Source organism: Durio zibethinus, chromosome 19 (genome assembly GCF_047325235.1).
Source record: "Durio zibethinus cultivar Kanyao isolate XHJ-2024 chromosome 19, ASM4732523v1, whole genome shotgun sequence".
In the NCBI taxonomy this organism is placed as follows: Eukaryota; Viridiplantae; Streptophyta; class Magnoliopsida; order Malvales; family Malvaceae; genus Durio; species Durio zibethinus.
The window spans coordinates 19,088,398-19,160,486 of record NC_143180.1 but is presented as its reverse complement, the minus strand read 5'-3'; the positions used below and the strand labels follow the sequence as shown (position 1 = coordinate 19,160,486).

Sequence of the window (72,089 nt, the reverse complement as noted above, 5' to 3'; positions counted from 1 at the left end):
ACATGGTAGGAGCTGTGCCCTCTACTTTACATCAAAAGATCAAGTTCAATGTAAAAGGTCAATTGGTAGTAGTAGTTGGAGAGGAAGACATGCTGGTGACTCAACCATTGAACACTTCATATGTAGAGGCTGCTGAAGAAGCATTGAAATGCTTCTATCGGTCTTTTGAATTGGTCAATACTGTAGGTGAAGGATTTCAAAGTCAGCCTTTTTCAAAGATAGTGGTGAGCCAAATCATCAACAAAGGCTGGTATCCAAGACTTGGGCTAGGCAAAAATTTACAAAAAATTAAAGAACCTCCAACAATAACGGACAATAACGACAGGGTGGGCCTAGGCTATGAGATGGCAGAGTGGGAAGTCAAAAGGAGGCCATCAAGAAAGACACCGAGACTGATGTTTATCCCACATTTATATGAAACCTTTAGACCTGGATGATTCATGAACCCAGATGCAAGGAAAAGTGTGGAAGACGATTTTGCCCAGTTAACCATTAATGCTGTTGAAGATGAAGTAAGGGTTAATCAAGAGGAGTGGGTTCACCTTTGTCCACCAGATTATGAGCTGAACAATTGAAGTGCCATCAAAATGCCTTTGACTTTTGGTTTTGACACAATGTAATTGTAACATCTCAATAGCTTTTGCCCAAGGCTATGGGGTGATCTTTTTTTGTTTGGGCCATTCATCATTTATTATTTTTGATAAAAAAATAAAAAGAATGCATTTTCATTCATTTCTTCTTATGCCTTCATTATTTCTATCTTTCCAAGCACATCTTGCCAATATATCCCATTTCATTCAATTTCAGGTCTTTAAATAAATATGAAGATAATCATGATAACAATCAAGAGGTTAGCTTTGAGAATTTGATTAATACTGATGAACTTGACAATGAAGAGAATTTTGAAGAATATGTTATGCCTCCGGACCTAATGAGAATGATTGAACAAGCCAATTGAGCCTCATCAGGAAGTAGTAAACTTAGTGAATCTGAGAGATGAAGAAAATAAGAAAGAGGTTAGAATGGGCACTTCACTTTCAGCTGGAGATAGGCAACGATTGGCAGACCTACTTCAAGAATTTGTAGATATATTTGCTTGGTCTTACCAGGATATGCCAGGGCTGAACACAGAAATAGTAGAGCACAGATTACCTCTAAAGCCAGAATGTAAGCCAGTTTAGCAAAAACTAAGGCGGATGAAGCCCGAAATGCTACTAAAGATTAAAGAAGAGGTGAAAAAATAATTTGATGCAGGTTTTCTACAAGTGGCTAAGTATCTAGAATGGGTAGCCAATATAGTCTTAGTTTCTAAAAAAGATGGAAAAGTACGAATGTGTGTGGACTATCGGGACTTGAATAAGGCTAGCCCAAAAGATAACTTTTCTTTGCCTCATATCGACACACTGGTAGATAACACAGCTAAGCATTCGATTTTCTCTTTTATGGATGGTTTCTCAGGATATAATCAGATAAAGATGACTGCAGATGATATGGAAAAGACTACTTTTGTGACCATGTAGGGAACCTTCTATTACAAAGTCATGCCTTTTGGGTTAAAAATGCTGGGGCAACATATCAAAGGGCCATGGTAACACTCTTTCATGATATGATGCACAAAGAGATTGAAGTGTATATAGATGATATGATTACAAAGTCTTATGGGGATGAAGATCATGTCACCAGCCTTAGAAAGTTATTTGAGAGGTTGAAAAAGTTTCAGCTCAAATTAAACCCAGCCAAGTGCACCTTTGGGGTAAAGTCAGGAAAGTTGCTAGGCTTCATAGTCAGTGAAAGAAGAATTGAAGTCGATCCCGATAAAATACGGGCCATTCAAAATTTGTCACCTCCTAGCACACCAAAAGAAGTTCGATATTTTTTGGGGAGATTGAACTACATTTCTCGGTTCATCTCTCAGCTTACCTACAAATGTGATCCCATCTTTAAGCTTCTCCGTAAAGATAATCCTGGAAAATGAAATGAAGAATGTCAAGAGGCGTTTGATAAAATTAAGCAATATTTATCAAACCCTCAAGTATTGGCGCCACCTGTTCCAGGGAAACCTTTAATCTTATACTTAACTGTATGTGAAAATTCAATGGGATGTGTGCTGGGGCAGCAAGATGAGGCTAGTCGAAAGGAGAGAGCTATTTACTATCTGAGTAAAAAGTTCACGAAATATGAATCAAAGTATTCTTCATTGGAGAAAATATGTTGTACATTAGCGTGGGCTGCCAAAAGACTCAGATAGTATATGCTCTATCACACTACGTGGCTTATAGCAAAACTGGATCCAATTAAGTATATCTTTGAGAAGCCTTCTTGTCTGGAAGAATCGCTAGATGGCAAGTAATGCTCTCGGAATATGATATTATATACGTGAGCCAAAAAGTAATAAAAGGGGACGCTATAGTAGAATTTCTTACAGACCGTGCTACTGAAAAGTATGAGCCGATGAAGCTAGAATTCTCTGATGAAGACCTAATGACTATTTCTCAACCGAAAGAAGGGGAGTATGTAGAAAAATGTTGGAGAATGTATTTTGATGGAGCTGCTAATGCCTTGGGGCATGGAATTGGGGTAATTTTGATCTCTCCAGAAGAACAGTACTACCCTATAACAGCGAGGTTAAATTTTAATTGCACAAATAACATCGTTGAGTATGAGGCATGTGTCATAGGCCTGCAAGCTGCTATAGATAGAGGAGTGAAAGTACTAAAAGTGTTTGGAGACTCAGCTCTAGTCATATATCAGTTGAAAAGAGAATGAGAGATGAGAGACTCAAAACTCATTCCATATCATAAGTATATTCTAGAGTTGACGAAACAATTTGAAGATGTCCAGTTTGACCACTTACCCCGGGAAGAGAATGTGATTGCTGATACATTGGCTACTCTGACTGCAATGATTTGAATTAATGATAATACTGACATTCAGCCTATCAAGTTAGATGTTAAGGATATACCAGCGTATTGTTCTAATGTAGAGGGAGAAGAAGATGGAAAACCATGGTATTATGACATCTTACAGTATGTCAAGAAGCAGCAGTATCCAGTTCATACAACAGAAAATGATAAAAAGGTCATCCGAAGATTGGCTACGAGCTTTTTCCTGGATGGGGATATCTTTTACAAAAGAAGCAAAGATCAAGTACTATTGAGGTGTGTAAATGAGACTGAAGCGAAAAAAATCATTGAAGAAGTGCATGATGGAATATGTGGGGCACATACTAGTGGACATATGATGGCAAGACAGATTATGAGAGCGAGATATTACTAGTTGACAATAGAGAATGATTGCATTGACTATGCTCGTAAATACCATAAATGCCAGATATATGCTGATAAGATTCATGCTTCGCCATCTGCTTTACATGTTATGATACCACCATGGTCATTTTTAATGTGGGGCATAGATGTCATTGGTCCAATCACCCCAAAGGCTTCTAACAGGCACAAATTTATTTTTGTGATGATAGATTACTTCACAAAATGGGTAGAAGCAGCTTCATATACAAATGTGACACACTCCGTGGTTTGCAAGTTCATAAAAAAGAAGATCATCTGTAGATATGGACTTTCAAAAAAAATCATTTCAGACAATGCCAAGAATTTAAATAGTAAGATGATGCAAGAAATATGTGCTCAATATAAGATCAAGCATCATAACTCGACACCATACCGTCCGAAAATGAATGGGGTAGTTAAGGCAGCCAATAAGAACATAAAGAGGATTTTGGAGAAAATGATCGAGACTTACAAAGATTGGCATGAGAAGTTGCCATTCGCATTGCATGCATATCGAACGTCAATTCGCACCTCTACTGGGGCAACCCCATTTTCTTTGATTTATGGGATGAAAGTTGTACTACCAGTAAAAGTAGAGATCCCCTCTTTGAGAGTCTTAAAAGAAGTCGAGTTGGAAGAAGTCGAATGGATTTGTGAACGTTATGAGCAGTTAAATTTCATAGAAGAAAAGAGATTGATTGCACTGTACCATGGTCAGCTATATCAAAGGAGAATGATGAGGGCTCATGATAAGAAGATTCGACCCCGTTGTTTTCGGGAAGGAGAGTTGATCTTGAAAAGAATTCTCCCAATCCAACACGATAGTAGAGGAAAATGGACTCCGAATTGGGAAGGGCCGTATACGATGAAACAGGCTTTTTCGGGTGAAGCACTGATACTAACTGAAATGGATGAAAATGATTTACCCCATCCTATAAATTCTGATGCTGTGAAGAAATACTATGCTTGAAAAAAAATAAAAAAAAGAAAAAAATAGAAAAAAATAGAAAAAAATAGAAAAAATGAAAAAAAAAAGTGAAAAAGGAAGACTCAAGGCGAAAAGCCCAAAAAGGGCGGTTTGAGTCATAGGGGGTTTGTCTAAGTTGAAAACCTAAAAAGGCGGCTTAGATAAGGAGAATACAGCATCGAATTTAAAAGTTCGATGATATGGAGGCTAGCAAATTCGAAAAAGTTCCAAGTTGTTAAATACATCAGAGGGTTAAGTTTTCAGAAAAAACTTTGAGAGGTGTTATCATGATTATCTAATTGATCATTTTGGGCTTTGTCCCCATACCTATCATTGTAGTTCTTTCTTGGCCAAAGTTTGCCAACATTTTGCTAATAAAGAAACATTTTATCTCATTCTTTGTGCCTTTTTTCGATGCTTGTTTCCCAACCATTTATATTCCTTTCTTCTTAGTAACCCACCATGAGAGAAATATGCAAATGCATTCTTACTTTTTGAGTTTGAAATAATGATTGATGAATGAATAACAACATAAAAAGATCTTTACATTACATTGAATAAGTCAAAAGTGAAAAAGGCATAATCGAGATGTTCAGCTCCTGATTAGGACATTGAATCTGGGAAGAGATTTTTAAGTGGAAGAGACAATTGAGAGCTACACTGGTTCAATCTTAGAAGAACAGTGTAATTAGATCTCTGAAGAATAGAAGAGCTTGATGCCTAAGAAAAGAGCTTAAGAAACTTGAGTACCATACATTGAACAGGAATTAATTGACCAACATTTGCATAGCATGCATTGAAATTCATATGCATTTGCATAGCATACACTACTTTCAAGAAAGTATAGTGTATAAATTCAAAAAGTAAGGGTGTTCCAACATCCCACATGGAGAAGACATATATGAAGATATTTTACAGAATTGAAAAAGAAAAAGCTTGTCAGATAAGTTCCTAATCCTTGAAATAGGATGTCTTTTGGTATCAGGGTTGATTTATAAGACCTTTGGGCATAATCTCCTGAAATTCCTTCAAACACAACTTTCAAACTCCTTTGGACATGATTGTCAATGAGCAATTTACTTTTCAAAGTCGTGGTGCCTCTGTTTAGAGGAGCAATTTACTTTTCAAAATCGTGGTACCTCTGTTTAGAGGAGCAATTTACCTTTCAAAGTCGTGGTGCCTCTGTTTAGATGAGCAATTTACTTTTCAAAGTCATGGTGCCTCTGTTTAGAGGAGCAATTTATGTTTCTCAAAGTCGTTGAGCCTCTGTTTAGAAGAGCTTTGGTAAAAAAAAAACAACAAAAAAAACAAAACAAAAAAAAATAAAAACAAAAAAACAAAAAATGACAATGTTGAGTTGAGTCTTAATTGGGTGTCTACGTCTTTGCATAATTTTTGTTTCACAGAAAATGTGCAAAGAGGGGCAGCTGTAGACACCCAATTAAGTCCAGGCCCAGATCAATTGGGCCTAGCCCAAATGGGTAAGGCCCAATCCAATTTTATCCTGTATTATTATTTTTTCTCTCTTTCTTTTGTATTTTATAGATTTTATTATTTACTATTATTATTATGTATTAATATATGTATATATTTATTTATTTATTTATTCATTAGATTAGATTTATATGTATTTTATTTATATAGTTATATATTTATTATTTTTTTTTGTTTTGTAATATATTTTTGGGTTTATCTTATTTTATTTGTTATTATTATTTTTTAAATTATCTGTCAATTTTATCTGATTTTTTTCCGATTATCAGATATTATTTTTTATTTTTTTTATATATAATATCTTTTGATTTATCTTTTCTAATTATCTAGTATTTTTTTTATTTTGATTTTATTTTGGAGGGCTAAGATTAAAAGTTGAAGAATCCCACTGTAGAGGGGAATTCAATTAGAAGAGTCCAATTGGATTCAAAGATTGAATCCCCGTCCAAGGAGGAATTGGGATTGATCAGGAACTCCTGATCAACCCCTATAAAAAGCACCTCATAGAATAGATGAAAAACAGAACAGTAAGCAAAACTACTGATTTGAGAGAAAAGGAGGCGTATAGGAAGCTAAGAAAAGTTTAGGAGTGTTCTGGGAGTGAGAAAAAATTTTTAGAAATTTTTGGCGAAAAAATTTTCTGAAAATTTCTGGGAAATTTTCAGATTCCGGTGACTTTTTCGGCGAGGGTTGAATTTTTCGATGAAAATTTCGATCAACCTTGAAGTTTCCGACGACCAACCCAGTTTCCAACGAAGAATCCCAGAAACCGGTGATATTCCGACCAAATTCCGATAAAATTTCCAGATTTCGATGACTTTTTCCAGAATTCGGCGAAAATTTCACCGGTGTTCTTCAGTTTTTAGAGAGAACGGAGAGGAAAAAGGAAGAAGAGAGAGAGAGAGAAGAAGGGTTCTGCCGAAAAACGAAGGGAACTGCCTTTTATACCCTCCCAAAATGACGTCGTTTTGGCTTTAAGTTAATCAGAGAATCCGCACGTTTTGTCGAAACCCGACCCGACCCGAGCGTCGACCTGCTTCCTGACCCGCGCGTGCCAGCCCTCCTCCGAGCCAAGCCACTCCCCCCGAACCGTTTCCCTTCCTTGACCCGAGTCGAGCCGAGCCGATAGCCGAGCCGCTTCAGGTTTTTTTTTTTTTTAAATTAATTAATTAATTTATTAGATTAGGTTTATTTAATATTCTTTTTATCTTTATTTTATTTTATTTTTTTACTTTTCTTTCTTTTTTTATTTTATTTTATTTTTATTTTTTTTTATTATTCTATTTTCTTTAAATAAAAATAAAAAATTCCAAAAAAAATATTTTTAGGGAAAAGTTGAAAGTATCAATTTTCCTTAAAAATAAATTTCAAAAAGGGTTTTTGAGGAAAAGTTGAAAGTATCAATTTTCCTTAGAAATAATTTTCCAATAAATATTTTTGCGGAAAAGTTGAAAGTATCAATTTTCCTTAAAAATAAATTTTCAAAAAAAAGATTTTTGAGGAAAAGTTGAAAGTATCAATTTTCCTTGGAAATCAAAGTTTCAAAAAAAATATCTTTGAGGAAAAGTTGAAAGTATCAATTTTCCTTAGAAATAAATTTCAAAAAAATATTTTTGGGGAAAAGTTGAAAGTATCAATTTTCCTTAAAAATAAATTTTCAAAAAAAAAGATTTTTGAGGAAAAGTTGAAAGTATCAATTTTCCTTAGAAATAAATTTCAAAAAAATATTTTTGGGGAAAAGTTGAAAGTATCAATTTTTCTTAAAAAATAAATTTCAAAAAAATAATTTTTGGGGAAAAGTTGAAAGTATCAATTTTCCCAACACAAGAACAATCATTCTTTCCTTCCTTTTTATCTTAATTTTGATTTTGTTTTTTTTCTTTAAATAATCCGACGACGGAGCCTCTGCAAGTGAAACAGTAGTTTTTCTTGCATACTCTTGAGGTAAGAGAATTTTCTCAATTTTCTGCTAAAAGTATTAGAGTCAATTGAGAAAATTTCCAATAATTAATTACTTGGTAAAATTTTAAGGCTTTTGGATAACACAAATTTAAGCTGGTACCATCTTTTGATGGGCGTTGTGAGGGTGCTATAACCTTCCTAACACGTAACCGAACTCCCGAACCCTGTTCTGGTTTGTAGACCTGAACCTATTCTTCTAAAGACCCTTAAACTTAGGTGTTCCCTAAAAGGACAGATTCCATAGGTGACCAATCGCACCTAAATAAAAAAGATTGGTGGCGACTCCCTAAAGCTAATGTCTAGCGATAGATCTTCGGATCTAGACGTTATGACAGCACTAAGGTAATGAAAAGAAATTTGGCTATCACATTAAGAATGAGATTGTCTTGTCGATTATAATGGTGATCATTAAGATAGGTAAAAGAAGAATAAGAACAAGTTCCATCAATGAATTCTAAGAGGTCAAAGCTAACTAAAAATATATGAAATTGAATTTTCAAGAAGTATGGTTGGTGGATTGTCTGAAAAGTAATGTTAATAAATATAATACAATAAGGATAATGAGATAAAGATTGTAGATGTGAAGGAGGACAAGTTTATTGGGCTTTTTGTTTGAAGATAAGTATTAACCATTAAAGAAAAAAAAAAAGAAACTACTAAAGAATAGGAAGTTGTTTTGTTCTTTAGAGCTTATAGCTCTAATACCATATAGATTTTAGAAAAAAAGAATTCTATGAATAGCTCAATAATTTTTATTGATAAGAGTAGAGTACTATTTATATATGTACAAGCTAGGTTAGGGATGGTAATACAAGCTAGGTTAGGGATAGTAGTAGGAATTTATTTGAATATTACAATATATACAATTAAATAATATCCCACCAAATCAAAGATTTGATTTGTTATAATTTTCCCTATTACCTAAATATTACGATATATATAATTAAATAACATCTCCTAAATCAAAGATTTGATTTGTTAAAATCTTTCCTATTATACCCAACCTTAAGGTAAAACCTCATAATAATGTTGCAACATGTTTTTATGAGGATGACTATGGACAAGTCCTTTTCTTAGGAATTCCACCAAAATCCCTTAATCCATTTTAATAATAACATTGTTAAAATCCGTAGATTTTTTCCAAAAGCATCACCAAATTTTAGTAAGTGCTAATATGCAAAATACCTTATGTATTATACATTTTCTATTAGTTTGGTACTAAAGAAATAAAATTCTTATTTTAGTACTGTAACTTTCATTTCATCAAGTACTTTGGTGCTTGTACTACTATTATACTTAGTTAAATGGCTAACATGGTATGGATACACAATAAAACCATACCATGTGTCATAAATGTTTAGCCATTATCACAATAGCAAAAAAATTGTTCTCTCTTTCCTTAATTCTTTGTCTTTATTTTTTAAAAAAATTTTGAATTAAAAAAATATTTTTACATTTTTTTATTTTTTATTTAAATGCTAACATAGAAATAGATGAAGTGGCGATGACTAAACATTTATGCCATTTGTCATAATATTATTAGGTATTAATGCCACAAAAGCAAGTTGAATAATAATATTAGATTGGAGTACCAAAATACTTGACAAAATAAAAATTTAAATAATAAAGTGAGAAATTTATTTTTTATACCAAATTAATAGAAAGTGTATAATATATAAACTTTTTTGTTTGTATTTAACCCTTTTAATAAACATATTATTTCTAATTCTCACACAGGTTGCAAAACCTTTCAACTACTTATCATTGTTACTTGGGGGAATGCTAATGGTAATCACCCCTAAAATTCACCCTTCAGCACTTGAGATATAAAATAACCACATCACCTAATTTTTTAAACCCAAAATCGACTACCTATTTAGGATGTTTTAAGTCCCAAATTATTTTTTTACACGGAAGTTAACTTTAAAGAATTATATGACTTCATCCAAAATTATTATACAAACTTAAAATATCTTATGCTATGTCGATTTTTCCAAAATATACTATCATCATTTTTCATTAATGTTTTTTAATCTAATTTTTTTCATAACCAAACTTATCTCAAATATTTTTAAAAATCTTAATAATTACATAAAAAATTGAATATGTTGCTTTTCAATTATTTTTAATTACTAAAAAAACTTTTTTTATTCAATATTTAATGTTAATCAATCACTAGGTAATTGAGCAAGAGCTATTCAAGTCCAAATTTGAAAAAAAAAAGAGAATATTGACTAAAATAAACTTCAAAAAAATAAATTGAATCAAATACGAAAAAGCAATCATGAAAATATATATAAAAATAAAAATTTCTTATGCCATAAGAAAATGAAAAAAATGCACTTATGTGATCACTTAAAATTTTCATGTCAGTAATAAATATCCAATAATACTAAAATTTTATTGAATTGTAGTGAAACAAATCATACAAAAATTCTTTCTACCAATTAGCAACAAAAAATGAAATAAAACAAAATTTCAATGAATACTCCAAATCTCGATTCTATTATATTATTACATTCAAAATACCTCCCAAATATGTGCTATTAAATTTGGAGAACTTATATATGGAGAAAAGGCTAAATTTTAAAAAAAAAAGAAAGAAAAAGATCTTCCTTAAAAGTGATTAGAAAAAAAAGCACACTTTGAAGTTTCCTTATAATTTAAGAAATTAATCTTATAAATAAGAACCATGTCATAAAATTATATATATACATATATATAAAGAAGAGAGAATCAGATTTAAATAAAAAATCATATAAATCATAATAAATATAAGTCAAAATTGAAGAAATGATATTTTTTTACCTTATGTCCAACTTAACAAGAAAAAATGAATCAAAAGAAAAAAAAAACTAGTGCTAATCTCAAATGAAAGGAGAAAAAATGAGACTTTTCAGTAGTGTTTGGTTTTAGAAAACAGAGCTATTTTCTTTTTAATTTTCTTGAAAATTAAAAGGTATGAGTTAAAATGTATTTGGTAATTGAAAATGAAAAAAAAAATTTAGAAAACAAAAATGAAAATTAATTGAAACATGAAAAAAAAAAGATATTTTCAATTGTGAAAACAAAAGATGTACATTACTTTTTTCCTTGTGTTTTGCAAGTTACCATATTTAAACACTTTTTAATATTATTAATTAATAAATATGTATTACATTTATAATTAAATGCCAGTAATATTAATATTATTGAATATTTTATCTATTTCCTTATTTTTGCATTTTTAGAAAATAATTTTTATTTTTGTTTATCAAATACATTTCTTGGAAAAAAAAGATAGAAAATAAAAATTATTTTCTAAAAAATGAAATAAAAAATAAAAAATATATTTTCTCAAACCAAACAAAAAAAAATATTTATTTTGTTTTCCACTACCAAGAGCTTTTTTTTTTTTTTTGGATATTTGATCTTGGAGTTTTATAAGCTTAAAGGTTAAAAGTTTTGTCTTTTATTTTCTAAAGGTCAAATCCTTTTTGAAAGGAAATATTTACACCATCATTTTCTCTCTTCACACCTTACTACTATTAACACTCCCCTTCTTCTTTTCACACTCCAAGCTAAAACACTAATTTTCTAAAAAATAAAACCTCACACACCTCATTTCTTTTTTTCATTGAAAGCCTAAACCTTTTAGGAGCCCTATATCAAGCCCTAATCTTGATTTTGATATTAGATAGCTTAGAATTATACATAAATCATTTTTTTTGTTTTTTTATTTGATTTTGTGTTTAGTTTCTAAAGATTTAGGATTTAAGTTTAGGGGTACGATTTAAGGCGGTGATTCAAGCCTTCTAGAAATGAATTTTAAAATGCGTTGAAGGTTTTTTGAAATGGATGTCCAAAAACTTCTTCAACAGGTTTGATATTTATTTCCAGAATCCCTTTCCAAAAATCCAATTCCAGAAACCTTTGAGAATTTTTGAAAGTGTATTTTCGAAATTTTTTAATGGTTTTTGGATATTTATTTTGGGAATCCTTAAAAAACTTTTGAAAATGAAATTTTGGGGCACAATAGCCTTTGGCCACGAATAAAGATCAAATAACTTTTCAGTACACAAAAATTGACCTTATTGTGGCATTAGTAGATTGATAAATTCTCCAACACGAATCTCTAATCTTTCAGCCACTAGGTGTAGACATCAAACTTTGTCTGGATCAATTTGAATTTGTTCAATTCTATACTTGATTCAAATATTTTGATTTGAGCTAGTTTAAGCATTTTAATCAAACTCTTTTTGATTTTGATTTGGATTACTCATTTTTAGATCATTTTTGTGTAGGCCAAGGTCTAATCTAATTTAGTTTGGGTCAATTTGAAATTAGATCATATGAGCTTAAAAGCCCAAATCTAATAGTGAAGGCCCAATTCAAGTCATTTGGGTTTGAAAGCCTAATGGAAGTCTAAAATTTGATATTTGATTTTAAGGCCCAAATTCTCATTGTTTTGAGGATTAATTTGATTTTAAGGTCTAATTTTGTTTTACTACTTTAAATAATTAAAGATTTTCAAAAAAATCAAATTAAAATGATAGGGTTGGCTAAACATCCTTTCCTTTTTCTTCTTTGCTTTTCCCAGCTTTCTGGCTTTCATTATCCTTTTGCCTATTGTATTCTTTGCTTGTCCCAACTTTTTGGTTTTCACCATCCTTTTACCTACTATCTACTAGCATGGATTAGTAAAAGATTTATTGTCCCAAAAATCAACAAGGACCACTACTATAAAAGCAGTAGCTTTCTACCCCAAGCCAACAACATATCAAAACACCTAATCATAGACAACATCCTAGAAAGGGGAACTCATGATTAAGGGGGAAACACCATAAAAAATTATAGAGGGTAGAGGAGACTTGGCAAAAAAAAAGAGAGATCTTGTTCCATTGCCAAACCCAAACAATTTTTTTCTTGACCTTTCCACAGCTTTTCTCAAACCATTGCAAAAATCCTATAATTAACACCATCTTAAAAAAAAAAAAAGGCTGTCATCTCCACTCACCCTAAATCATACCCAAAAAGCCCCAAACAATTTCATTTGAAAACCATTTATCAATAGTCAAATTATCCAAACAAAATTCCAACCAGCAATGCCACAATCAAGCTTTAACAAGCCTTTGCCGACCATACAACTGAACCTAAGCTATGCCTAAAACACACTCGCAATTGCACCAATCCAGTCCCTATATGTACCCAGCCCTTTGCTCTCGTTAACACCAACCTTTAAACCCAACTGAGACCATCCCTACCAAAATACAACCACTACCGATGGCCCTTATCAATTATAATTGAAACTTCCCACATAATAACCCATCGCTTGCTTCAAAAACCATCCCAATTAAAACCAAGAAATTCATAAAAAATACACACACATACATACATCTATTAGGCCTTCCCAAAAGCCACCATTGTTAATATAAAAAAAAAAATAAAAAAACCTACATCCCTTGGGATGAAGAGAAACAGTGCCATAATAAACATCATAAAAAAAAATCCAAACATAAAGAACAAAAAAAAAGTTTAGGTTTTAGTTGGCTTTTAAGAAATAAAGTGAAACTTTCTTTCACCTAGGTTTTGAGTTTGACAATATACATGGATATTTTAGAAGATCCGTATGGTGAAAAGGGAGACTAAAGAAGGGAAAAGAACATATCTCGATTTGGGCCAAATTGGACAACAGGATAGGACATTTGAAAACTTGAGGTTTCAAACTTGATGTTCAGATCTAGGAGGATTTAACAAGCTTTTGAGAAATCTAATTAGAGAACATGAAAAAAGGGGTAGAGAGTTTCATTTAGGTGAAATTTGAAACCAATCGACACTAACAAACGATGGCCGATAAAGGAAGAGTGATGGTAAAGCTATCGAAATCTAGGTTTGAATTTCTTTGAATGGGGCCGTTTGTGTTTTATTAAGGAAGAAGAAATATTTTTTTAAGAAAAAAGATGAAAATGGATTAAGAAAAAAAAATTTTATAGCCTGGAAAAAAAGTAGATCAAACTGACCTGTATCAATTCAAGACCAAGACCGGTCCGATTGAGCTGCTATTGGATTGAATAGACTACCATAAATTGCCCACGAATTGAATCAAATCATAGCTGAATTGGTTGATTTCATTCAGCATTTGAACAGGCCTGATAAACCAATCTTGAACTGGACCAAATCATTTCTAAATTGTTGACCAAACTTCAACTAATCTTTTTGGGTAATTTTCTTAATTTTTCTCATTTTTTAAAATTTAATTTATTTAAATTATTATTTAATGTATATTTATGTCCTAAATCCCTTGAATTAAATTTTTTAGAAATAGGAAAAATTGGTTTTGAAAAACATTAATAAATTTAAAAAATATAGGTAAAAATATAAAAATATAATAAGAATAAAAAACTAAACAATATGAAAATGAAAATAAAAATCTCCAAGGATGAAACATTAAGGAAGTCCGAGTAATGATTTTTCTAGATGAGGATATTTTTCTAAAATACTACTAAAGTGACGGAGTATTTGGAAAAATATTCAATACAAAAAATTTTCACAAAATAAAAATAAATAAATAAATGATAAAAGAAAAAATGTTTAGTAATAAAATTATCTACAATAATGCATGAATACCATTATTTGCAAAATTTGATTATTTAAAAAAAGAAAAAAAAGAAAAAAAAGAAGAAAAAACAAAAATTTTTGATGATGAGATATTAAAGAATTATGTGTAATAATTATTTAGAAATCTCTATGTGAGAATATTTTTCTAAAATGCTATCAAAGTACTAACATATTTAGAAACATATTCAAAATAAAAAGATTTTCATTTATTTATTTAAAACATAATAATAAAAAAATTTTAAAATAAATAAATAAAATAAAATAAAAATAACAAAAAATGAGGGAAAGAAAATTTTTATCCAATGATGAGATTTTAAAGTAATTTGAGTAATGATACCTAAAAAATCTTTAGATGAGAAGATTTTTTTTTAAAATACTACTAATGTATTTGAGTGTTTATAAAAAATCTTCAATACAATAATATTTTTTCTTTTCTTCTTCTTCTTCTAATAATAATAATAATAATAATAATAATGCAAATAAAACAGGGAAAAAATAAATTTTTCTAAAAAAATGAATAAATAAATATGTACACCAATATTTCACTATTTCAATTGCATGCTTGTCACTTAATTTTTTAAAAAATAAATACGAGCTTTTGAGGATAAAATTTTAAAGTAATCCGAATAGTGATGCTTAAAAAATCTCTAGGTGAAATTTTTTTTTTTCAATGTTACAAATGTATTGTGACATTTTAAGAGTTCTTTCAATAACAAGGTTCTAGCTTATTTTTATCAAATAAAATAAAATAATAAAAGAATTAAAATTATTACAAATAAATAAAGTTAATAAATTGTTTTTAAATACCAAATTCAAGATCATTTTCATCAAAATTAAAGAATAACACATAATTAATTAATATATTTTCTAACGGACATTGTAGGGATACTAATCATTTTCTGCATGTAACTGCATCATCGAACTCGAATTTAATTTTCGTAAACCAAAAAATTATATTTTTAATATATTTTAATTAATTTTGAAATTTTATTAAAAAATAAATTTTTTAGATGATCAATCATACTTAGTAAAAAAAAATATTAATGGCGATTTCATTTGTTTTTAAATTCATCTAATGGTCCTTTGTAAAACTGTTATGACACCAAGCATTGTACGTTCAATGACATTTGTAACATTTTACAATTTTGGTAGTCGTGCATATGAGAGGAATTGTTTAGTGTGAAGAGGCATTCACGTAAATTGGCACTGTACCATGTGTGATGAAACGTGACTGTCTCATTGCATATGATGTAGCAGCCACTTGTATATCACACTAAACGATTCCTTTCAAATGCACATTTGTTAAATTTGATAAATATTTTGAATGTTATTAACCGGACAATGTTTGGTTGAATGATCAGAGATTTTTACTTTTAAAATTAAATATTGCATACATTGGAGAAATCATTATAAATCCATTTAAAGATCACAATAAAAAACTAAAATAAAAAATTATTTCTGAAAATATATTTCTTGATAATTGTAATGCTTTTCGAAAATAAATTTTCGAATAATCACAATACTTTCCAGAAAATGAATTTTAAGTATAATTAAGAAATTTCTTGAAATGTGTTTTTGATATTTTAAAAGTTTTCAAAAATTTATTTTTGATAGTTTACAAAAATGGGTGTAAAGGACAAAAAATAATTAACTAATGAGTATTTAAGTAATTTTTTATTTGGTTAATTTTATGAGATGTATTGAGAGTTTTTGGGGTATAAGTAATTCTACCCATCTTTTTCTTTTTTTTTTTTCTACATGTGAAATCAAGACAATCTTTAATTTTTGGTAACTAGTTTTGAGCTTGAAAAATAAAATGACTTTAATTCATATCTTGATTCCCGACGACTGAAGGGTGAGTGTTGGGTTAATTGCCTTTCGCATAAAAATTTAGGTTTCCTTTGGTGTGGAATTGTATTTTGCTTTTTTTTTTTAATTTTCATTTTTAAAAATAATTTTTATTTTTTTATTTTAAAAAACATATTTAATAAATGAAAATGAACATATACTTTCAAAAATAAAAATAATGAAAACATATTTGGTATCTATATTTTTCAAAATAGAAGAAATAAAAATAGTTATTAAATGATTAAAGTAAAATATAATTTCTTGATAAAAAGTACAATGTTGCTAAAATAGTAAAAGTAAAATGTAATTAAAATAAAAATTAAAACAATAATTCATATTGTTAATAAAAAAATTAATCAAATGTACTTCATTAAGAACAAATAATATCACCTCTAAACTTTGTTTTTTTGTTTGGTCCCTTCAATCTTCTATTTCTTTGCTTCTTTTTTTTCAATTAAAATTTCACTCTCACTAAAATTTTACCCACGCTCAGACCCCAACTCGATTATTCCTTCCCAACATCAAAAGCCAAACAAAACCCACCAAAATAAAGTCTTACTCCTCGATCGTGGCTTGCGTTGTCTTCTCAAATCTAGTCATTCTCTTTGGGTACTATTTGAATAAACGATGAAATTGGTTGCGGTGATATTAAATATAATAATAATAATTATAATAATAATTATTAAAAAAATTATTATAATTATGATTAAAAAAATTTAATAAAATATTTATATTAAATTAATTTCATTGAAATTAACATTAAAATTTAATTAATAATATAGTAAATTTAATTACACCACACAAAAAATGTGATAAAATCCAAATGAGCACTTGGTCAACACCTTTCCGTTGCTTCTTTCGCCACTTCTTTTGGTTCTAGAGTATTCAAAGTGATCAAATAACAAATACCTTCTGGGCATGCCTAAAAAGAACCAAATCTATTATAAAAGAATAAGATTCATCACCGTTAAGATAAACAATTAAATCAACACAAATAAGTGTTTAAGAAAATAAAACAAGGGAAAACCCAATCTTTTCCCAATCGAACTCTATAAATCATAATGCTAAGCACCAAAACTGAATGTAAGTTTGAATCAAATTATACCTTTGATTTTTAGACTACTCATCTCTGATTGTCTGACTATAGTTTTGATGTTTTTATGAAGAAACGGAGTGAATGAAATTTAGATCTAGAAGGAAAAAAATGCTTTAAAATTGCTTCGGTTGATTATCCGAAAAATAAAAAATAAAATAAATTATTTTTGCAAGTTTGGTTATTCGAAATTGTTTTGATGATTTGTAACATAGATTAAAAAAATTTTAAAACTTTTTGTTTTTGTTTGTCTTGTTTTATTTTTTTTCATTTCTCCCCAACTCTTATCATTGACAACGATGAAAAATTTTTTAAAAAAATTTAGCTGATTTCAATTTAATTTTTTTAAAAATATTTTTAATATTTTCAACCAAACAAAAATTTTCATTCATTTTTTATTTTCTACAAAAATAAAAATAAAAATAACTTTATTTTCATAAATCAAACATACACTTAATATCTCTCAATCTAGATTTGATTTTTTTTTCTAAATTTTTAGTGAAAAAATCAATTTACGACTAATCAGTATAATTGAAATTGATTAAGTTTCAATTTGGATATCATCATACTTTTAGTGCAGTGTAATTAAATTTATCATATATTTAGCTGAATTCAATATAAATTTTCATTAAATTTTTTTAATTGTAATTACATTAATTTTTTTAATTATAATTACAATAATTTTTATTAATATTTTTAATTTTATTACCCATTCAAATGAACTTAACCAGGTAAAAAAAAATCTACACTAAATTGGGAAAGATTTTGGTCCCAAACAAAGTAGAAAGCCCAAGCAAACATGAAAAGACCAAAAATTGGAAGAACCATATAAGCCCAGTTCATGGCCCAGAAAAATTTGACGAAAACAAACGAGGACACTTTTGACTGGAATCACAACTCACAACCGTGGACTGAAACAAAGACTAAAATAGATCACTGAAAATCCCAGTGCTTATCCAGGGTTTTGAGTTCTCGATTCTCAACACTCCCTTCCTTTTCTCAAGCCTGACAATTTCACTCTCAATTTGCCTTAACATGATATTTTATTAAAAACCAAACCAAACCCCAAATCTGCAGCAACCCAACCATGTCGAGCACCCCAGCATCAGATCTACTGAAGTCCTTCAAACTCAAAACAAAGCAACAAGAACTCCTGATCCGTGTTTCAATTCTCTGTCTTGTCTATATCTTAGCCTTCGTTACGCGTCTCTTCTCCGTCCTCCGCTATGAATCCATGATCCATGAATTCGACCCTTACTTCAACTACCGTACCACTCTTTACCTTACCCAAAACGGCTTTTACGATTTCTGGAACTGGTTCGACTATGAAAGCTGGTACCCTTTGGGCCGAATCATCGGTGGAACCCTTTACCCTGGCCTTATGGTAACCGCCGTCCTCATTTATCGCCTGCTCCATTTCCTCCGTTTCGCCGTCCATATCCGTGAAGTCTGCGTTTTAACAGCTCCGTTTTTCGCTTCAAATACGACCCTTGTTGCTTATTTCTTCGGTAAAGAGATTTGGGATTCAGGGGCTGGCCTTGTTGCTGCAACTTTAATTGCCATTTGTCCTGGTTACATATCCAGGTCCGTGGCCGGTTCTTATGATAATGAAGGAGTTGCTATTTTCGCATTACTTTTCACGTTTTATTTATTTGTGAAAGCCGTTAATACGGGATCATTGGCTTGGGGTTTGGCTTCGGCGTTTGGTTATTTTTACATGGTTTCGGCTTGGGGAGGATATGTTTTTATTATTAACTTGATCCCACTTTATGTGCTGGTGCTTTTGATTACTGGGAGGTATTCAATGAGGTTGTATGTTGCCTATAATTGCATGTATATTTTGGGAATGTTGCTCGCAATGCAGATTCGGTTTGTTGGGTTTCAACATGTACAATCTGGTGAACATATGGCCGCCATGGGTGTCTTCTTCTTGATGCAGGTTTTGAACTTTCTTTCAAGCTGGTTTTTTTTTTTTTTTTTTAAGTCTAATGTAATGAACTTGTGGTAGTATTATAGTAGTCTAATCTATTGGTGCTTGAAATTTGGTGGGGTGGGGGGCATATTTGTGCTTGTTTATATAAGCAAAAGCATAAACTGAATAAACAGAATTTTTGCCATATATAGTTTGGTCTATTTTAGTCGGAATAGAACTTTTTTGTCTATGAAATATTTTCAGGTAACAGTAGAAGGTAACTTTGGTTTTTCATGTTATCTTGGAAATTGTATTTGATTGGGATATTTCGGCTTGGTATGTGTTCTGTGTATTTCTGCTTGTTGTTATACAAAAATCACTGCAAAGCAGAAAAAACTACTTTCGTTTGTATAATTATAAAATGAAATTGGCTTGTGGAAACTTGTTTTAGTGAATCTATTTGTTCCGGTACTGAGCTGGTAATAGAAAGTTGCATTAAGCATATTTGGGCTACTTGTGCAGGTTATCTACTTTTTAGATTGGGTGAAGCACATGCTTAGTGACACAAAATTGTTTCAAGCTTTTTTGAGGATCACTGTGACCTGTGCAGTTACTGTGGGAGCTATCGCTTTGGGAGTAGGCACATTATCTGGCTATATTTCACCTTGGACAGGAAGATTTTACTCTTTGCTGGATCCAACCTATGCCAAGGATCATATCCCCATTATTGCATCTGTCTCTGAGCATCAACCAACAGCTTGGTCATCTTTCATGTTTGATTTCCACATCCTACTTTTCCTTTTCCCAGCTGGTCTTTATTTCTGCTTCAAGCGGTTGTCAGATGCCACCATATTTATTGTCATGTATGGTCTCACAAGCATGTATTTTGCTGGTGTCATGGTTCGATTGATTCTTGTTGCTGCACCTGCAGTTTGCCTTATTAGTTCCATTGCTGTTTCTGCCACTGTGAAGAATTTGACTGTGCTAGTGAGGTCAAAGAACAAGGTTGTCCAGACTGGTTCCACTAAAGGAACTAGCAGTGCAAAGGCCTCTTCTAAGGTAACCCCTCCCTGCCATTTTCTCTCCTTTCTTTCCCTTTCGTCTGATATTTTGATTGTCTGACTCATGTTTTGCCCGCAGAATGAATATTGCTTTAGTTTTACTGTTGGTAAAAAATTTGTTTGATGTGAATGTACTTGCTGTTTCTTGAGAATTGAGCTGATGCAACTGAAATAACAATGCTTGTGGTCCTTTGCCAAAGAAAAAAAATCTGAACATTGAAACTTGTAGTAATAAGAATTTGTTTGGATGCACTTATTTTGCTAACTATTAAGGAGCTAAATCTTCCAGTTTTTGTTTGGTTCTATTGTTAATACTCCTTATCGCTAGATAGCATTGTAATGCATTGATGATAACAAATTATGATTCTAGAGATTATCGGTTGAATTATCTAGTTATTCTGTTTGGCTATGGCATATTCAGTACCATTATTTATATATCTTGGACATATAACGAGCTTTTCTTTGGGAGTTCTTTCATTCAAGTCAAGTGTGAAATGAAATAACTTGATGAAGAAGCTTCTAGGTAGTGATATAAGGCCTACTAATTCCATTAAGCTGTTTGTGGGATCTCTTTCCATCTATTACTGCAAACTGAACGAATTAGCAGTAATTGGAATTTGACCTTCTTGGTTTAAATTATAAACAGGGGTTAAGCTAAAATAAGATATGTTATAGAACTAGATAGTCCACCTGATTACGGATTTGAGTTGTAAATTTGAAGTTACAGTTAATCCAGCCAAAGTAGCACTTATTAGTTCTAAATCCTGAGTTTTGGGGGAAATATGTAGTTGCTCGAAATTCCTAAATACCTTCAAGAGGAAAATCCTGCCAGTAGTTTACCTACCCTTCTCTGGATCTTGCTGTATTATGGGGAAAGGAATATAAATTCTGACAAGCAAGTATTTCCTTCTGTTTTAGTTAACATACATTTTTTGGGGATTGAATGTGTCACTGTTAGTAATTAATTAAAAGGTTTTGTAGTTTTTGTGTATAATTATTTGGCAATGACTGAGCTCGCATCTGATGCATGCTTTAATGGTCTTTGTTTATATGGTTTCATGGATCAATGTGGTAGAGAACTCAAGCTTTTAATAAACCACATTTAAAATAATATTCTCTCTAATAAGTTTCTGAGTTAATTGAATTATTTAGATTCATTGTTTGATGATAATATGTTTTCTAGACATAGGTGTGTTTCTTTTCTTCCATCACAAGTTAGTTGTTCTGTTTATTATAATATTTTCTTTGTCCTTATGTATGTTTCCCTTCTAAGTTCGAAGCAAATTGAAAATTCAAGTGTCAACTCTGTTGATCTAAAGGTTTCATATAGGATAAAACTTATGTTGTTCTTATATTTCCTGTGACCACAGGATTTCGTGTTGTATACTTGTGTTTAATTTATTATCATGCTTAATTTCATCCATAACCTCCATAGATCCATTTTGATAGCATGGATTTGTTGGAAGAGAAAGCATGCTGATTTATAGATCCATTTTGATAGCATGGATTTGTTGGAAGAGAAAGCATGCTAAAATGTAAACATAGAAGTGTCGTGTGCCACGGGCCTTTATTATGTGTATAATGAAATTCTTAAATCAAATGATCTAGGAGTAGACATTGCGGGTATTTTAATAGTTTTTGTTTCTGGCCATAATGTTGGGTTTCTTTTTGGTTTGTTTGGGGTGTATATCCAAGAAATAACCTATCTTGTTTATTTTACAAATAGGCTTCACTTGATCAGTCCCAGCCTTTCCAGAAAAATGGTGCAGTGGCATTGCTCTTTGGTGCATTTTACTTGCTCAGTAAGTATGCCACCCACTGTACATGGGTTACTTCAGAGGCTTACTCATCTCCTTCAATTGTTCTGGCTGCAAGAGGTGCCCATGGAAATAGAGTTATCTTTGATGATTATCGTGAGGCATACTTCTGGCTTCGGCAAAATACTCCTCCAGATGCTAAGGTGATGTCTTGGTGGGACTATGGGTATCAAATCACTGCCATGGGAAACAGAACTGTTATTGTTGACAACAACACTTGGAATAATACGCATATTGCTACGGTTGGGCGTGCAATGTCATCTTATGAAGACGAGGCATATGAGATAATTAGATCACTTGATGTGGATTACGTATTAGTTGTCTTTGGAGGTGTTACTGGTTATTCTTCTGATGATATTAACAAGTAAGACTGGAAATCACTCTCCTATTTTATTAATTATTGTTGTGTGTCTCTATGCAACAAATCAGGCATTGTGTGAAAGATGCCCTGAATGTTTAATTGGTTTTGATTCTTTGCTTTAAATCATGAAACTCATGCTGTTCATACTTGGATAGTTGGATTGGTGGTGCAGTCTGATTGAGTGGTTAACACTGTTATGTACTTTAGAGTCTGAAAAGCAAGGTTGGATCTTTCTCACTCTCTCTGTCTCTCTGTCTCAGTCACCTTGTGTATGTATGTGGTGCAAAGCATGAGAGATTGTATGAAAATCTACCTCGAGTGGCTAAAATTATCAGTTCTTTACTTTAAATTATGAAAACTAATGCTTTTCTCCTTTGATTGGTGGATGTAATTAATCATTCTTGGCACTTCACTACTTTCCCTTCCTGACTTCTACATGTAATCCCCAGCCCCTCCTCCCCAACATGGGCAGAGAAAGAAGATGAAAAGGAATAAGAATCATATCTGCTTTGAGTGTATAGAAGTGGTTTCCTACCATTTAGCATTTTGAAATCTCTTTTCGATGGCCATTTGTCAAGACAATTTTACTGAGTGGTTTTCTGCCAATATTTGCACAATAGTCTATAGTCTATACCAACGGAACACAGTCAACATAATCTTTTGTTTTTGCTCTCCCACCTTCCCCTTTTCTTCTTTCCTGAATTTTTCAAGTGCCATTATTGTATTTTAATTACATTTTATTCTGAAATAGATTTTTGTGGATGGTGAGAATTGGAGGTGGAGTGTTCCCTGTAATCAAGGAACCTGATTACCTTGTTAATGGTGAATATCGAGTTGACAAAGGGGCAGCTCCTAAAATGTTGAATTGCCTCATGTAAGTTCGAAGTTACTCTCTCTCTCTCGTATTATATATATATATATATGTATTAATTCTTTGAGACTCCCTAGAGAGTTTTGGTGTTGGAAAAATCTTTGGTTAATATATATTTATATTTATGTGCTTAGGTACAAGCTATCTTACTATCGGTTTGGAGAGCTGATGACAGAATATGGCAAGCCACCCGGGTAAGTTGGCATTCTTGTCTTCTTTGTTCTTTCAAGATGTTGGTACAAAAATATGTGCTTAGCTACATATTCAGATGTGTGTGTACATCTATATATTTTCTATATGAAAAAGATAATTTATATCTATATTGCTAAATTTCTATAATTGCTTTCTGGTTTGGCAGTTATGATCGCGCGCGAGGTGTCGAAATTGGAAATAAAGACATTAAACTGGAGCACTTGGAAGAGGCATTCACAACATCTAACTGGATAGTTCGTATTTATAAAGTTAAACCACCAAATAATAGATGGTAAGAGCTTCTGCTTCCAACTCGTGGTGGATCTTGAATCGGACTCGGTAGTTGGAATTTTGCTTTGGGTCTTGGAATCATAGAGTTTAAGCTGTAACAACAAATCATATTTTCTCGAGACCGAGTTGGTGACAATGTTTAGGGCTATTAGGTTTTCCAGAACCTTTTTGTTTTGTTTTGTCAAATTTCAAATACCCATTTTTGCAGATTTCATAAATTCGTATCCCTTTTCACATTGAGTTATTAAGATTTTCTTATTTTATTAAATATCTCAATTAACATTTTGTTTAATGAATGGTTCATTGGAAAAAACTAAAAAAGCACATATAATACCATATATAAAAGCTCATACATGATATGTGTGCTGAAATCAATCCCCTCACGTTTTCATGGGGATAGTAGGTAACATACATAGGCATAAGCAAGTGGTGAGATAAATTGCACCGTTAATCATTAATCCTTTCATACTATTCCATCTCTATTCATGACTTCAAAAATCCATTTTTTTTCATATATAATCCTTTTAATTCATTTTAAATCCATCAATATGTTAGCATTGGAGGTTTCATGGTTCGATCCGAATCAAGATTAAATATGATATTAATATATGCTTGTCCAGATTTAGTTAATATGTTATTAGAATATGAATAAAATCTACATGTATGGCACATAAATTTCACGTGTAAAATTAATGGGTAAATTACATTATTAATTACTCAAACATGATTGTTTTTTTAAAATAATTATTAAATTATTAAAAATTTTCATTTAATCATTAAAATTTGATTAAAAATATTTTTATCATCTAATCTTTAGTCTTTACCAATAGTTATAAGATATCATGTGATATTGTCATGTCATTTTATTTTATAAAATAGATTACTCTTTATCATAACAAGTTTGTAAACCGAAATATAATAAAATTGGTGTGGTAAGCATTATTTGACATGGTAGATAAATTTTCCTAATGTTCTAGAATATATATGCTATATTTGTATGTTCATTAGATTTTTTGAAATTGTGAGTTCGAAAAATTCAGATGTATACTCTCTTTTTAATATGAATTAAACAAATAAAATTTGAGAGATTAAGAATAGGTTAAAGTTTAAAAAAAAATGGTTAGATTGCATATCTGCGGAGATGATACTCAATGTCTATAAGTTATAACAACGTTGTGCTCATGTTAATTAAATATTGGCTTTGGATATCAATTATCATCATAGACGTGGGAGATTCCATAATTGGCGACCAGACAATAATATTCCAGGATCCAAATTCTCCAATCAATGTGACCTAGTGGCTTTCATTTTCTAGTTTTAAAGCTCATCTCTCTTCTATAAATACCCTTCGCCCACTTCACCACCTTCATCATCAACATCAATAAGCAATTCTTAGCTTTCTCTGAACAAAAGAATACTCCAATTTCTCAATCATTTCAAATAATTTTTCTTCTGAGAAATGGCTTCCAACGTTAAGTCATCAACTGCTCTATTTCTCTCCTTCAACATTCTCCTCTTCGCTTTTGTAAGCTCTGATAATGTTGATTAACCATTAAAAAACTCGAAGGGTTCTTCTTCTACAAATTCCATGGACAGGAACCCTGTTGTTAACCTTCCTCCTGGTGCCTTGTTCCCAAATGGCAATGGCAATAACAATCAGGGCCAGTCCGGTAGTTGTAATCCCCTGAACCTTCGTGTGTGTGCTAATCTACTGGGTGCTTTGGAGAATCTTGACCTTGGTAACACACCAACCCAACCATGCTGCAGCCTGATCCAAGGGTTGGCAGATGTTGAAGCTGCTGTTTGCCTCTGCACTGCCATCAGAGCTAATGTCTTAGGCATTAACCTAAACCTTCCTATTTCATTGAGCCTTCTACTCAATAACTGTGGAAGGAGGCTCTCTTCTGAATACCTTTGCAGCCCATAAAATTCACATCTCTCTTCTATAAAACCCTTTGCTCACTTCATCACCTTCACCATCATGATCATATTATGCACTTTCTAGTTTTCTTAAGATTTTGGTTTGAGAAATGGCTTCAAAGATTAAACCATCAACTGCTTTATTTCTCTCCTTCAACCTTCTCTTCTTTGCAACAGTAAACTCTTCCGATGACCCCTACGATAATGATTCCTCAAATGGAGCCGGAGGAAACTCCAATAATGGAAATTCCCAGGGTTCTTATACAACAACAAATTCCAGGAACCCTGTTGTTATCCGTCCTGGAGACAGGTTTCCTCAGGGCCAATACGGTACCTGTAATCCCTTGAACCTTGGTGTGTGTCTTAATCTGCTGGGTTGTTTGGTGAATCTTGACCTTGGCAACGTACCAACCCAGCCATGCTGCACTCTGATCCACGGGTTGGCTGATGTTGAAGTTGCTCTTTGCCTTTGCACAGCCATCAGAGCTAATGTTTTAGGGATTAACCTCAACCTTCCTATTTCATAAGTCTCCTACTCAATAACTATGGAAGGGAGAACCCTAGTGAATACATTTGCAGCCCATGATTGTTCTACTTCTTCACACTGTTTGATTTCATTTCGTAATGAGTCTCTTGTAATGTGCTGGCTCGTTGAAGAAGGCTTTTCAACCTTTCCTACTTTCATTGCTTCTGTTATACATAAATAAAAATGTTTAATACAATAAATAAATTTATAGTTCTACTTTCCCAAATGGGATAGTTATATGATTAAGGAGAAATTTGTTATTATACTATGATCAATATTAAAATTTATGATTGTTTGCTTTTTAAACAAGATTCAAATATCTATTTTCCCAATTAAAAAATTGTCATTATATTTCAATTTTATTGAATTTTGCATTTTTAAATTTAATTTCTTTAATTTTTGAATAAAAATTAATAAAATTAAAATATTTCACAAAATATTTTTTAATAAAAATAACAAATATAAATGTTATTGTCAAGCATGCTGTAGCCATGCTAATGATTAATTAAGATCTTAAATCGACTCTTTCTCTACTTTTAATAAGTATGTTAATTTTAAATGCCACTTGTTGATACAATAGGAAAACAATATGAAGAAGATATAAAATTGATACAAATTAAAATTTTAACAAAAATTATATATATGAATTTGACAAAACTAAAATAGATATATGTTTTGTATTTGGTATGTCGATACAAATTATGATAAAATAATTTTCACATTTTACATGTGTTAAATATAAAATAAATAGACAAATGTAAAAGAATTGTTATATCTAACTTTTACACAAAAAAAATGAAAAATATAAATTTTGTTGATTTTAAAAAAAAATTATAAAATTGGAATATCTTATTAATACAAAATATTCATCAATTTTGTAATTTTATATCTAAAAATTAAAATTACAATGATACCAATGCAACTATATACTGCTACTTTTATGGTGATTACTAAAATTAGTCCCTGCTACATTGAATGGACTAATTATTTAATATAAAAATAATAAAAAATGGAACAAACAAAAATATTATAACAATATTAAAATTAAAAATCTATTAATATTTCATAGATTACTATTACATTTTTTTGTTATTTTTTTCATGTTATGTTATAAGTTTTATATTTTATATTAATTATTTGATCAAAAATTATGATTTTTTAATTTTTTGTAAATTAAATTTTTTTATAAAAATATTTAAAAAAAGAAGAAAGAAATAAGTAACTTAATTTTTATTTTTTTATATCTTTTTATATTTATATTTATCATTATTATTATCTTTTTATTATTCTATTCTATTATATATAATAAATGATAAAAACTCAAAATTTATAAAACACACATAATTAATTTTATGTTATTTTAAAAAGTTTTGATCTAAATGGTCTTTTCTTCTAATTAAATTTCATTATTTAAAAAATTTTGGAAGAATTCAGATAAAATTGTCTCATTTAATTGAAGAAAATTCAGAAACTCATTTATTTGCTCAAAGAGAATCTATCGTTTGATTAATTTAAAATTTTATTAAAAAAAGTTTATATTTATTTTTGTTTTTGATTTTACTAACCTTTATTTTTACTAAATATTTTATTAAAAATAAATAAAATATTTTTTATTAGAATACTTCAAAAATCTCTTCAACACTTTTGGGATAAGGAAATTCATCACTTAGAATTTTGAGCACCATTTACAATTTTCTTTTAATGTCATCATTGAAAAAAATTTCATTTATTTCCATGTTTTTTAAAATTTACTTGTTACTAATAAATAAATAAAATTATAAATTTAATTTTCTAACACATATTCTTAGTTTTTTATACTTTTAAATGATTAAAACATGTGCGTAATTTAAAATTTTAAATATGTATGTAAATAAAAAAAAATCAATAAGCAAATAAATAAATAAATAAATAAATAAAAGACAAAACAAAGTTAAAAAGAAAAAAAAAACAAAATTAAATAAAAAAATAAAAAATACCATAATAAAAAAACAAAAAACAAAGAAAAATACCTAAAAGTTCTTTGTGCAAAATCACTCCCAACCAATTTATTTCATAACTTAATTGGCCATGCAATCAACTTTTTGGAATAATTTTAATCATAGATATATAAACATTTGGTATTATTTTTTCTTTATGTTGGATTTTAGGTTTTATCACTTTTTTATATTTGAAAAGCTATTAATTAACACTTGTATGGACACATAGAATAACACATAAATAAATTTATATTTTAAATTTAAATAAAAAAAATCAAATGTTTAGATTTGAAAATTAAAAATGTGACATTTGTAATTTACAGTTTAAGAACAATGTGAGCCGGAAAGCAGAGGAAACAGCTGCCTTTTATTGCCAAATAGCTGGATGACAATAAAAGAGCAAGATGGAAAGCAGCAGATGAGGGTTTCGATCCACGAAAACCTATTTCACATTGAAATGAAATTAGAATACAACAATGACACAATTTACATATTCAGGGCAGAAGAAAAGGGGAATGGGGGAGAGTTATACTAGAAGATTATGGTGACTGCATGCATTGACTATTGTGCAAATATTGGGAGAAACCGGCTAAGGTTAAACAAAACAAATTTCAAAATGCTAGTGGGAGAAATCCACTCATATGCACTCAAAACAAATATGATTTCTTATTCCTTTTTCTGCTCATGTTGGGGAGAGAATGGCAGAGAGGGGTCACCTTAGAAGAGGCAGAGGCCTTTGCACTGCTAGTTCCTTTAGTGGATCCAGTCTGGACTTCTTTGTTCTTTAACCTCAACAGCACAGTCAAATTCTTCACAGTGGCAGAAACAGCAACAGCACTGGTAAGGCAAACTGCTGGTCTAGCAATAAGAATCAATTGACCCATGACACCAGTTAAATACGTGCTTTCGAGACCATATATCACGATAAATATAGTGGCATCTGATAACTTCTTGAAGCAGAAAAAAAGACCAGCTGGGAAAAGCGAAAGTGGGATGTGGAAATCAAACATGAAAGATGATCAGGCTCTTGGCTGATGCTCAGAGACAGATGCAATAATAGGGATGTGATCCTCGACATAGATTGGATCCAAACAAAGAGTAAAACCTTCCAGTCCAAGGTGAAATTCAGCCTGATACCGAGCCAACTCCCAACGTAATATCTCTCACAGAAACTGCATGGTTTACAGTGATCTCAAAAAAGCTTGATACTCTAAGCACGTGCTTCATCCAATCTGAAAGTAGAAAACCAGCGCAAGTAGCCCAAATATGCTTAATGCAACTTTCTGTTACCAGCACAAAGTCGTTTTAAGTATCGATATTTCAATTCTATAATATACTTTAGTTGGCAATTCTATACATTGCACAGGCACAAACCAAAATCTCCCACATCATAACATCCAATTAATGATGAATGGATGATTTTTATTTTATCAGAGGAGCAAGAAAACAACATGTGCACAACTTTATAATTGTAAGTATCTTAATCGAAGACTATTTGGGACCAACCCAAAGAGTTCTGTATATGTCCTTTTTTTTTTTTTTTATGCGCATAAGAATTTTGAAATGCATGTATGTAAGAGTTGAGAAGGGATCCACTTACACTAATGTAAGACTTGTAAGAGTTACACATATTTTTGACCCTTGGATCAAAATGATTAAGTGTAAGTGTTATCAATTTAATTTTGATCCGAAGGTAAAAAAAAATATATGTATGTATATATATATATATATATCTTTCTCCTTTCCCTTAACAGTTGATTCCCAAGACAAAGCCAAAATTTCTAAATATGCTGTTTATTAGCCTACGATGACATCAATTTGTATTGGTGTTTTCTTACCACTACTTATTTGGTCTTCAAATTTCAATTCCTTCACATGCTTATCATAATCAAGTAGGAAACTAAAAAGTGCAATACAGGGCATCCTACAGACAAATAGTTCTGCCTTTATGCCTTCCAAGTTGAAAGCACTATCATTAAGGCATCAGAAAACAAAATAAGGAAATATAGACTAGTAGAATTAGTACGTAATTTTCTCTTCTTTTTTGAATGATTATCTAATTCTTTTAACCAACCTAAAGATTATCCTTCTCATACAATAATAATTAATTTGAATCAAATTTATCACCAATTTTTTTGCAAACTTGTATGGCTGACTCCTGCAAGAAATAAATTGTGCACTTAATTTGGAAACGTTTCATAGCATTGCCTCACAAGCTTGAGCCAACACGATAAAATGAGCTTTTAAATATATATACATGAATACATGCATTTGCATACGAAAAAAGGGGAAAAAGAAAAGGTATGAGTGGGCTATGATCTTACTATGCTATTGACTCCATGTTCGTAGAATCAACGTCTATAATTAAGCATGACCATACTGCTTTAACTTGAAGTCAAAAAGAGCAAATATAAAACTATCAAAAGCATAAAAAGATGAAGTTATCTTTCTTTCAGGTGCCTGGACTGCTTTCAAGGCAGTATGATTATAAAGAGGAATGAAGGAGCATCTGCAATTATTCTGGAAAGAAGAATGTCATACCTACATAAGGTTATTAAAGCTAGAATGAAGGGAAAACCATTTAACACAGCTCAACCCTGGTTAAAAAAAAAAAAAGAAATAGTACCTACTGGCTGCAAAAGGCCAGACCAGCCTTCTTCCTCAATTAAATAGAGTACCAGCAGGCAGCATAAAGCCTAATGAAGGAGTAAAATAATGTCTTTTTCCTTGAGGTAATAGGATGGAATTAGGGACTAAATAGAATATTTACTAGCAGGTACACATTATAAATCATGTCTAGATTTACTGCAGCAATGTTAATTGAGAAGAGTCATTCCATATTAACACTTTGATAGCCTTCACAATTTCCGAACTAGGGCACAAAAAGATTCACCAGTTGAATCACTAGACGATAGACCCACTATCATGGCTGCTGTGGATACATTTGCAGAAAATCCTTTCTTAATCATTTCATGAAGAATTTGTGTTGCCCTCGATATGTTGTTGTTGTGAAGACATCCTTGGATCATGGTATTGTAAGAGCAACTATTTCCCATGCAACCATCCACTTCCATTTTCCTAAACAATTCATATGTTTCATTCAGCAGCCCTTCTTTACAAAGTCCTTTGATCATTGTGCTATATGTGTAAATATTAGGGTGTTTGATCATTGTGCTATATGTGTAAATATTAGGGTGTACCCCTTTGACTGTGAGTGCATAAAATAATTTCCTAGCAACTTTAAGTTGCCCAACTAGACACAAGCCATCTTAGGATATTATAGTGGACAATATCAGGTTCTAACCCACAGCTCTGCATTGCATGAAAAAATCCCAACGCCTCATGAATATGTCCATGCTTACATAAGCCATCCAACAAAGAAGAGTAAGTTATCGCGTTTGGTACTAGGCCATAAGCACACATTTCTTCAAAAATTTCTTGTGCAACTATAAGTCTCCCAATATGTGACATGCCACCTATAAGAGTGCCACAAGTAACAACATCAGGGATTAATCCATTTCGAGTCATTTCATGAAAGAGCTCCAGTGCCTCATCTATCCTTTTAGCCTTACAATATCCATTAATAATGATACTGTAACTAACTACACTAGGTTTGCAACCTTGTAAGTTATTGAATTGAATACTTTTCTAGCCTCATCCATTTCACCTCGTAAACAATATCCATCCATCAATGAATTATACCTAACTATATCAGGCTCAATACCTTGTTGAATCATTCTCTCAAGCATATCTTTTGCCTCTAAAACTCTACCCTCTTTACAAAGTGAATCAACCACAATACCATATGTGATCACACGGGTTTGCAATTGCTAGCCACCATTTCTTTGAATAATGCTGTAGCTTCCTTCCACTGACATGAATTACACATGGCATGACTTAAAGAATTATAAGTGACAACATCAGGTGGAGTTCCTTTACCTCTCATTTCAGAGAAAAGCCTCAAAGCCTCAGTTACATTCTTGTCCTTACAAAGGCTTTTGATTAAGGTGGTGTATGTTATAGTGTCTGGTGCGCAATCTCTTTATCCCATAGTCCTTAGCAATCTAATAGCACGAGTAGTTTCTCCTATTTTACAAAGGCCGTTCACTATCATATTATAAGTAATTAAATAAGGCTGATACCCTTCCCGAACGACAACATCATCAAACAACCTCACAACTTGAGCTACTTTACCTCCAACGCAGAGGCCATTGATCAAAGTAGAAAATGTTAAACCATTAGGTTCAATGCCCAGCTTCAACATTTTCCCCAAAACAGAGAACCCAAAATCCATACGATGCAAGCGGCAAAAACAATTAACCAAGATGCTGAGAGTATATACATTGTAATGAATTCCTAGTAATTCCATTGGTCTCAACAGAGAAATAGCAATTTCATAATGCTTCATTCTAACAATGGCTGATAATAATTTACTAAATTCAACAATACAAAGGATAGGATGGGCATGAAGCATGTGATCGAACAAAGCCAAGGCATCATCAATTTTATCAAACACATACTTGGATTTCCTGCAGGGGGTGGTAAAGAAGTAAGATTTTTGAGAATAGAAGAGAGGGCTTTCCTTATTTAAAGCAGAAAAACAATTCAACAAAGAGAAGGGAAGAGAATTGACAGATTTGGGGTTACTCAATTCCAAACGTTGAAGAAGATCAATGGCAGAAGAAGACGGAAGAGAAGCGATTCTCTAAAAACTCATCATCATCATATTCACCAAATCAATGCAAAGCTCCGATTCTCCTTCAACACTCCAATTACTTGCCGGATGATACACTAAGATACACACAGACTTCAAACTTATATTTCGGTCCATTTAAACCATTTGCAATTGCTTGGGAAAAATATTTTATTTAAGTGATTTTTTTATTTTTAATGTATATACGTAGAATCGTGAGAAAGAATTTACTTACTCTAATAATATAATTTTTACGTTTTTTCAAATTTTTACATCAAAATTAAATCTATGATTTATTTGAAATTAAATTTATGAATCAAAATAATATTTTTAAATTTAGCAATTTTGATCAAATGATTTGAAAAATTGTAAAAAAAAAATTAGTATAAGTGAATTTATATATATATATATATTTTACATTAGTATAAGTGAATTTAATATTTTTTTTACATTAGTATAAATGAATTTATTTTTTTTAAAAGCCTGAATTTTAATTCTGAAATTTATTTTATTATTTTTATCAATTTCTCACTTTTATTTAATTATTGCCTAAAAATAAATATTAATTATCATTATTAAAGCTTTATATAAAATTTTTAATCATTTGGGTCAAATTTTAAAAAACTTTTCATATAAAAATTTCTTAAAAAACCAATTATTTGTAATTTTTATGGATTTCATCTTTGAAATAATTTTTATTTATTTTCAAAATTTTATCATCTTTGAAAATTTTTTATTTTTTTCAAAATTTTAATACATTTTATTTTTGGCTTAATAATTAATATCAATTATCATTATTGAATTTTTTTTCTAAAATTTTCTTTCGTTTGGGTAAAATTTAAAAAATATCTTATATAAAATTTTCTTAAAAAATCAACCATTCTGATTATTAAAATTTCATCATTTGAATATTTTTATTTATTTTCAAAATTTTATTATATTTTTTAAATTTAAAGAATTATTATTTTTTAACTAATCAAAATCTATCCTAATTTAAAATTTAAATAAGTAACAAATTAAAATAAATTTAAAAGTACAAAAATAATTAAATAAAAACAAAATAAAATAAAACATACAAATAAAGTAAAATAATTAAAAACAAAAACAATGAATAAGGTTACAATGATAATTTAACAACATTGGATAAGTGTCACACGAAGAATCCTTAGGGGGCTCTTTTAATCTAGTGTAGTATAGATATATTAAATAAATATAAATGATTAATTGTGAAAAAATGTAAGTTAGAATGTACTTCTTTTAATTTTAATCTACTATTAATCCTAAACTCTATCTATTTAATGCATCTAATAAGTACATTACGCATCTAAATCTTCTAAAACTTAAAACTTTTAAAGTTTCACCAACATATATGCCATATGAGCTGCTATTTTATTGGTAGTTAGAATGTATACTATATAATTAAATTAATATATGTTAAAGAATGTAAGTTAATATTAATATGTAAGAAACAAATACTTTTTAGTACGGTTTCAAATCATTTCATACTAAAGTGAATTTAGATATAATTTATATTATTTTAGATTTTACATAATATTTTTAAATTTGTTTATGACCAGTGTGATGCATTGGTTAGTTTTATTTATTTAATTTTATGATTGCATAGATAATATATTATATAAATATTTATAAAAATTAAAAAAATAAAATTATAAATACATCAAAAAATATTTTAATTTTGAGTTTGAGAGTTTAAAGCATGATTTATGTGTTGCTTAATGAGAAAAATTATTTTATGTATTAATTGAGCAATATTAATGAACATTTATCTTGAAATAACTGAATATATTAAAAAATTGGTTATTCAAATAGGTAATAAAATAATTTTTTAAAATATTTTAATTGATTATTATTTTATTATAAAAATTAAGAAGTAATTTATTAATTATTACATAAATTATAGAATGTTGATTAGAAAAAGATTTTTTTTTTTTTGTTAAAAAGACATATATTTTTACATAACCATTGAAGAAGATAGGAGATGTGAGCTAAAAGTAAAACAAATTAAAAAAATCAAAAAATAAAATGATATGTACATTTGAAAGAAGAGTTATAAATTAAAAATAAAAAAACAAAAAGTACACAGCACATATCATTTATAAGTTTAAATATATGTATATGAGGAGGAAGTACTTACATATTTTTATACATTTTATTCATGCAAAATTATATGTGTCGAATTATATTTATCGAAAAAAATTATGTTTTTATATAGCCATTAAAAATGGTTAAAAGATGTGAACATTGTGCCTAAAGTAAAAATTAATTAAAAAATATATAAAATTAAGAAATATATATCTTTGAAAAAAGTTCTAAAATAAAAAAAAAATGTAACAAAAATCATTTGTAGGCTTAAAATCATAGGAAATTGTTAGATGACAAATATGTGTGTTTGTGTATGTATATATATGTAAGGGGAAATCTCTACTTATATTGATGAAAAAATACTTTAATTGTATACCTTTCATAATTTTTTATACACATTATATTTACTTAATTTAATTGTTTTATTTCATACTTTATTTATATAAATAAATGTACGTCAAATTTTGAGTCAATATAAATATTTAATTATTTATCTGAAATAAAACTTTTAGTCGTTAAATATATATTTAAAAAAAAAATTCTCAAATCGATATGATATGATAAAACTATCAAATTGATTTCAAACTATAGATATATGATGGATACTATTTTTTTGTTAAATTAATCAGTTGATACATAATTACACTAAATTTTTAATAATTTATCATTTTTTTAAGACATTTTATGATGAGTATTTGATTGTTCATTAATAAATTTGACAAAATTACTTTTAATTGCATAAATATTCAATATAATGGTAAAAATATGAGAAAAGATAAAAATGAGAGCTTTTGAACTCATTTTGGATGTATTTTTATGCAAAATATGAGAAAAGATAAAATAAGTGCTGAATCTTTATACAAGCTATTGTTTCGATATTATTTGAGCTGTCCAGTTTTGGTTTCTTAGTTTAGATTTAATTCAAAGTATGTTAGATTCAATTCAAAGCAATTTATTCTGTAACAATATATATTTATAAAAAATTATTTCATTCGTGGGGTATTTATTTATTTATTTATTTTAATTTAGGATATGAGTATTTGCTACATCTCTTTTCTACTTTTTTTTTTTGGTTAATCCAATGGTTGTTAAGTAAAAAAATTGTAGTCCATTCCTTTCCTTTATACTTTTTAGTATTCTCCATTTATAAATTCACACAGCTTAACTTTTTAATTTTTTTAATTTTATTATAAATAATAATAAAAGGTTTTACTCAAGAGTGTTAAAATAATTTTTAAGATTAATTAAATTATTATTTATAGTAATATTTTAATATTAAATATAGTAAAGGAATTTACACGAGACACTTGTTGAAAAAACCAAACTCATTGATTTTCCTAACTCATCTTTTTCTTAGGCACAAATCCATCATTCACATGAAAAAGCATCTGGATTGCTTGGAGTATCATTGAATTGGATATATTCTGCTGTTACAACTGCAATGGAACAGCAAGATGGACAAGCAGACCACAAGTTTTGACACAAGCTATGGAGAGTGGATGTTCCAAACGAAATTAAAGTGTTTGGTTGGAGATTAAACAATGGAATTCTACCTGTTTTTAGCAACCTCAGGAAATCGAAAATTGAAGCTCAAATGATGTATCCGACATGTAGTCAACAAGAAGAAACAGTGACGCATGCCTCAGGCTGTAATCCAGCAAGGGAAGTATGGGGATAGTGTCAATGTGGATGATGCCTGGAAATGTGCGAACATGAAGCTCGAAAGGGATGGCTGTCCAATGTATCAGGTTGGATTGGTAGCTTGCTTGGCGATTTGGCCTAGCAGGAATCTAGCAGTCAAGAGCAACATGAGGAGGAAAGCAGAGGAAACAGCTGCCTTTATTGCCAAATATCTGGAAGACTATAAAAGAGCCCAGATAAGCACTACAATTAACTCTATGGGATACGTAGCTAGATGGACAGCACCAGAGCAAGGCTTATGCGGAATTGGTGTGGTGATCAGGGGTGAAACTGGATTCGTCTTAGGAACATGCTCAACTACCTAAAAACGAGTCAGAGATCTATAACTGCAGAGCTTTAGCGGCAATTAAGGCCATTGTAGTCACAAAAGGATATGGGATTCAAGTCTGTAATTATTGAGGGAGATGCACTCAGCATTATTAATCAGCTAAACTCAGAAGCTCAAAACTTTTCTCTGATAAACGATGCCAAGCTACTCAGTTATGAATTCCACCAGTTCAAAGCTGTTTACACGAGCAGCACACAGACTTGCAAAATATGCACTTTCTTTGAGGAGTCTTATGTGATGTTATTGGGTAGAGGAATGCCTCCCATCATTTGTGATCTAATGAAAATTACATTTAAAAAAAAAAAAGAACTTACAGGAGGCAATTCAACATTTTAGGAGATGCACCTTTGTCAACACAAAATTCACCATTAACAAGGTAATACAGGGAATTCTCCACCTCCAATTCTCACCATCCATAAAACTCTATTTCAAAACGAAATGTAATTACAACAATAACAATTTACTAATTCAGGACAGAACAAAAGGTGCATCAATAAATATCATTTGTTGCTACAGCTTAAAATCTATGATTCCAAGACTCAACCACAATTACAACTACCATACCCATTTCAAGATCTGCCAACAGTAGGAAGAAGAAACTCTCCCCACCATTATTTGGTGGTTTAACTTTATGAATCCGAACCATCCAGTTTGGGACTGCTTAGCATATTTACTAGCACGTACACATTATAAATCATGTCTAGATTTACTGCAGCAATGTCGATTGAGAGGAGATTATTCCATATTAACACTTCGATAGCATTCACAATTTCTGAACTAGTGAATGAAAACATTCACCTGGTGAATCACTACACAATAGATCCACTACCATGGCTGCTGTGGATGCATCTGTAGAAAATCCTTTCTGAACCATTTCATGAAGAATTTGTATTGCCTGTGATCTGTCATTGTTGTGAAGACATCCTTGGATCATGGTATTATAAGAGCAACTATCTCGAATGCAACCATCCACTTCCATTTTCCTAAACAATTCATATGCTTCATTCAGCAGCCCTTCTTTACAAAGTCCTTTGATCATTGTACTATATGTGTAAACACTAGGGTGTACCCCTTTGACTGTGAGTGCATAAAATAATTTCCTAGCATCTTTAAGTTGCGCAACTAGACACAAGCCATCAATTAAGATATTAGAGTGGACAATATCAGGTTCTAACCCACTGCTCTGCATTGCACAAAAAAATCCCAATGCCTCGTTAATCTGAGCATGCCTGCATAAGCCATACAACAAGGAAGAGTAAGCGATCGTGTCTGGTGCTAGACCATAAGCATACATTTCTTCGAAAATTTCTTGTGCAACAGCAAGTCTCCCAGTTTGTGACATGCCATTAATAAGAGTGCTGAAAGTAACAACATTAGGGATTAATCCATTTCGAGTCATTTCATGAAAAAGTTTCACTGCCTCCTCTATCCTTTTAGCCTTACAATATCCATTAATAATGATATTGTAACTAACTACATCAGGTGTGCAACCCTTATTGGTTATTGAATTGAATACTTTTCTAGCCTCGTCCATTTCACCTCGTAAACAATATCCATCCATCAATGAACTATAGTAACTATATTAGGCTCAATACCTTGTTGAATCATTCTCTCAAGAATATCTTGAGCCTCTAAAGTCCTACCCTCTTTACAAAGTGCATCAACCGCAATATTATATGTGATTACATTGGGTCTGCAATTGGTAGCCACCATTTCATTGAAAAATGCTGTAGCTTCCTTCCACTGACATGAATTACACATGGCATGAATTAAAGAAGTATAAGTGGCAACATCAGGTGGAATTCCTTTACCTCTCATTTCAGAGAAAAGCTTCAAAGCCCCAGTTACATTCTTGTCCTTACAAAGGCTTTTCATTAAGATGATGTATGTTATAGTGTCCGGTGTTCAACCTCTTTCTCCCATAGTCCTTAGCAATCTAATAGCATGAGTAGTTTCTCCTATTTTACAAAGACAGTTCACTATTGTATTATAAGTAATTAAATTAGGATGATACCCTTCTCGAACAAAAACGTCATCAAACAACCTTACAGCTTGAGCTACTTTACCTCCAATGCGGAGGCCATTGATCAAAGTGGAGAATGCTATAACATTAGGTTGAATGCCCAGCTTCAACATTTTCCCCAAAACAGAGAACCCAAAATCCATACGATGCAATGCAAGCGGCAAAAACAATTAACCAAGATGCTGAGAGTATAAAAATTGGATGAATTCCTAGTAATTCCATTTGTCTCAACAGAGAAATACCAATTTCATAATGCTTCAAACAATGGCTGATAATAATTTACTAAATTCAACAATACAAGGGCGGGGATGGGTAAGAAGCATGTGATCGAACAAAGCCAAGGCATCATCAATTTTATCAAACACATACTTGGATTTCTTGCAGGGGGTGGTAGAGAAGTAAGATTTTTTAGAATAGAAGAGAGGGCTTTCCTTATTTAAAGCAGAAAAACAATTCAACAAAGAGAAGGGAATAGAATTGTCAGATTTGGGGTTACTCAATGGCAGAAGAAGAAGGAAGAGAAGCGATTTTCCAACACCTCATCATCATCATATTCACCAAACAAATTCAAAACTCCGATTCTCCTTCAACACTCCAATTACTTGTCCAATGATACGCTCAGGTACACACAGGCTTCAAACTTATGTTTGGGTCCATTTAAACCATTTGCAATTGCTTGGGAAAAAATATTTTATTTAAGTGATTTTTTTATTTATAATATATATCCAAGAGAAGGAATTCACTTACATTAGTATAATTTTTATATATTTTTTAAAATTTTATATCAAATTTAAATTTATAATTCATTTGAAATTAAATTTATGAATCAAAATAATTTTTTAAATTTAATAATTTTGATCCAATGATTCAAAAAAAAATTTTGTACTAATATAAGTGAATATATATATATATATTTATATTTGATTTTGAATAGATTCCAATTGATAAGGCTTTGGAGTGAATTAGACTTGTTTAAGGTTAATCACCTGAAATTGAACTCAAAACTTTAAAAAATTATAATATAAATATCAAGTCTATATGGGTTGAACACAAATAAAATATATTTTTTAAAATAAATCTAGATTGAAGACTTATGTATAGCCCAATAGTTATATTTTTAAATGATTCTAAATTGAAGACTCATAACTCGATAGTTATTTATATAATTTTATATTTATACCTCATTACGTGATGGTTAACTAAATTATTTTATCATTTTATTTAATGAAAATTTTTACCATATGAATCACATTTAGAAATATTTTCTACCTTAAAAACTTAAAAAATTACTATTCATAATTTTAAAGAATTTCATTATTGAATTTATTATTTTTTTAAAAAGTCTAAATTTTTAGTTCTAGAATTTATTTTATTGTTTTTTATAAATTTTTCACTTTTATTTTATTATTACCTAAAATAAATGTCAATTATCATATTAAAACTTTATCTAAAATTTTTCATAATTTGGGTCAAATTTTAAAAATCTTTGCATATAAAATTTTCTTAGAAAATTAATTATTCGTGATTTTTATGAATTTTATCTTTGAAATTATTTTTATTTAATTTCAAAATTTTATCATCTTTGAAATAATTTTTATTTTTTTGAAAATTTTAATACATTTTATTTTTGACTCAAAAATTAATAACAATTATCATTATTGATTTTTTAAAAAAAATTTTCCTTAATTTGGGTAAAATTTAAAAAATAACTTATATAGAATTTTCCTAGAAAGTCAACCATTTTGATTATTAAAATTTCATCATTGGAATATTTTTCTTTATTTTCAAAATTTTATTATATTTTTTAAATTTAAAGAATTATTATTTTTCACTAATCAAAATCTATCCTAATTTAAAATTTAAATAAGTAACAAATTAAAATAAATTTAAAAGTACATAAATAATTAAATAAAAAATAAAATAAAACGTACAAATAAAGTAAAATAATTAATAACAAAAACGATGAATAAGATTACAATGATAATTTAACAATATTGGATAAGAGTCACATGAAGAATCCTCAGGGAACTCTTTTAATCTAGTGTAGTATAAATATATTAAATAAATACAAGTGATTAATTGTGAAAAAACAAAGCTAGAATATATTTCTTTTGATTTTTGATCTGCTATTAATCCCAAACTCTATCTGTTTAATTCATCTTACACGTCTAAATCTTTTAAAACTTAAAACTTTCAAAATTTCACTAGCATATATGCCATATGAGCTACTACTTTATTGGTAGTTAGAATGTATATTATATAATTATATTAATATATATTAAAGAATGTGAGTTAATATTAATCTATAATAAACAAATACTTTTTAGCATGGTTTCAAATGATTTCGTACAAAAGTGAATTTGGATATATTTTATATTATTTTAGATTTTACATAATATTTTTAAATTTATTTTGTGAGTAGTGCGATGCATTGGTTAGTTTTATTCATTTAATTATATGATACATTGCATAGATAATATATTATATAAATATTTATAGAAATTTAAAAAAATAAAATTATAAATTCATTAAAAATATTTTAATTTTGAGTTTGAGAGTTTAAAGCATGATTTATGTATTGCTTAATGAGAAAAATTATTTTATGTAATAATTGAGTAATATTAATGAACATTTATCATGGAATAATTGAATATATTAAAAAGTTGGTTATTCAAATAGGTAATAAAATAATTGTTAAAATATTTTAATTGATTATTATTTTATTATAAAAATAAAGAAGTAATTTATTAATTATTACATAAATTATAGCATGTTGATTAGAAAAAGATTTTTTTGTTAAAGAGATAAATATATTTTTACATAACCATTAAAAAAGATAAAAATGTGAGCTAAAAGCAAAACGAATTAAAAAATCATAAAATTAATAATAAGTACATTCGAAAGAAAAGTTACAAGTTAAAAAAAAAAGTACATGGCAAATATCATTTATAGATTTAAATATTTTTATATGCATACAATGGGGAAGCACTTACATATTTTTATACGATTTATATTTTTAAATTTGACAATTGTATTTCATATTTTATTCATACTAATTATACATGTCAAATTATGTTTTTACATAGCCATTAAAAATGATTAAAAGATGTGAGCATTGTGCCCAAAGTAAAAATTAATTGAAAAATTTTATAAAATTAAGTAATATATACCTTTGAAAAAAGTTATAAAATAAAAAAATGTAACAAAAATTAATTATAGGCTTAAAATCATAGGGTAATTGTTAGATGACAAATATGTGTGTTTGTGTGTGTATATATATGCAAGGGGAAATATCCACTTCTATCGATGAAAAAATACTTTAATTGTATACCTTTCATAATTTTTTATGCACTCTATATTTACTTAATATGATTGTTTTATTTCATACTTTATTCATGTAAATAAATTCATGTCAAATTTTGAGTCAACATAAAATGTTTAACTATTTATCTGGTATAAAAATTTCAGTCGTTAAATATATTTTTAGAAAAAAAATTCTCAAATTCATATGATATGATAAAAATATTAAATTGATTATAAACTTTAGGTGTATGACGAATACTATTTTTTTTTGTTAAATTAGCCAATTGATACATGATTATACTAAAATTTTAGTGATTTATCATATCTTTTTAGGGAATTTTATGATGAACATTTGCTTGTTCATTAAGAAATTTGACAAAAATACTCCTAATTGCATAAATCTTCAATGTGTAGGTAAAAAAATGAGAAAAGATAAAAATGAGAGCTTTTGGACTCATTTTGGATGCATTTTTATGCAAAAAGCTTCATTAGGCCTAAACTAATGTGCATTTGCTCAAATGCCTTACATGGGAGATTTTTTTACCTATTCTTTCTTTACTTCCTTCACTTAATGAAACTTTAATTCAAGTTTTAATTATAGACACTTAATTTTATTCAGATAAATTCTAACCAATTGTTTAGCCTTTAAAGTCTGGCTTAGTTCGAATCCAACATTGATAAATTTTTGAAATTAAATTCAAGATCAATTTGACTTAACTGCCTTGTGGTCCAACTTAGTTAAATAAAATCAAAACTGGTTAAAATCAATCAAATTTGGTCGAACTTGGGTTAACCCTTGAAATTTACAACCTAAGGGATTATCAAGGCTTAGAATTAATATTCTTATGATTTTGATGCATTAAAAACTTGACTGTAACTTGGAAATGGTAAAATTACCAAAATACCTTTTAGAAATATTTTTATAATTTTGACTTTCTCGATGTTGGATTTTTGTGAAAGACTCCAAATAATATTTTTATATTATTTCATGATTTTTTATGCTTTAAAAACCTTGATCGCACATTGGAAAATGTAAAATTAAAAAAATACCATTTAGGGATATTTTTATAATTTAATCTTTTCAAGATCGAATTTTTGTGAAAAATTCTAGATCATATTTTCATATTTTTATGATTTATAGACATTAAAAACCTTGATTACACATTGAAAAACATAAAATTACCAAAATACCCTTTAAAGATATTTTCATAATTTAACATTCTTGATGTCGATTTTTCAAGAAAACTTTTAGATCATGTTTTTATATTATTTCATGATTTTTGGGGCATTGAAAATAGTGATCGCACCTTGAAAGGTGTCAAATTACTAAAATGCCCTTTTAAATGTATTTTTATAATTTGACATTCCTAAGGTTAGTTTTTCATGAAAACTTTTAGATCATATTTTCATATTATTTTATGATTTTTAGTGTATTAAAATCATGAAAACAATGATGGGATCATAATTTCCAAGAAAATTATGCAAAATGCCTAAAAATACTATTAAGGACAAAATTATCATTTCACATGCAATAAAGGGATTGCTACACATACTGCTAAATGAATATGTTGTGAATAATAAGGACTAGTAGATTTTAAAGGATACTAATCTAGTGGCCCACATTGTGAGCTTACCTACTAAGTTTAACAAAAAAAGACAAATGACTTTGTGCCATTTAATGGGATTTGATTCAAGGGCCATTAAGGAGTTTTTTTTTTTTTTTAGGTTTTAAGCAGCAAAAAGCAATTATGTTGGGTGGAAGAGAGAAAAAAAAGGAGAAAGGAAAGGCAAAAAAAAAAAGGAATAAAAGGGGAGAAAAAAAGGTGGAAAGATAGGAGTTGGGAAAAATTAAGGTAGCTTTTGTTTATCTTTATTTCTTTTGATTGTCTTTATACATGGAACTTCAAGAAACATGGATTTCCTTCTTTTCTTTACTTGGATTTGTGTCAAAAATGGGGTGCTTGGTTTTAAAATGTAAACATTTTCCATGAATGAAAAGGAAGGGTTCTAAAGTTTAAAAGATTTGTTTCCTGGTGGCTATCCATGGGAGCTTTGTATTGAATTTTTTTTTTCATTAATTTTGTTTTAAAACCAACTTCATGAATGATTTAGTTTCGGTCAAGAAGCTTCATTTTTGTTCTGTTTTCCTTGCTCAAAATTGGTTTTTATGATTTTTTTTTGGTTTTATCCATAATGGTTGTTTTGAAAGCTTAAAGCTTAGACCTTTTAGTGCTTAAAAAATGGTTTTTTAGTTCTGTCTTCTTGTTAGCTATCTAAAGATGTTTTGGCTCAAGTTTTAAGCTCTTAAGTTTAGTTTTTATGGTAAAGTGTAGGAGCTGTTCAAATCATGACAAATAAAGTTTTTTATGGCTTTTTTATGGGAGTTTCAATTCTACCATTGGGGGGGTTGTTTCTTTGAAATTCAAGGCTGTTTTCTTTGCCTTTAATTGGTGTTTGATGAAGAAAAGAGGGGCCTTTCATTATAAAATTCAAAAGGCATTAAGAATAGAAAGATATGAGTGTTTAAAAACAACAAAGTGTTGAAAACCATAAAATGGGATTTTCAGTTGTCGTGAAATAAATAGAACCCTACCCTTTGACTTTTTGTTCATCACTGTAGACACCCAATTTGGTTCAGGCCCGGATCAATTGGGCCTAGTCCAAATAGGTAAGTCTATGTTCTTTTTTTCTTCATTTTATTTTTTATTTTTATTTGTATTTTACATTTGTATTTTATTTGTATTTTATTTTTATTTTTATTATTATTATTGTTTTTTATATATATATTTTTTATTTTTTTATCTTAGGTATTTATGTATTTATTAATATGTATATATCTTTATTATTATTTTTTTTCTTTTTTTTTTCTGTTAATATTTATGTATATTAGATTATGTATTATGTATTATTTAATTTTAATTTATCTGTTAATTTTCCTGATTTATCTGATTTATTTTCATTTGATTTTTTTATTTGATTTTTTTGATTTATCTGGTTGGAAATTGGATTGGGATTCAATCAGAAGAGTCCATGTTGGATTCAATGATTGAATCCCGATCCAAAGAGGAATTGGGATTGATTAGAAACTCTTCTGATCAATCCCTATAAAAGGGATCCTCAGGAACAGAACAGAAGACAGAAAAACAGTGAAAAAAAAGCTACTGATTGAGAGAAAAGGGCGTATAGAAGATTTTTGAAGGCTAAGAAAAGGTTTAGAAGTGTTAAAACAGCTGTAGGAATCGAAAAAATTTTTTGAAGATTTTTGGCGAAATTTTTTCTAGAAATTTTTGAAAAATTTCCAGATTCCGGTGATTTTTTCGACGAAAGTTGAATTTTTCGACGACAATTTTGGTCAACTTTGAAGTTTTCGGCCAGCTGTCCAGTTTTCGGAGAAGATTCCCAGAAATCGACCAACTTTTCGATGAACTTCTGGTGAAAAACCCAGATTTCGACGAAAAATTCTAGAATCCGGTGAATATTCAACCGGAGGTCTTCGATCGTTTTAGAGAGAAGAGAGAGAAAAGAAAGGAAGAGAGAGAGAGGGGAAAAGGTTTCTGTCGAAAAAACAAAGGAAATAGCCTTATATACCCTCCCAAAACGACGTCATTTTTGAGTTAAATAACCCAGAGGATCCGCGCGTTTTGCCAAGATCTGACCCGATTCAAGCGTCGACCCACTTTTTGACCCGCGCGTGTTCTGCCTTCCCGAGCTATTAGCCGAGCCGAGCCGACTTCTCGAGCACCTTTTCCGAGCCGTTTCTCTTCCTTGAGCCGAGCCGTACTCCGAGCCGTTCCAGGTTTTTTTTTTCTTTTTATATTTATTTATTTGTTTTTTTATTTATTAAATTAGGATTATTTAATGTTCTTTTATCTTTATTTTATTTTTATTTTTGTTTTACTCTTTTTTTATTTTCACTTTTATTTTCTTTAAATAAAACCTAAAAAAAAATATTTTTGGAGAAAAGTTGAAAGTATCAATTTTTCTTAAAAATAAATTTTCAAAAAAAAGTTTTTTGAGGAAAAGTTGAAAGTATCAATTTTCCTCAAAAATCAAAGTTTCTAAAAAATATTTTTGGAAAAAAGTTGAAAGTATCAATTTTCCTTAAAAAATAAATTTTTCCAAAAAAATATTTTTGGGGAAAAGTTAAAAGTATCAATTTTTCTTAAAAATAAATTTTCAAAAAAATTTTTTTGAGGAAAAGTTGAAAGTATCAATTTTTCTCGAAAATCAAAATTTCCAAAAAATATTTTTGGGAAAAAGTTGAAAGTATCAATTTTCCTTAAAAAATAAATTTTTTCAAAAAAATATTTTTGGGGAAAAGTTGAAAGTATCAATTTTTCTTAAAAATAAATTTTCAAAAAATCAATTTTTGAGGAAAAGTTGAAAGTATCATTCAATTTTCCTCGAAATTAAAGTTTCAAAAGAATATTTTTAGGGAAAAGTTGAAAGTATCAATTTTTCCTACACAAGAACAATCATTCTTTTCTTCCTTTTTATTCTTATTTTTTTATTTTTTCTTTAAATAATCCGACGATGGAGCCTCTGCAAGTGAAACAGTAGTTTTTCTTGCATACTCTTGAGGTGAGGGAATTTTCTCAATTTTCTGCTAAAAGTATTAGAGTCAATTGAGAATAATTTTTAATAATTAATTACTTGGTAAAATTTTAAGGCTCATTGGATAACATAAATTTCAGCTGGTACCATCTTTTGATGGGCGTTGTGAGGGTGATATAACCTTCCTCACACGTAACCGAACTCTCGAACCCTGTTCTGGTTAGTAGACCTGAACTTATTCTTTTAGGGACCCTTAAACTTAGGTGTTCCCTGAAAGGACAGATTCCATAGGTGGCCAATCGTACCTAGGTAAAAAAGATTGGTGGCGACTCCCTAAAAGTCGATGTCTAGCGATAGATCCCCGAATCTAAACGTTATGACAGCTTGGCGACTCCACTAGGGACTTTGAGAGTCAGGCCAGCAAATAATTTGTGTTATCCAAAAGCCTAATAAAATTGAACCTTTTTGTATATATGTGTTATTATTCATTCATGTTTATTTACTTTGTTAATTATGTCATTCATGTGCATGTGCATAACATAAGCTCTACACCCGAGCTCCGTCCCTCTAGGAGGGAGTAAAGTACCTATTGCTTTCGTGAGGTCTAATGCCTCCACAGTGGCTAGCGAAATACTCCCACTTAAATTGAACCTTTTTCGTTTGTAGCCTATAATGGGTGTGGATTAGGGTGCCTTACTAGTCTGTGATGGACAAGGATGTAAGGAGCAATTTGAGGACCTTTAGACTTTGACCTTAAAACCGCATATAGTGAACCTTAAGAGTGCCTAAACCTAGGATAGAGCCCTTTCTAATAGATATACCCTGAAATTAAGACACAAAAAGGGTATTTATCTAATCATTTTGATTGTTTAACTTTGTGCATCATTTTCATTATCATATGTAATATTATGCATCAGCATCACTTTCATTTCATCCATGAAATTAACTATGTTGTTTGTTTAATTTTATGCATCTGCATTACTTTCATGATTATGTTTTAACACAATCATTTGCATCCATTTCATATTAGATTTCATTCAAGAAAATATACATTTCATTCATGCATCAAAGCATTATACATAAAGCATAGTATAATATTGCTAATTCTAAGATATGGTACTTAAGGTTCAAGGATAGCTCCATCTAGCAAAAACTCTGCCCATCGATACAACATAAGATCCAAAGTAAGGTAAATGGAGCAAGAAAGTTCTCATAGATTTGAAAAGATAGAACAGGCACAAGAGAAGATTGAAAGTGAGTTGAGCAAGATTCTGGATGCTCTTAATAGCATGAATAAAGGAAAAAAAGTTGAAGAAAACGCAAGCCAACAAGTTCCCCCATTGCAAGAAGTGGCTGACCCTTTATATCCTTCAGGTTTTGGCCCACCTCAAGCCCAGTCTGCTCAAAAGGTTCCACCACAACACTTCACATATCCAACATATCCTGAAATACCGTCAGCTTCCAACCCAGGGCATTTTAATAGCTATGTAAACCCTGTCTTTACTAAAAAAGTAGCAAAACCAATTCCTGATCTAGATGATTTAAAAGAGAAGGAGAAAGAAAAGATAAGAGTGAAAATTCAGGAAAGCTCCAAGATTAGTATGCTAGAGCAAAGGCTACGGGCTGTGGAAGGATTTAGTTTTTATGGGTCAGTTGATGCTACTGGGCTCTGCCTAGTCCTTGATGTGGTCATTTCTCATAAGTTTAAAGTACCAAAATTTGAAAAATATGATGGTACAAAGTGCCCCAAAACTCACATCATAATGTATTGTCAAAAAATGGTAGCTCATGCTCATGATGAAAAACTATTAATGCATGTCTTTCAGGATAGTCTTACTGACTCTGCGGCCAGATGGTATGTTCAGCTAGACAAAACTCGCATTCGCTCTTGGAGCGATATGGCACATGACTTCATCGGTCAATATCGACATATTATCGATTTGGCCCATGATCGCTTGTTTTTACAGAATCTGGAGAAAAAGGTAAACGAGTCTTTTAAAGAGTATGCCCAGAGATGGAGGGATGTTGCTTCTCAGGTACAACCTCTTTTGATCAAAAAAAAGATTACAGTACTATTTGTTAGCACTTTAAAACCTCTCTATTATGAAAAGATGATAGGGAATACAACGAAAAACTTTACTGATATGGTAATTTTGAGAGAAATTATTGAGAGTGCCATCAAGAATGGTAAGCTAGAAGGAAATGAAGCATCTAGCAAGAGAGTCCCGAAGAAGAAAGAAACTGAAGCTCAGGCTGTGAGTTTTGATAGACAGTAATTTGGAGGCTATCAACCCTACTTACCACCAGAATATCTGCCATATTACTTTACTGTAAATAACACTTCCCTTCACCCATACCAACCATTTGTACAATCACCATACCCCTAAACATATCAAACCCTTCATAGGCCTCAAAATACCATGTACAGTCCTAACAATCAACCTACCCCAAGACCCCAAAATCGCCCAACTAACCCCATTGGTAGTTCATGGGAGCAACGAACTACTTGTGAGAAACCTGTTTTTGACCCAATTCTAATGACTTATACGAAATTATATAAAGAGCTTTACAACAGTCATTTGATTGCTCCAAGTAAATTGGAACCCCTCAAGCCACCTTACCCCAAGTGGTACGATCCCACAGCCCACTGTGACTACCATTATGGGATTGTCGGTCATTCCACCGAAAATTACACCACCCTGAAACACAAAGTGCAATGGTTGATCAAGGATGAAATGATTTGCTTTGATACGGGAGGGGTGACTGCACCGAATGTTAGTGGCAATCTTTTGTTGAATCATAATGTGAATGCTATAAGTGAAGATGAAATGGGGCTTAATCAAGAGGAGTGGGTTCGCCTTTGTCCACCAGATTATGAGGTGAATAATTGGAGTGCCATCAAGATGCTTATGACTTTTGATTCTAATACAATGTAATTGTAACATCCCAGTAGCTATTGCCCAAGGCATTGGGGTGATATTTTCTTGTTTGGGCCATTCATCTTTTATTATTTTTAATAAAAAATAGGAAGGATGCATTTTCATTCATTTCTTCTTGTGTCTTCATTATTTCCATCTTTTCAAGCACATCTTGCCAACATATCCCATTTCATTCAATTTCAGGTCTTTAAATGAACATGAAGATAATCATGATAACAATCAAGAGGTTAGCTTTGAGAATTCAATTAACACTGATGAACTTGACAATGAAAAGAATTCTGAAGAATATGTTATGCCTCCAGACCTAATGAGATTGATTGAACAAGAAAATAAGCCAATTAAGCCTCATCAAGAGGTAGTGGACTTAGTGAATCTGAGAGATGAAGAGAATAAGAAAGAGGTCAGAATGGGCACTTCACTTTCATCTAGAAATAGACAACGATTGGCAGACCTACTTCAAAAATTTGTAGATATATTTGTTTGGTCTTACCAAGATATGCCAGGGCTGAGCACAAAGATAGTGGAGCACAGATTGCCCTTAAAGCCAGAATGTAAGCCAGTTCAACAGAAACTGAGACGGATGAAGCCCGAAATGCTACTAAAGATTAAAGAAGAGGTGAAGAAACAATTTATGTAGGTTTTCTACAAATGGCTAAGTATCCAGAATGGGTAGCCAATATAGTCTCAGTTTCTAAGAAAGATGAAAAAGTATGAATGTGTGTAGACTATCAGGATTTGAATAAGGCTAGCCCAAAGGATAACTTTCCTTTGCCTCATATCGATACACTGGTAGATAACACGGCTAAGCATTCGATTTTTTTCTTTATGGATGGTTTCTCAGGGTATAATCAGATAAAGATGGCTACAGATGATATGGAAAAGACTATTTTTGTGACTATGTGGGGAATTTTTTGCTACAAAGTCATGCCTTTTGGGTTAAAAAATGCTGGGGCAATATATCAAAAGGCTATGGTAACACTCTTCCATGACATGATGCACAAAGAGATCGAGGTGTATGTAGACGATATGATTGCAAAGTCTTGTGAAGATGAAGATCATGTCACTAGCCTCAGAAAGTTATTTGAGAGGTTAAGAAAATTTCATCTCAAATTAAACCCAGCCAAGTGCACCTTTGGGGTAAAGTCAGGGAAGTTGCTAGGCTTTGTGGTTAGTGAAAGAGGAATTGAAGTTGATCCAGATAAGATACGGGTCATTCAAAATTTGTCATCTCCTAGCACACCAAAAGAAGTTCGAAGTTTTCTGGGGAGATTGAACTACATTTCTCAATTTATCTCTCAACTTACTTATAAATGTGATCCCATATTTAAGCTTCTCCATAAAAATAATCCTGAAAAATGGAATGAAGAATGTCAAGAGGTGTTTGATAAAATTAAGCAATACTTATCGAACCCTCCAGTATTGGTGCCACCTGTTCCAGGGAAACCTTTAATCTTATACTTAACTGTATGTGAAAATTCAATAGGATGTGTGCTGGGGCAGCAAGACGAGGCTAGCCGAAAGGAGAAAGCTATTTACTATCTGAGTAAAAAATTCATAGAATATGAATCCAAGTATTTTTCATTGGAGAAAATGTGTTGTGCATTAGCGTGGACTGCCAAAAGACTCAGACAGTATATGCTCTATCATACTACGTGGCTCATAGCAAAACTGGATCCCATTAAGTATATCTTCGAGAAGCCTTCTTTGTCTGAGAGAATCGCTAGATGGCAAGTAATGCTTTCGAAATATGATATTATATACATGAGCCAAAAAGTAATAAAATAGGGCATTATAGCAGAATTTCTTACAGATCGTGCTACTGAAGAGTATAAGCCAATAAAGTTAGAATTCCCTGATGAAGACCTAATGACTATTTCCTAACTGGAGGAAGGGGAGCATGGAGAAAAATGTTGGAGAATGTACTTTGATGGAGCTACTAATGCCTTGAGGCATAGAATTGGGGTAATTTTGATTTCTCCAGAAGAACAATACTACCCTGTAACAGAAAGGTTAAATTTTAATTGCACAAATAACATCGCTGAATATGAGACATGCGTCATGGGCTTACAAGCTGCTATAGATAGAAGAGTGAAAGTACTGAAAGTGTTTGGAGACTCAGCTCTAGTTATATATCAGTTGAAAGGAAAATAGGAGACGAAAGATTCAAAACTCGTTTCATATCATAAGTATATTCTAGAGTTGACAAAACAATTTGAAGATATCCAGTTTGACCACTTATCCCGAGAAGAGAATTTGATTGCTGATGCATTGGCTACTTTAGCTGTAATGATTTGAATTAATGACAATATTGACATTCAGCCCATCAAGCTAGATGTTAAGGATATACCAGCTTATTGCTCTAATGTAGAAGAAGAAGATGATGGAAAGCCCTGGTATTATGACATCTTACAGTATATTAAGGATCAGCAGTACCCAGTTCAAGTAACAAAAAATGATAAAAGGGTCATCCAAAGATTGGCTATGAGCTTTTTCCTGGATGAGGATGTCCTGTACAAAAGAAGCAGGGATCAAGTATTATTGAGGTGCGTAAATAAGACTGAAGTGAGAAAAATCATTGAAGAGGTGCATGATGAAATATGTGGGGCACATACCAGTGGATATATGATGGCGAGACAGATCATGAGAGCAGGATATTACTGGTTGATGATGGAGAATGATTGCATTGACTATACTCGTAAATGCCATAAATGTCAGATATATGGTGATAAGATCCATGCTCCGTCATCTGCCTTACATGTTATGGCACCACCATGGCCATTCTCAATGTGGGGCATGGATGTCATCGATCCAATCACCCCAAAAGCTTCTAACAAGCATAGATTCATTTTTGTGATGATAGATTACTTCACAAAATAGGTAGAGGTAGCATCATACGTAAATGTGACACGCTTTGTGGTTTGTAAGTTCATAAAGAAAGAGATTATCTGTAGATATGGGCTTCCGGAGAGGATTATTTCAGACAATGCCAAGAATCTAAATAGAAGATGATACAAGAAATATGTGCTCAATCCAAGATCAAGCATCATAACTTGGCACCATACCGTCCGAAAATGAATGGTGCAGTTGAAGCAGCTAATAAGAACATAAAGAGGATTTTAGAGAAGATGACCGAGACTTACAAAGATTGGCATGAGAAGTTATCATTTGTATTACATGCATATCGAACGTCAGTTCGTACCTTTACTGAGGCAACCCTATTTTCTTTAGTTTATGGGATAGAAGCTGTACTACCAGTAGAAGTAGAGATCTCTTCCTTAAAAGTTCTAAAAGAAGTTGAGTTGAAAGAAGCTGAATGAATTCAAGAACGCTATGAGCAGTTAAATTTCATAAAAAAAAAGAGATTGACTGCACTGTGCCATAGTCAGCTATATCAAAGAAGAATGATGAGGGCTCATGATAAGAAGATTCGGCCCCGTTACTTTTGAGAAGGAGAGTTGGTCTTGAAAAAAATTCTTCCAATCCAGCACGATAGTAGAGGAAAATGGACTCCGAATTGGGAAGGGTCGTATGTGGTGAAACGAGCTTTTTCGGATGGAGCGTTAATACTAACTGAGATGGATGAAAATGATTTACCCCATCTTATAAATTCTGATGCTGTGAAGAAATACTATGCTTGAAAAAAAAATGAAAAAATGAAAAAATGAAAAAAAAAAGTGAACGAAAAAGGAGGGCTCAAGGCGAAAACCCTAAAAGGGTGGTTTGAGTCATAGGAGATTTGTCTAAGTTGAAAACCTGAAAAGGCAGCTTAGATAAGGAAATTACAGCATCGAATTTAAAAGTTCACTGACATGGAGGCTAGCAAATTCAGAAGAGTTCCAAGTTGTCAAATACATCAGAGGGTTGAGTTTTCAGAAAAAACTTTGAGATGTGTTGTCATGATTATCCGATTGTTCATTTTGGGCTTTATCTCCATACTCATCCTTGTAATTCTCCCTTGGCCAAAATTAGCTAACATTTTGCTAATAAAAGACATTCTATTTCATTCTTTGTGTCTTTTTTTTATGACTGTTTCTCAACCATTCATATTCCTTTCTTCCTAATACCCCACCATAGAAGAAATGTGCAAATGCATTCTTACTTTTTGAGTTTGAAATAATGATTGATGAATGAATAACAACATGAAAGATTTTTTTTACATTACATTGAATAAGTCAAGAGTGATAAAGGCAGAATCGAGATGTTCAGTTCCTGATTAGGACATTGAATCTAGGAAGAGATTTCTTACAGGAAGAATATGAGTGGAAGAGACAATTAAGAGCTACACTGGCTTGATTTTAGAAGAGCAGTGTGATTGGATCTTTGAAGAATCAAAAAGCTTGATGCCTAAGAAAAGAGCTTGAGAAACTTGAGTACCATACATTGAATAGGAATTAATTGGCCAACATTTGTATAGCATGCATTGAAATTCATATGCATTGCATAGCATACACTACTTTCAGGAAAGTATAGTGTATAAATTCAAGAAGCAAGGGTGTTCCAAGATCCCACATAGAGAAGATAGATGTGAAGACATTTTCAAAATTAAAAAAAAAAAGCTTGTCAGGTAAGTTCCTAATCCTTGAAATAGGATGTCTTTTGATATCATGGTTGATTTATAAGACCTTTGGACATAATCTCCTGAAATTCCTTCAAACATAACTTTCAACTCCTTTGGACATAATTGTCAAGGAGCAATTTATTTTTCAAAGTTGTGGTACCTCTGTTTAGAGGAGCAATTTACTTTTTCAAAGTCGTGGTGCCTCTGTTTAGAGGAGCAATTTATTTTCCAAAAGTCGTGGTGCCTCTGTTTATATGAGCAATTTACTTTCCAAAAGTCGTGGTGCCTCTGTTTAGAGGAGCAATTTATTTTTTCAAAGTTGTTGAGCCTCTGATTAGAGGAGCCATTTATGTTTCTCAAAGTCATGGAGCCTCTGCCTAGAGGAGCTTTGATCAAAAATAAAAAAAAATAAAAAGTAAAAAGGTCGAGTTGAGTCTTGAGTGGGTGTCTACGTCTTTGCACAATTTTTGTTTCACAGAAAATGTGCAAAGAGGGGCAGCTGTAGACAACCAATTTGGTTCAGGCCCGGATCAATTGGGCCTGGTCCAAATAGGTAAATCTATGTTCTTTTTTTCTTCATTTTATTTTTTATTTTTTATTTTTATTTTTATTTTTATTTGTATTTTACATTTTTATTTTATTTTTATTTTTATTATTGTTTTATATATATTTTTTATTTTTTTTATCTTAGGTATTTATGTATTTATTAATATGTATATATCTTTATTATTATTATTATTATTTTTTCTTTTTTTTGTTAATATTTATGTATATCAGATTATGTATCATCTGTTATTTAATTTTAATTTATCTGTTAATTTTTTTGATTTATCTGATTTATTTTCATTTGATTTTTTTATTTGATTTTTTTGATTTATCTGGCTGGAAATTGGATTGCGATTCAATCAGAAGAATCCATATTGGATTCAATGATTGAATCTCGATCCAAAGAGGAATTGGGATTGATCAGAAACTCTTCTAATCAATCCCTATAAAAGGGATCCTCAGGAACAGAACAGAAGATAGAAAAACAGTGAAAAAAAAGTTACTGATTGAGAGAAAATGGCGTATAGAAGATTTTTGAAGGCTAAGAAAAGGTTTAGAAGTGTTAGAACAGTTGTAGGAATTGAAAAAAATTTTTGGAGATTTTTGGCGAAATTTTTTTCTGGAAATTTCTAAAAAAATTTTCAGATTCCGGTGATTTTTCCGGTGATAATTTCGGCCAACTTTGAAGTTTTTGGCCAGCTACCCAGTTTTCAGAGAATATTCTCAAACGCCGACCAACTTTTCGGTGAACCTCCGACGAAAAACTCAGATTCCGATGAAAAATTCTAGAATCCGATGAATATTCAACCGGAGTTCTTCGTCCATTTTAGAGAGAAGAGAGAGAAAACGAAGGAAGAGAGAGAGAGGGGAGAAGGTTTCTACCGAAAAAACAAAGGAAACAGCCTTATATACCTTCCCAAAATGATACCGTTTTTACGTTAAATAACCCAGAGGATCCGCGCGTTTTGCCAAGATCCGATCCGACCCGAGCGTCGACTCGCTTTTCGATCCGTGCGTGTTCTGCCTCCCCGAGCTGTTAGCCGAGCTAACGTCCCGAGCTGTTTCTCCGAGTCATTTCTCTTCCTTGAGCCGAGTCGAGCCGTACTCCGAGCCGCTCCAGGTTTTTTTTTTCTTTTTATATTTATTTATTTATTTGTTTTTTTAATTTATTAAATTAGGATTATTTAATGTTCTTTTATCTTTATTTTATTTTTATTTTTGTTTTACTCTTTTTTTTTATTTTCACTTTTATTTTGTTTTATTATTTTATTTTCTTTAAATAAAACCTAAAAAAAAAAATTTTGGGGAAAAGTTGAAAGTATCAATTTCCTTAAAAATAAATTTTCTAAAAAAAATATTTTTTGAAAAAAGCTGAAAGTATCAATTTTCCTCGAAAATCAAAGAATCCAAAAAAAATATTTTTAGAAAAAAGTTGAAAGTATCAATTTTCCTCGAAAATCAAAGTTTTCAAAAAATATTTTTGGGGAAAAGTTGAAAGTATCAATTTTCCTTAAAAAATAAATTTTTTCAAAAAAATATTTTTGGAGAAAAGTTGAAAGTATCAATTTTCCTTAAAAATAAATTTTTAAAAAATCAATTTTTGAGGAAAAGTTGAAAGTATCAATTTTCCTCGAAATTAAAGTTTCAAAAGAATATTTTTAGGGAAAAGTTGAAAGTATCAATTTTTCCTACACAAGAACAATCATTCTTTTCTTCCTTTTTATTCTTATTTTTTATTTTTTCTTTAAATAATCCGATGATGGAGCATCTGCAAGTGAAACAGTAGTTTTTCTTGCATACTCTTGAGGTGAGAGAATTTTCTCAATTTTCTACTAAAAGTATTAGAGTCAATTGAGAATAATTTTCAATAATTAATTACTTGGTAAAATTTTAAGGCTCATTAGATAACACAAATTTCAGCTGGTACCATCTTTTGATGGGTGTTGTGAGAGTGCTATAACCTTCCTCACACGTAACTGAACTCTCGAATCTTGTTCTGGTTAGTAGACTTGAACCTATTCTTTTAGGGACCCTTAAACTTAGGTGTTTTCTGAAAGGACAGATTCCATAGGTGGCCAATCGTACCTAGGTAAAAAAGATTGGTGGCGACTCCCTAAAAGTCAATGTCTAGCGATAGATCCCCGGATCTAAACGTTATGACAATCACTTTTAGTAAAAACCTTGGTTATTGAGATTCTTCAAATTGTGTGTTGCATACTAAATTTATTTTTTAGTTTACATATTTTATAGTTTACATTTAGTTATATTGTCATGTCTTCTATGTTAGTTTGTTAAGGTTATTTATTTCACATTTATTATTATTATTATTATTATTATTATTATTATTATTATTATTATTATTACTACTACTACTATTACTACTACTACTATTATTAATGCTATTACATAGTCATCTTTGTTTATATGTGCCTTTTGCTTGTTTAATAACTTGTTACATGCATAGCCATTCTAAAATATCATTTATATGTCATCTTTAATTACATTCATACATTTATATTCAGTATTTGCATTTTTAAATGTCTCTCCAAGAGATTAATAAAAATATGATTTTTAGAAAAGTCATGAAAAGTGAGTTTGCTTCGAAAATCCACCTAAATGTTGGAAATTTTAGAGAGATTCATAAAAAAATGAAAAAACCCAAACCCTAAAACCCTAAATCCTGAAACCTTGAAATCTTAAGTCTTAAAATTGTAAACCTTAAAACCTTAAACCATAAACCTTAAATCTCAAAACCTTAAATTACCTAAACCCTAAACCTAGCCCTTAATCCTAAATCTACCCAAACACCAAAAATCATTCCAAAATTCAAGGAATTTGCACAAAAATCTCATATGAATAATTTATTCTTGAATGCTATATAGAGAACGGAGCACTTAGGAAATTTTATTTTTATTAAGTTTTTCATGGTATTCTTTGACAAAGAATAATAAGATTAAACAAAAAAAAATAAAAACGAGATTTTAAATATAAATAGTTACACCTAAACTCTATTTAAAGGTTGATGAGTCCAAATGGTCTCTTTATATTTAAAGACCTAATTTTCAAATCTTTTCTCGCCATTATGCATAACACACAAAACTTTATTTTTAGATTGTAGCTTGCATTTATTTTGCATGCCCATGCCTTTTAATTAGTATTATTTAACATCGTAAGTTTTTCACATAAAACATTTTTTTATGGAAAACGTTATTAAAAAATATGAAATTTGAAATAAAATAATATTTCGAGAGAAATAATTCTTGGTATTGTACCTAGATTTTAGAAAGTCACAAGCAATTATCATCTTTAAAAGGATGTTATTTTCATTTTAAAAAAATTTCATGATGAATCTTAGGCAGAAAGAGTTATCTTTAAATTTTGCCTAGATGTTGAAGAATTTTAAAGTAATTATTTAACCTAAAGATTTTCTTAATATTCTTAAACGAAGACTTTTAATAAAATTGATTTTATTTTTTAAAAATGAAGTAAATTATTATTAAATTTCAAATGGAAACCATTTTCATGCAAAACCAAAGATAACACATGATTAATTGGTATTGTTTTTTAAACAAGCACTATAGGATTGCTAATTCTTCCAGACGTGTAATCGTATTCTCGAACCTAGTTCTATTTTCAAAGACCAAAAATATCTTTTTGATAAATCTCAAATTCCTTTTTTGGTGTTATTAAAACGATAAACTTTTTAAGTTAACCAATCACACCTAATACCAAAAGGTTGGTTGTGACTCTATGTTTGTAATTTTTAAAATTTTTTGTCTAGTAGTCCTCAAAATCATTATGACAATTTGGTGACTCTGTTGGGACCTTTTGAGAGTTAGGTAAAAAATTAATCATGCATTATCTTAAGTTTTGGATTTAGTGGTTTAGTTTATATTTAATTTTAAGTCCTTTCATTTTAATTTTTTTAAGAATATTGCATGCTAGTATCTTACTTTGATTGCCATTTGCTCTTCTCTTATATTATTTTGATTGATATATCTCTTCACATGTGCTTTGCATATTCACTTGTATGTATGAGCTCTATACTCAAACTCTGTCCCTATTAGGAGGGAGTAAAGTAATTATGCTTTCATGATTTGAAAACCTCTACATTTACTAACGAAACACTCTCACTCAGATTAAACTCTTTTTATTTATAGCCTATAATAGGTGAACATCGAGATGCCTTACTAATCTATAATGAGCGATGATATGAGGAACAATCTAGAAACCTTTAGACAAATAAATCATAACTCAGCATATACTGAGCTTTATAAAGCTAGCCTTTGGTAGAGTTACGCCACACCCATTCCATAGAAATTACCCAAAATAAATCATATAAAAAAGCATTATTTACCTTTCTCATTTGATTTTCTATTTAAATCATCAAATTGTTGAATGTTTTTGTTGTTTTAATAATAATAAAGGTAAAAAAAAAATCACTAGGAATAATGATCCTTTGGTTTTTTTTTTAAGAGAGAAAAAAAGAGAAAAAAAACAATGAATGAATGGATGAATGAATGAAAGAAAAGAATAAAAAGAAAGAGTGAAGTTGTTCAAAAAGATTAATTTACTTTTTGCATTGCATTGCATTTTAAAGTTTTCCTTTTATTAATTTTTCTATGTTTTATGTGTTTTGTTGTTTGTTGCATGCATCATTTTTAGCATCAAGCATTGGAGACATTCATTTTAGATAGCTTATCATGATAGGTTTTTGTCAAATTTCAAGAATAGGTCTTTCTGTTAATAAGTCATTTTGGGAAGTCAATGAATAATTTGAAAATAGGTAGCATATGGAAGAAAAAAGAAAGAAAAAGAAAAAAAGAAAATAAAAAGGTCCATCTAATAAATTTTCTTCAAACATATTGGTCTAGTCTTTGTCTAAGATATGTATAAAAGAAAAAAAATATAAAATACAACAAAATAAAAAATTTTACAAAAAAATTAAAAGAAAAAGATAGGGTTTTTCTTTAATTCTTTATTGGCCTAATAAAAAAATAACAAAACAATAGAATTGGAAAATGATAAAAATCATTGAATCCTAGTCACTCTGTTTGAATTTCTTTTTAAAAGAAAAAAAAAGATGAGTGTTCCTGAATATTTCTTTCTTCTAAGAAAAGGAAAAAAAAGTTCTAAGCCCGAATGTTGTTGTATCTTTTGCATTTCATTTGATCCTTTTTAATACATTTTTATCATGCATTTGAACTTATAATAAAACAGTATATGCAATCCATCTCATGCATATGATAGTACATGTATTCATCTTAAGCACATTTTAATAGATAATACATGCATTACATATCTTAAGGGTAATGTCAATTTCAATAGGTTAGTATAACACATGCATTGCATTTCATGTAAAAATATCTTATGCGTACAATATGTCAAAGTATTGCATATAGCCCTATTGTTTAAGTGATAGGCATATATCTCATTACGCATGTAGAATGTCATTGTATTTCATGCATGTGGATTCATGAATAATATGATGCATTGTACAAATTACATTTCATATGAACATACATCACCATTTCCACAGCATGACATTTCATTTCTTGCATGCATATTTCTAAGTGATGTGATTTTTATCATTTAGACCTTGTACATATGAAAATCCATTGTCTTAAGTATCTTTGTATTTCATAATATCCTTTTGCATCATTATCATATTCATGCATTCACAAACATGTTTTGTGTGTCATGTAAAGTTAGATATTCTTTTGAAGCATTTATTCAATAAGAGTAATAATATAGATTTTTTAGTCTAAAACCCTATAATAGAACATTTTTTTAATGGACATCAAAAGGAAAAATTAGGAAAGGTTTTGGAAGTTCTAAGGGTAGCGTATCTTAAAAAAGAAGATAGTTTGTTCCTCACTCATACAATATACAGAATCATGGAGAATAAGAATGACAACAAGATTGAAAATGTTGAATAAGCTCGAGAAGAGATGAAAGAAATGGTTGTGGAAATATGGTAAGGCATTGAAAGATAGTTAATGAAGTTAAAGTAGATCTTGTTAGGGTTTTCAAAAGGAAAGAGAATTAGTGAAACATTAAGGACGAGGGAAGAAGTTGTTATCAATTAACCATTGCACCCACCTAAGTTTACATGTCTTTATGCCTAGAATCCTTATACTACATAAACACCATCAACAAACCATCCACCTTATATTTATATTGGTACTTCTGCCAGACTATCTTCGACTCAAATAAATGTTAATCTTAAGTCTATTCTCTATAATCCTATCATGATACCTAACCTGGATGATCCTAAAGAATGAAAGAAGCTAAAAGGGGTGTTTGAATTGGTAGAGAGTATGAAAATAAAAAACAAGTGCAATTTATTGAAAGAAAGACTTAGGGCAATAAAAAGAAAGAAATGTCTTTGGGAATGTTGATGCCAATGAGCTTAGCTTAGTTCCTAAATTGGTTATCTTTGCAATGTTTAAAGTTTCTGACTTCGAGAAGTATGATGGAACAAAGTATTATTTGGCACATATTATAATGTACTATAAGAAAATGATTGGCTATACCACAGTGATAAACTCTTAATACATTGCTTCTAAGATAGTCTAACCAGATCTACAACAAAATGGTATGTGTATTAGACTAAAACAAAATTTATTCTTGGAAAGATTTGACTAGCGGTTTTATTGCATAATATAAACATGTGGTAAGCATGGTGCCGGATAGGTTGACCATATATAATATGGAAAAAAAGAGCTACTGAGACTTTCAAAGAGTATGCCTACATATAGAGGGATCTTACAGCCCAAGTGCAACCACCATTGACCTAAAAGGAAACAATCATCGTATTTGTCAATACCATTCGAGTTCCATAGTTTGTTAAGCTCATTGTTCACATCACAAAAAACTTTACTAATGTGGTGCTTATTAGGAAGATAATAGAAAATGTAATCAACAATGGTGAGCGTAAGGGATGGGAGAATACTGATACAAAGAATGATGATGAAAATGCAACTCAGATTGAAAGCCATAAGGGGTAACAATTTGGAAACTTCACTTTGTTTCATCATTACCCAGTGCATCAAGCTCATGAGGTATCAATCCATTATACTTATTAGCCAAAACCATCAATTTTTTAGCCAATATGTGTCCTCTAAACACTTGCTTATATGCCTAGCCCAATCACTACATCCATTATTAAATCAGTTACAAAGCCTAGCCAAAAGACAAATTGTTCAAAGGGATTAAGAAAAAAGCAAGTGAGGAGTTAGATTAAACCAACTCTCATGACTCACTTTAAACTACTACCCCAAATGGTCCATAAAAACCTTCTAAAACTTGTGAATTTAGAACCTCTGAAGCCTTCTTACCCAAGATGGTATGACACCCATACACGGTGTGATTGCCATAATAGCAATCAAGGACAATTAATAGAGAACTGCCCTCAATTGAAATACAAAGTCAAAGATCTAATCAAAGCTAGATTGTTAGATTTTTAAGACAAAAAAAGAATCAAATGAAGAATTTGTGGAATTGTTATAAGCCAGAAATATATGAGGTCTTGCAAGATCCAACATTCAAAACTCTCTAAAAATTCAATAAAATGATTCACTTTTGGGTTAAAAAGGTAATGGTAGTCCAATGGTAATTTGTAGTTTCAGTTTGAAAAAATAAATTTTGTTTTGATTTGGATATCTAAATGGATAAACTTTTGCCTGGTATATTACCTTATAGATTTGTGATCTAAAATTTTCCCATTTACTTAGGATTGAATTATTGATTTTCAAGATTTTTCAATAGAAATAAAAGGTTCAATTAAGAACAAAGCCTCACATAATTAATTTCAAAAATCATGAAAAAGAAAAGCACCTAGAAAGAAAAAAGGAGAAGAAAAAAAGAAAAGGAAAGAAAAGAAAAAGGAAAAAAAAGAAAAAAGAAAGGAAAAAAAAGAAAAAGAAGGAAAAAGAGAGAAACATAAAGTTTTCTTTTGTAATAAAAGGTCTTGAAAAAGTTGGTGATTACTACTAGAAATAAATTTATCAAATACCTTCACACATTTTCTTAAATCATTCAATTGATTCCACTTATTAACCACAACACTTCAAGAGGCATGAACTTAAATTCATGAACTTTGTTTTCACTAATAATGTTATGATATGAAAGAATGATAATTTTTTCCCTAGGCACTAGCCAATGAGATAGTCAAGTTCAAACCAAAAATAAAAAAAAAAAATCTCAGATTACTAGAAGATCAGGTAAACATGACATTTTAAAAGATTCAGATGTGGTAATTTGATGAGTCAAGGCTATATTGAAACCTTAAAATTTTCCAAAATTGAAGCAATCCCAAATCTTTTAAAAGGATTCAAAATATGCCAACCTTTTTTTTTTTTACCCTAAAATTGTCCTTATCCAATATCACAGAAGCACATTGACCAAAAGAAGGACTTTATTGCCCTTAAAGTAACTTAAGTTCCAATTAACTTGTTCCTTTTATGAAGTAAAATGAATATCTTGACACCTTAAATGAATTCATTCTACATGACCCCTTTCTCATAATAACCTTAGGGATGGTTTGTCAAAATTGGGTATCTTTCTTTATTTATGGTGAGGACATAAAAAAAAAAAAAAGAGAAAAAAAAGGAGAAGAACAAAAAGAAATGAAAAGAAAAATTGAAAAGAAAAAAGAAAGAAAAATTTTATTGTGACATTATGTAATTGAGACATTCAAATGAATCCGAGATTAAAAGGTTCATAATAAATTTATGAAGAAACCAGTAAGAAAAACTAAAAAATTAAAAAAAAAGTTAAAATCTAAGAAAATTTGAGAAATTACTACTAGAGATGATAAATGATCATCTTTCATCATCCCTTCACAAATATAGAAAGTTATCCTTTATTGTCCTTTTGAGTTTGATAAAATTCTTTTAAAACAAACCCTAACCAAATATCACTCTCTATACTGAGAGGCAAAAAGGGATGCATTTAGGGGTTAAGAATGGTAATGTTTAAAAGAAACCTTGTATGTTAAGGGCAATGCCTAATATAAGATATCCCAAACTTTTGAATCCATTCAAAGAAAAAGTAAAAAAAATGAGAAAGAGAAAGAAAAAGAAAAAAAAAAAGAAAAACAAAAGCAAAAGAGAAAAAGAATAAGAATAAGAATAAAAGAAAAAGAAATGAATGAATAGAAAGTATAGGAAAATGAAAAGATAAATACCCCCAAAATGAATCCTTCAAATAAAAGAATAATTCTTGGTTTAAATCACCCTTAAACACTTATTTTGGGCCTATTTATCCTTTTTTTTTTTTAACTTTTGAACCTTGGCCTACATTAGATCCTCAGAAAAGTCCATATTGGATCAAGTATAGATGCTTAAAATTAAAGAGTTTCTCTTAGAGGAATGATCATAAAACTTGTTGCAATGTTTCAGGATCGAGAAAGTGTCCATTTAGCAACGAATGAGGAATGAGAAAAATAGGGGCTTAAAAAAGCATTTTCAATAAAAATCAAAGCAAAAAGTCACCACCAATCTTTTTTAAGGTGCGATGGGCCACCCAAAAGTTTTGTCATTTTAATAAAACATTTAAAATATTTAAAAGTTTTATAAAAAGAATAAATTTATGATCTCTAAAATCAGATTTAGGATTTGAGAGTCAGTTATGCATAGAAAAAAATTAGCACCCCGCACAGTACTCGTCAAAGATAGTACCAATTGATTGTATGCTATCCTTGAAATTTGATACAATGGTCCTATTATAGTGTTTAGAAACTAATTCCCTTTTTCAATCCAAAAACTTCAATTTTTTTTTTCTTTTTGAAAACAGATTAACTTTTTTTAAAACAAAACATTTTATTTTTGAATCAAAGTGAAAACACTTTAAATATCAAGACACTTTTTTCACTCTCCAATATTTAGATTGAGTTTCAAAAATATCTCTAATTTAAAGGTTTTCAAATTATCCTATAAAACTGAGATAACACCTCATATAAATAATAATCGTCAAGAATTTCTTTATAATTAGTCCAGATCTTGATGACTATATCTATTTGAGATGTTATCTTATTTAAAAATATTTTTACTTTGAAAACTCATTTTGAAAATAGATGCATGATAAGCATGTTCATAATAAAATGAATGCATGAATGACATAATATGAATGCATAGTAATTTAAAAATGCATGTAACAAAGTAAAACATGATATGAATGCATAAATGGGCTTAAGGATTAGTTTTAAGGTTTTTTATTTTAGGGTTTAGGGTTTAAGGGTCGATTTTAGGGTTTAGTGTTAAGGCTTCCATGGGAATTTAGGGTTTCATGGAATTATGCATGCATGATAAATACATGATAAGGAAACAAATTAATTACAAATTTAGGCATTTATAAAACTAAATTACAAATAAGATGTTCATGAGAAATTAAGACAAAATGGATCAAACACAAAAAATTTTCAAACTTTAAAAAGATGTTCCACTTTTTTTTTTCTTCAAAAACCAATCAAATAACATCAAAATCATCTAAACAATTTAATAAACTAGAAATTTTTCATTGAAAAATTAATCCAACACATTGAAAACTTAGTAAACATATCAAAAATAATAATCAAACATATAAAATCGAGTAACAAATTCCTACCAAAAGAAGAACAAGGTTTGGCAAACAAGAAAACCACCATGGCCAAACTTTCTTGGCATTTCCCTACCCCTATTTGCATTCCAAACATACATCACTTACCTTCCAAATCATCATGTAAGGGCATTCACATTATAAGAAGAATTTTTCCAAGTATAAAGCAAACTAAAGATAGTAAAGAAATCATGATCAACTTGGACATAAAACCAAACATTACCATGTATCACTAACCATTCAAGAATCATATAAAACATCAACAAATTCATCATCTAGTCATCATAAACCACATTTTGAAGTAACCAAACTATCAAGAAAAGCTAAGAGGAAGTTTGACCATGATAGGAGAAGTCTTGGCCGAACCTTGAACTTGTTTTAATGATGGATTTTGTTGATTGTTGTTACTTGTTTTCTAGTTTTAATCCAACTATTGATTAATTGGATGAAGTTAATCCAAGCTTTGAGTAAAAAAAAAATGAACAATAAAACTTTCAAGAAACCAAAGAAAATTAAAAAAAAAAAACAATATGAGAATGCTATGGTGAATGTGATGAGAACACCAAAAATGAAAGATGAAATGTAAAAGGATTATACCTTCAAGCTTTCTTTAATTTTTTTTCTTTTCTTCTTCTTTTTTTTTCTTTTTTCATGTTTTTTCCTTGGTTTTTTTTCCATCTCTATTTCCATGCACTCTCTAGCTCTTTTCCTTTTTTAGAATATGTAAATGTCCCCTTGAAAAAGATAGAGAAATATCCCAGGTAGGATTAAATGCTAGCCTTTAGATTAAAACTCATCCAAGGGTCTATTTTTCTCCTTTGTTTTTAGTTGCAAGGAGCAAGCTTTCACCATTGGATTAAGCTACTCCAAATGATCACATAGTACAGAATGCATACTACTAAAGATGGATTTTTAATGTTGTTGGGTTGGAATGAAAAGATCAAATTGCCCTCAATTACAAAGTTTTTGGTTTCTAGGTTTTTTTTTTGGAAATCTATGTTCCCTTATTCATTTTTAGGATTTTAAAGCACCAAAAATAATAAAATATTATGAAACTAAGATCTGTAAATTTTTGTGAAAATCTTACCTCGAAAAGGTTAAATTACGAAATTACCCTTAAGGTGTATTTTGATAATTTCACACCTCCCAAGGTATTGCTATGATTTTGAATACACCAAAAATCACCAAATATTTTAAAAGAGTGAACTGAAAAGTTCATGAAAAATTGACATAAAAAAGTTAAATTATGAAAATACCTTTAAAGGGTATTTTGGTGATTCACACCTTTTGAGATACAATCAAGGTTTTCAATGTTTCAAAAATTATTAAATAATATAAAATGATGATTTGGAGCTTTTTGTAAAATTTTGACCTCGAAAAGATTAAATTATGAAAATACCCATAAAAGGTATTTTTGTAATTTCATATGTCTTAAGGTGTGATATGTGTTTTTAATATATAAAAAATGATTAAAATATTCAATTATGATATGAAAGTTTTTATAAAAATTTAACTTTAAAAAGATCAAATTACAAAAAAAAATCTCTAAAGGCATTTTAGTAATTTTATATTTTCTTAAGTGTGAAAATTATTTTAATACTTTAAGAATCATAAATTTCAATTTAAAACTACATTGATCCCAATTTGGTTGCAAGAATTGAAAGTAGACCATTTTTTACCAATTTTGACTAAGTTTGATCAGATTTGACTAAGTTTGACCTTAGGGTATTTAGGTCAAATTGGTCCCAATTTTAATTTTAAAACCTTGTCAAAATTAAAGAAGTGTTGGATTTGAACCAAGTTGGATTTGAAGGGCTTTACAAATGGTCGGGATTTTGCTCGGACAATATTAGGTGTTTACAAAACCCATGAATGTTTTTACCTTCCTTTACTACCTAATTACCTATTTGGGACAATTTGTACCTTTTGGATAAATTTAAATTCTGAATGCATGGTGTAATGATCAAAAAGAATAAAAAAGAAAAAGAAAAAATACGAATGTAGCTCTAAGGTTAAAATCATATAAAATGATAGTCTAGAGTAAACCTTGAAAGCTTTAAAACTATTTTTGATACTAAGTAAGATAGACACTAACCAAACGTAGCCTGGATCCTTTGAGAGATCTAAGGATATCAAGGTGCCAAAATTTTGAAATCCATAAAAAAGGATTGATTTTAAAATTTTGAGACTTCTTTCCTTATCCCTAAATGACTTTCCAAAGTTTTAAGCCTATCATAATTGGACATATATGAAACTGCCACGTTTGGATACTAAAGAAAGCGTTAAACATGTTTGGCTTTCAAGGGACTCATGCTTTTTATAAAAACTTACATTTCATCCATGACCCTGCATGACAAAATATACACCATTTTATTCTTTTTAAGTGGTGAAACCCTTTTGAATGAACTGAAACCTCCACTTGCTAAATCATTTAATCCATTTGAAAAGAAAATTTTCACCAATTTCATTTCTAGTAAGGATTTCTAATTTCCAAGAGACTCCTAAAGTCATAGTTTGTTTAGATATTTTGTTCTCTTTTACTAAGGAATTTAATTTTGTAGAGCAATTTTGTTGACTATTTTTGAAAATTTTTAAATAACCTATCATGCACTTTTTGTGTAAAATAAGGAAATCATGTTTGGTAAAAAAAAAACTTTCTTTTAAACTAGACTGAATTTAAGGGGGGAAAATATTTTTCATTAAAGAATTAATGGTATTTTTAGGGATGATGGTGTGTCTTCTTGTTTTCACAATCGACTCCAAAACGCAAATTGCATGTTGCATATTTAAATTAAAAATAAAGGAAAGCATTTTGAAAATGAAAGAAAAATCAAGAGAACTTGTCCAAAAGCAAAGAAGGTAGAAATAGGTAAAAAAACAAGATGAAAAATGTGAAGGAATCATAAAATGGTAAGTTGAGATCATTTTGGAAAGAAAAGGAAGATTTAATTGGATGAGAAGCAGGAGATAAGCATTAGGAAGGAATTTTCTTTTGAAAAAGGAGTATTTTTTCTGTTAGCATCCATGTTGGAGCACATACATCATGAAGTTTTGCATTTGTATACGCATTAGCATTAGCATTTTTTAAAATCTATAGTTGCAGGAAACATTTGCATCATTAGGATAAGTATATGTATTTGCATCCTCGAATAGGCAATTGCCTTATTGCATGAGGACACTTGCATTTGCCCAGGACACTTGCATTTGCATCAGGGTAGAGGGCATTGACATTTCACATTCTAGTGGTTGATCATTTATGTGTACTCTTTTAGAATATGGTTTTGTGTTTGCATCTGGATAGTTGTAAGGATCAATGCGTTCATATCATCAAAAGTTAAGATCTGCATTAACATGTTCGAATATATACTTGCCTCATGCATTCTTGCATTTGCATATTCTTTAAGAATTCTTCTATCATATTAGGATGACAATAGAAATTGCATTTTGTTAGAGGTTATATACTTTTGCATTTGCATTTAACAAAAGAAATTCGCTGGTAAGAAATTTGGCATCAGAATTTTCACAAGTAGCATTCACAACATGGAAAAGACAATTGCATTTGCATAATTGGTAGGGATTTTTACACTAATTTTCTAAAAAATATATCAAGATTTTCTTATGATAGTACCATATTTTATTCAACTCTCTCGATGGTGATATCCCAGTTTTTTTTTGTATATTTTACTTACTCTCGATGGTGATATTTGAGCATTCTATATGTTTTGGTGCTAATATATGAAACTTCTCAGTGGTGATATCTGATTATTCATGCCAAAATATTTTTAAAATTTCTTGATGATCATATTAAGGCGTTTTCAAAAGTACTCGGTGGTGATATTCAAGAATTCAAAACTCCACATTTGCATCCTCTTACGGTGGTGATATTCGAGCATTTAAAAATGTTCTTAGTGGTGATTGAAAATCTATAAGTGCAGATAATCGTACCAAGTAATAAAGTGATAAGTAAAGTTTGTTCCTACGAAAACTTTAATAGAGAGAATTAAATACCAAAATTAAACACCTTTAACGATATTCAGAAAATAAAAATATAAGCAACTACTAACCTAATATGCAAACCAAAATTAAAAATTTAAATTAAATAGCAAACCAAAATTAAATTAAATTATGCAAACAGAATTTAAATGAACTAAAACTAGATATGAAACTTATCAAAACAGCAAGTAACCGAATTAACAAGAAACAATAAGCTTAACATGCAATAACCAAGATGAATTTAAACATGCAAAACTATATGGAAGGAGCACTGCAGGAACTAAAAACAGAATCTTAACTTAATGTAGTAAACGTCAACAACCTTAAAACTATATGAAGTAATGAAAAATGTAATGCAAAATTTAACTAACAACCTAATGTAGCAACTTGAATTAGAGCTGTAAATTAAAGCAGTAATTAAAATAGCATGCAGAAAATTAAAACAGTAAAACTGTTTAAAACTGTTATACTATATTAATGTAGAATTTTAAAACTATAAACAAAAAAATATGCATTAACTATTTTAATTATGCAGAAAATTAAACAGAAATTGAATTATGAATTTTAACTAATGCAGTAGGTAAAAATTAAATGCAGTAAAATTTTAGAGTGCTAAAAACAGAAAATTAAACCTAAAATTAATGCAGAAAAATTAATAGTGCAGTCAAATTAAAAGCAGTATATAAAACAGTGAATAGAAATTACCTAGAATGCAAAACAGAGTAAATGGTTAAAACCTAGACTGATCCTAAACATGCAGAAAACAAAACTAATATGCATGCAGGAAGACTAATCCTAAACAGCAAACTAAAAGCTGGAACTTTAAAGAACTAGAATATGCATGAACCAAAATTGAACTTGAATTAACTAGATTAAATAGAAAATTAAAGAAAACTGAATTGCGAGAACATGATTAAAATTTAATTGTAAATATCTTGAACTAAATTAAAATAACACAACTGAATTGAATTTAAAAGAATTAGAACTAAAAATTAACTTGCAAGAATAGAAAATTAAAACTGTTTTAGAAGAAACAGTTGAACCTGCAATAGGACTCCTTTCCATCTTTGAAATCTTTCATGCAATTTTGGAATAACGTAGTTTTATTAAACCAAGAGACAGTTTGGTTTCGATCTCTTCCAACTCACCTTGCAAATTTGTGTTCAATATCTGCCTGTTTGTGCGCCCTAAACGGCCTTGAGTTTTCCAAGTTGTAGCTTCCTATTCCTCATCCGTCAACCATGCATTGATCTCCAATAAATTTCCACACATCTACCATGTCATCCCATGAAATTTCATGCATGTGCACCTACATGGAATTTGCTCGAAAATTTTCACAGTGCAAGCTGCCAGAATTAAGAAACTGAAATTGTCAAAACTTGTCATCTTCAATTTAGCTCCAACCATCTGCAAAAAATCTTCAATTGATCTTCTAAAGTTAAGTCTTTACAAATTCAGTCATTTTAGCACCAAAATCAATCAATTTGCATTGAATTTCATTTTTTTTTCTAAATTTCTTAAAATTGTCTACATATTAGAAAATTAAGCAATTTAGGAGTAAAAATTAAATTATCTCAATAAGAACATAGCAAAATCCATACAATTAAGCACTAAAAATAACTCAGTTTTATAGAGCTATCAAACCCCCAAACTTGAATTTTTGCTTGTCCTCGGGCAAAGAAACTAAGCTAGATCAGAAAAACATGCTAGAGATGAAAAGTACATAACTCCCAATGTTAGATTCTCATAAGTTCCCCAAAAATTGCATGATGAATATAACTTAAACAAAATCATAAGCATATATTAAACATAAGAATTATTCAAGAACAAGCTTCCCTTCAATTACAAATTTTTGTGTGTGCATGAATAATCTATCTCATATAATGCAAGATATTCAATTAAAGTTAGGTAAACATGAAATAAACACATCATCTCAAAGAATGCACAAATTTCATAAGTTTGCTTTGTACATACTCTCTCTACTAATGTAGCTACACTAACCAAAGATCAATAGGTCTTTATTAAGCTTGTAATGCCAGGCTAGGGTTAAGGTATGATAAAGGAAAATTTAAGCTCATAAAACCCCAAACATACATTACTTGGGATCTAAACTTTTATGAGAGAGCTTTCAAGAATTGTAATGCCCACAAACTTAAATTCTTCTTTCTTCCTTTTTTTTTTTTTTCAACTCAAATAGCAACTTCTTATTAATTTACATGTATACTTGTTGTTTTCATATGTACACCATTGTTTTTCTCTTTTTGCATTTTGTTTTTGTTTTTCTTTGTTTTGCTTTAAACATAATTTGCATAATCTTTTCTTTCCAAACTAAAACTCTATCCTTCTTCCCAATGTAACGTAGCTCTCATATTGATTTTTAATTGATCCATATGCACATAGGGTAAGGTAGAAAGATAAAGATATTAAATCAAAGGGTAGCTAATTCATGTAGGTAAAAAACAAAGAAAGGATATATATATATATATATATATATATAAAACTCAAAAGGGGTGAATAGGGATAAGCATACATAAGGTTAGTTTGAAAGGCTCAAACGATCTAAAAATGGCCTAAACA

At 30.1% G+C, this 72,089-nt stretch overlaps 2 protein-coding genes and 2 pseudogenes across 2 annotated transcripts; 3 read left to right on the top strand and 1 right to left on the bottom strand.

The window, feature by feature from the left end:
- Positions 1–18,138: 18,138 nt before the first annotated feature.
- Positions 18,139–24,042, top strand: LOC111310478 (dolichyl-diphosphooligosaccharide--protein glycosyltransferase subunit STT3B-like). The gene is made up of 6 exons (XM_089748764.1): positions 18,139–19,184; positions 19,680–20,216; positions 21,945–22,399; positions 23,148–23,270; positions 23,402–23,461; positions 23,626–24,042. The coding sequence occupies exons 1-6, from the start codon at positions 18,333–18,335 to the stop codon at positions 23,753–23,755; spliced, it is 2,157 nt and encodes a 718-aa protein (XP_089604890.1). The 5' UTR covers positions 18,139–18,332; the 3' UTR covers positions 23,756–24,042.
- Positions 24,043–24,870: 828 nt separating this feature from the next.
- On the top strand, positions 24,871–25,695 carry LOC111309615 (putative lipid-binding protein AIR1B pseudogene; annotated as a pseudogene).
- An 85-nt stretch (positions 25,696–25,780) lies between these two features.
- On the top strand, positions 25,781–26,256 carry LOC111309936 (putative lipid-binding protein AIR1B pseudogene; annotated as a pseudogene).
- Positions 26,257–28,403: 2,147 nt separating this feature from the next.
- LOC111309607 (uncharacterized) lies at positions 28,404–39,677 on the bottom strand. The gene is made up of 8 exons (XM_089748681.1): positions 37,765–39,677; positions 37,562–37,670; positions 36,857–36,970; positions 36,610–36,758; positions 32,315–32,701; positions 32,092–32,212; positions 28,889–32,002; positions 28,404–28,614 (listed from the first exon to the last, which is right to left on the bottom strand). Exons 1-7 carry the CDS (start codon positions 38,556–38,558, stop codon positions 31,775–31,777), a joined length of 1,902 nt encoding a protein of 633 aa, XP_089604807.1. The 5' UTR covers positions 38,559–39,677; the 3' UTR covers positions 28,404–28,614; positions 28,889–31,774.
- Positions 39,678–72,089: the final 32,412 nt, after the last annotated feature.

Coding starts and splice junctions, on each gene's coding strand:
- LOC111310478 (XM_089748764.1), top strand. CDS start 18,333: ATGTCGAGCACCCCAGCATCAGATCTACTGAAGTCCTTCAAACTCAAA. Junction 20,217..21,944: donor GTGCAAAGGCCTCTTCTAAG/GTAACCCCTCCC, acceptor TTTTACAAATAG/GCTTCACTTGATCAGTCCCA. Junction 22,400..23,147: donor TCTTCTGATGATATTAACAA/GTAAGACTGGAA, acceptor ATTCTGAAATAG/ATTTTTGTGGATGGTGAGAA.
- LOC111309607 (XM_089748681.1), bottom strand. CDS start 38,558: ATGGATGGATATTGTTTACGAGGTGAAATGGACGAGGCTAGAAAAGTA. Junction 32,213..32,314: donor GATGTTGTCGTTCGGGAAGG/GTATCAGCCTTA, acceptor TATGGGATAAAG/AGATTGCGCACCAGACACTA. Junction 32,003..32,091: donor GTAAAGGAACTCCACCTGAT/GTTGTCACTTAT, acceptor AATGGTGGCTAG/CAATTGCAAACCCGTGTGAT.